The 55,010-nt window shown below is 44.5% G+C and overlaps 3 protein-coding genes across 6 annotated transcripts; all 3 read left to right on the top strand.

Moving 5' to 3' along the window:
• Positions 1-273: 273 nt before the first annotated feature.
• LOC146355985 (uncharacterized) lies at positions 274-17,820 on the top strand. Of its 2 annotated transcripts, none has more exons than XM_084831267.1 (6): positions 274-478; positions 5,075-5,837; positions 6,360-6,480; positions 9,518-9,600; positions 10,305-10,431; positions 12,461-17,820. In XM_084831267.1, the coding sequence occupies exons 2-6, from the start codon at positions 5,106-5,108 to the stop codon at positions 14,224-14,226; spliced, it is 2,829 nt and encodes a 942-aa protein (XP_084687393.1). In that variant the 5' UTR covers positions 274-478; positions 5,075-5,105; the 3' UTR covers positions 14,227-17,820. The 2 variants fall into 2 exon arrangements, with proteins under 2 accessions (XP_084687393.1, XP_084687392.1); XM_084831266.1 differs by having other exon boundaries at positions 274-511.
• An 8,593-nt stretch (positions 17,821-26,413) lies between these two features.
• Positions 26,414-39,741, top strand: LOC146355984 (uncharacterized). Of its 3 annotated transcripts, none has more exons than XM_084831475.1 (6): positions 26,414-26,807; positions 27,908-28,638; positions 29,106-29,226; positions 30,403-30,500; positions 30,940-31,027; positions 36,028-39,741. In XM_084831475.1, the coding sequence occupies exons 2-6, from the start codon at positions 27,925-27,927 to the stop codon at positions 37,179-37,181; spliced, it is 2,175 nt and encodes a 724-aa protein (XP_084687601.1). In that variant the 5' UTR covers positions 26,414-26,807; positions 27,908-27,924; the 3' UTR covers positions 37,182-39,741. The 3 variants fall into 3 exon arrangements, with proteins under 3 accessions (XP_084687601.1, XP_084687602.1, XP_084687600.1); XM_084831476.1 differs by having other exon boundaries at positions 27,903-28,638; positions 30,940-31,006; XM_084831474.1 differs by having other exon boundaries at positions 27,903-28,638.
• Positions 39,742-45,766: 6,025 nt separating this feature from the next.
• LOC146355983 (uncharacterized) lies at positions 45,767-52,817 on the top strand. Its single transcript, XM_084831540.1, has 7 exons — positions 45,767-45,783; positions 46,326-46,355; positions 46,757-47,519; positions 47,969-48,065; positions 48,678-48,775; positions 49,178-49,304; positions 50,516-52,817. Exons 3-7 carry the CDS (start codon positions 46,788-46,790, stop codon positions 51,487-51,489), a joined length of 2,028 nt encoding a protein of 675 aa, XP_084687666.1. The 5' UTR covers positions 45,767-45,783; positions 46,326-46,355; positions 46,757-46,787; the 3' UTR covers positions 51,490-52,817.
• Positions 52,818-55,010: the final 2,193 nt, after the last annotated feature.

The following is a 55,010-nucleotide window of genomic DNA, read 5'->3' as shown; positions in this document are numbered from 1 at the left end:
AGATGTAGACTGCCTGAATCCTCTCCCACATAGATCTGCTTAGGAGTTTGGCGTATGTGCAGCCCTTGATCCTGCAGACCCTCTTGTGGCAATTCGCTTTATGAGATGCATGTCATGAAAGCTTTTCCGGCACCACGTTTCTGAAAATCTGCACGTCGGATTCTTCGGCAGCCTCGCTCGTTTCGATTGCGGGCGGAGCTGTAAGGACGGGGTTGTCCAGGAGGGGGCCGTCATGGGGCGCCCTGCCTGCCACCGCAGCTCCGCCTTTAAACCACAGATGAAGGAACGGAGGTGGAGGAGGAAGCCTGTTGTTGCGGGGAGTCGCTGCAGCCCCCCCCTTCCCGCCAGCAGGGAGGGTGCCCAGGCGGCATCCAGGGATTCCAGCTGGACCTTCTCCCCCTTCCCGGACAGATTCCCGTGCAGCCATCCAGACGCCGCGGAGAGAGCGCGAGCGCGGGCACGCGCGCAGGCACGCAAGGCAAGCGTCACACCGGCCGCCTCGTTGATTCTGGTATGATGTTTTTGGGAGCTCCATCCGTCTCCGTTGTTTCTGGGGCAAGAACATCAACACCACGTGGGTGGAGCTGGGCTGCCCGTCAGGCTGCGATCCACCACGCACGCTTACTTGGGAGTTAGACTTCTGAGGAGGCACAGGCAGGATTGCACTGCAAGCGCCCCAGGCCCCAGCTGCAGCATGGGGTTGATAACACTGGACTAGGGTCTCAGGGTTGTCCCAAGGAGCCTCAGCCCTCACATTCCGCGTTCAGCAATATTTGGCTGTTAATATTGGCCTATGTTACAATCTTGCTATTGTATCTCTCTCTCAGTATCTGGCTCAATCCCCCGTTCAAGCTGCAATATGGGACTGAACAACAACAACAGAAAGAGTGGACTACATTTGTAGGGCCATTGTAAGCCTCCCCCTCCCCTCCCCCATTTGAAATTGTTGTTGTTGTTCAGTCGTTCAGTCGTGTCCGACTCTTCGTGACCCCATGGACTGCATAGCACGCCAGGCCCTCCTGTCCTGCGCTCTCTCCCGGAGCGTGCTCAAGTTCATATTCATTGCATCAGTGATGCTAACTAGCCATCTCATCCTCTGCCGTCCCCTTCTCCTTTTGCCTTCAGTCTTTCCCAGCATCAGGGTCTTTTCCAGGAAGTCTTCTCTTCGCATTAGGTGGCCAAAATATTTGAGCTTCAGCTTCATTATCTGTCCTTCCAATGAGCACTCAGGGTTGATTTCCTTTAGGATGGACTGATTTGACCTCCTTGCAGTCCAGGGGACTCGTAAGAGTCTTCTCCAGCACCACAGTTCGAAAGCATCAATTCTTCGGCGCTCAGCCTTCCTTATAGTCCAGCTCTCACAGCCATACGTTGCTACTGGGAAAACCATAGCGCTGATTATACGAATCTTTGTCGGCAAGGTGATGTCTCTGCTTCTTACTATGCTGTCTAGGTTTGACATAGCTTTCCTCCCAAGGAGCAAGCGTCTTTTAATGTCATGGCTACAGTCACCGTCTGCAGTGATCTTGGAGCCCAAGAAAGTAAAATCTGTCACTGCTTCAATTTCTTCCCCTTCTATATGCCAGGAAGTGATGGGGCCAGATACCATGATCTTAGTTTTTTTAATGTTGAGTTTCAAACCAGCTTTTGCACTCTCCTCTTTCACCTTCAACAAGAGGCTCTTTAGATCCTCTTCACTTTCTGCCATTAGGGTGGTATCATCTGCGTATCTGAGGTTGTTGATAATTCTCCCAGCAATCTTGATTCCGACCTGTGATTCATCCAACCCGGCATTTCTCATGATGGTCCGTCTAATCAGCGCTATGGTTTTCCCAGTAGTAATGTATGGCTGTGAGAGCTGGACTATAAGGAAGGCTGAGCACCGAAGAATTGATGCTTCCAACTGTGGTGTTGGAGAAGACTCTTACGAGTCCCCTGGACTGCAAGGAGGTCCAATCAGTCCATCCTAAAGGAAATCAACCCTGACTGCTCATTGGAAGGACAGATACTGAAGCTGAAGCTCCAATATTTTGGCCACCTAATGCGAAGAGAACACTCTCTGGAAAAGACCCTGATGCTGGGAAAGACTGAAGGCAAAAGGAGAAGGGGACGGCAGAGGATGAGATGGCTAGATAGCATCACCGATGCAATGAATATGAACCTGAGCACACTCCGGGAGAGTGCTCAGGACAGGAAGGCCTGGCGTGCTATGGTCCATGGGGTCACGAAGAGTCGGACACGACTTAACGACTGAACAACAACTCTGCATATAAATTAAATAAGCAGGGCAACAATATACAGCCTTGTCGTACTCCTTTCCCAATTTTGAACCAATCGGTTGTTCCATGTCTGGTACTTACTGTTGCTTCTTGTCCCTCATACAGGTTTCTCAGGAGACATGTAAGGTGGTCTGGTACTCCCATCTCTTTAAGAATTTGCCAGAGTTTGTTGTGATCCACACAATCAAAGGCTTTAGTGTAGTCAATGAAGCAGAAATAGACGTTTTTCTGGAATTCTCTTGCTTTCTCCATGATCCAGCGAATGTTGGCGATTTGATCTCTAGTTCCTCTGCCTCTTCGAAACCCAGCTTGTACTTCCGGTAGTTCTCCGTTCACATACTGCTGAAGCCTAGCTTGTAGGATTTTGAGCATCACCTTGCTGGCATGTGAAATGAGCGCAATTGTACGGTAGTTTGAACACTCTTTGGCATTGCCCTTCTTTGGGATTGGAATGTAAACTGACCTTTTCCAGTCTTGTGGCCACTGTTGAATGTTCCAAACCTGTTGGCATATTGAGTGCAGCGCTTTAACAGCATCATCTTTTAGGATTTTAAATAGCTCAGCATTTAAAGTCCAGCATCGGACTTTCTTTTCACCACCAGACACATCCACAGCTGAGTGTCCTTTCGGCTTTGGCCCAGCCGCTTCACTCTTTCTGCCGCTACTTGGAAATACCCTCTGCTCTTCCACAGTAGTGTATCGGACACCTTCCGACCTGAGGGGCTCATCTTCCGGCGTCCTATCTTTTAGGCTTGTGATACGTTCCATGGGGTTTTCTTGGCAAGAATACTGGAGTGGGTTGCCATTTCCTTCTCCAGTGGACCACATTTTGTCAGAACTCTCCGCCATGACCTGTCCGTCTTGGGTGACCCTGCACGGCATAGTTTATGGCTTCACTGAGTTACGCAAGCCCCTTCGCCACAACAAGACAGTGATCCATGAAGGGGCAGTGGAGTTTACCCTTACGTATGTGTGCCTGAGGTTGCAGTCTGAAAGCCTGGTCCTATGCATGTGTAATCAAAAACAAGTTCCATGCAGTTCAATGTGACTTATTCCCAAGTAGGTGTGTGTAGGATTGCAACCTAAGACATTTATTGTAGCTGTCATGGACTAATGCCTGCTTCATCAGATGCATGAATTGTTATTCTAAGTTAGACGATATTTATTTAGGGTTGGCTGGGGAATGCTGGAAGTTGTAGGACTTTTCTATGTCTAAACATGCATAGGATTGCGCCCTTAGACTTTATATCCTGCCTCTTCATGAAAAAAATCAAATTCAAGATGACTTACGATAAAAATTAAAAATAAACCATAACACAGAAACAGGAATCTGCCTTAAAATGAGCCCATCCGTTGGTCTGTCTAACTCAGCCTTCTCCACTCTTGTGCCCTCCAGATGTGTTGGACTACAACTCCTATCACCCGCAGCCAGCCTGGCCATTTGGAGGACACCAGGTTGATCTAGCTTGATATTATCTACTACACTGAGTGGCAGTAGCTCTTCAGAGTTCCTGGCAGGGTTTTTTCCCTGCCCTACCTGTAGATCTTGGGGATTGAACCTGTGACCCTCTGCATACAAAGCATGTTATTTACCCCTCAGCTATAGCTCTTTCTTCAGTTTACTTTCCCAACCCAACATCTGAACTGGCACACCTGGAAGCTGCTTTCTGTTCCAGGGAATGTGTGGCCCTCCAGATGTTGGACTAAAACTCCCATCATCCCTCCCATCATTGGCTGTGGCGGATAGAACTGATGGGCATTGGAATCCAGCAACATCTGGAGGGCCAGAGATTCCCAACCCCTCTTGTCTTTTCACACAGTTCTGTGCACTTAACAACTGCATGGTAGGCCAAAATTAATCAGGACTAACATGGGAACATACTGATTTGGATAACATCCGCTGTTGATTTTTTACCTGGCGTATAGATGTGGAAGCACAGGTCCACTCCATAACTTTTTAATGTTCAAGCTAGTGGTTAAGGGTTATAAAGAAGAAGCTAGCATACTCTCTGTGATTTTAACCTCATTCTAAGAGAGCAAGATGTAAACCAGGAACCCCCTAGTTCAATTCTCATCTCACCCATACACTTACTAGATGGCTTTCATCAATTGCTCAGCCTTAGTCCTCCATCTGCAAAATTGGTATTTTCAGTACCATCCTACTTGGCAGGTTTCTTGAGAGATTATTGAGATAACATATTTGAAGCACTCTGACAACTATATGAATTCAGTAATAAAAAAACCCTTCCTCTTTGAAACAAGAGTCAAGACTTATGATGGCTCAAGCTCGACCAAGTCAGGAAACTGGAAATTAAGGCTGATATCTGTGCCCTGTGATCACTAATGATCTTGTACAAAGTCACAATTTGTGCTTGCTTAAGATGTGCCCCATCTTTTTCTTGGTGTTTCAGGACAAAATCTGGATGGGGAGGGTGGAATGCCTGGGAATAATAAACTTAACACAATAGACATGTAATCACTGATCTCTTAGTGTAATTTAAAATAGAAGCCAGGTCAAATGGAATCTCGTACCTAATTACCTTTTGTATTAAAATTTTGATGTTTCTCCCTTAGCCACGGCCATAATAGATTCATCTCTTTTGCACCTGTTTGATCACTTTCACTTGTTCTGGCTCCATGCCCTATTTCTAAAAGAGTTTATAAAAGTTTCATAGTAAATTTCTGCTGCTTTTGAAAATTATTTTTTTCATATACAGATCAGTCTCTTAAATATTTGGAGTACAAGTGCTAGTTTGGAGTAAAAGTGATATAATTTGAAAATATTCTAATTCTAGATTTGAGAGGGTAGAGTCAAGAGAGAAAGCCATGAAGGAGGAAAAATCTGCAGAGCCAGAACTAGAAGAGGGACCAGAAGGAACAGGAAAAGCCACCAGTGCAATTCAGCCTGGATATATAACAGAGCAACAAGGATGGAGAGCATTGCAAGATGGCAAAGGGGAACTATGCAAGGGGATGCAACAGCGCTGGGAAGCCCAATGGCAGGAGTTCCTGAAGACACTGCAGCCCATTCACGCAGGAGGGGAAAACCCAGTGATGCTGGAGATGGCCCCATGGGATGATACTAAGGCCTTTCTGGCCTCCTTTGAGCAAGTAGCAAAAGCCTGCAGGTGGCCTAGAGGAGAGTGGGCAGCCCGACTCATACCAGCACTGTGGGGTGAAGCTGAAGAGGCTTTTCAAAGCCTGGAAACCAGAGATCAGGAAGACTATGGGAAAGTGAAGGCCGCCATCTTGCGAGGGGAAGCCCTGAGAATGGAGGTGCAGCGCCAGCACTTCAGGCAGTTCTGCTGCCAGGAGGTTGGGGACCCCCGGAGGATTCACAGCCAGCTCCAGGAGCTTTGCCGCCAGTGGCTGAAGCCGGAGAGACACAGCAAGGAGCAGATCCTGGAGCTGCTAATCCTGGAGCAGTTCCTGGCCAGTCTGCCACCAAAGCTGCAGAGCTGGATCCGAGCAGGAGGGCCGGACACCTGTTCCCAGGCTGTGGCCCTGGCGGAGGACTTCCTGATGAGCCAGCGAGAGGCTGAGTCAGGACAGTGGCAGGTGAGGTTTTAGCGTTTCATTCCCAGAGTCTCTTAAGAGAGAATTCACTACCACAAGGTGTGGTGATGGCCATGAATTTGGATGGCTTTAAAAGGTGCTTAGACAAATTCCTGGAGGAGAAGGCTATCAATGGCTACTAGTCCTGATGGTTCTATGCTACCTCCAGTATCAGAGGCAGTACACCAGTTGCTGGGGTACATGGGCAGGAGGGTGCTGTTGCTCCCGTGTCCTGCTTGTGGGCCTGGTTGACATCTGGTCGGCCACTGTGTGAACAGAATGCTGGACTAGATGGACCTTGGTCTGATCCAGCATGGCTCTTCTTATGTTCTTAAGAGGACATGGAATGTGGGTTAGGCTATTCGAACCATCTTTACTTGTTCACTTAAAATGGATAAAATTGATAACACTTAAACTCATATAATCCATATTTAACCAAAAGAGCAGAAAGTGTTTCTTGCCCATAGCAGTTACTTTTCCAGACACGCCCCGCTGTTCTGAGTGGAATTATCTTCCCTTTTTCAGGGGCTATTGAAGGAAATGTGTGAGGATTCTCTGGATGCAGAGGAAGAGCCTTCAGATCCTATGAAGGGACAGATCTACAAAGAAGCCAAGCAAAATGGTGATGGTGAGATCCATGTGCTGGGTAAGGATTCCCTGAGTTATTCAGTGTTTTGCTTATTTAGTATTTGTGGGATACTTAGTCTGACCACATTAAAAATAAGGCCAATGCTCTTTTGCCTGTATCAGTCTTGTGGCAGAGGAGATTTTGGCAAATGCTGGTCATTTGGGGAATCTACTTGCATATTTTTGCATGTTTTCGAAAGTGCCAAAACCTAGTTTTCCATACTTCTCATGGTCAGTTTCAGGTTGGTTAGGGCTTCCTAGAATAATATCCTACTAGCTCCTCAGCAAGATTATTGAAATAATATGTGACAAATCCCTACTTCTGATATAGATCCACTGTGCCCCCTAGAGCATCTGGTAAGCTGGCACCTTGCTGGGAAAAATAAATTGTTTTACCTAGCCTTATCTCACTTCTTTGTCCTCCAAAATGCCACCAAAACCCTAATCCCTTAAAAAAAAAAATCAGCTGACTGGTTCCAACCACTTTGGGCTTTTGATATGTAAGTTTACAGTAGTTAAAAAGGCGTGGGTCCAGCCACTAGTTAATTTTCTGATTTGCTAGCTAGACCATTGACATTAGAAATGGAGGCTATTGCCTTGTTGAACAGACCAACTATCAGTCTCTGCAAAGGGGCTGGCTTTTTACCGAGATCCCCATAAAAAGAAAGGTTCACTCAGTCATTCTAGAGCTTTCCATATGCCATCTAACTGGAAGCCAGCTGCTCTTTCTCAGACCATCCTCTCAGCAGCACATCCTCTCGGCATGTGCTTTGGGATCCAAGACTCTGTTCAAGTAGGTAATATGACTAGTTAAGCTGGACTAAGTTTTTGATTTTATTTGGAATTCTATGTACGTGTGTGATTCCAACCCCCCCCCCCCCACAGCCTTTTCCTAAATAAACTCCTCTTTATATTTGGACATTTGGATGTGTTATTTTTAAAGGGGTTTCTCACTGAACTCTTCCCTACATGAAAGACCTCATGGTTACAGTTACCGCTTGTGTTTTAGGATTTTTTTAAGGGTTTGGTTAAGCTCTCTGTTTCAGGGCTTTGGCAAGGGAAGTCCAAAGCACCTTTCTTTTTTTTCCTATGCCTGGGCTGTAGGGAAGGGTAATAGGGCAATAGGGCTCGGAAGCTCCTCAAGCACCTGGGCAAACTAGGGTGTGTCAGGAGGTTCGTCCTGACTGGTGGCAGACTATCAGATTTTTTTCGTGGGGACCCATGTAAAGAAGGGGTAGTAATAGCTGTGCAAGAGCTGAGCTGCTGGTTCAAACCAGAGCTCCTCAAAACAACTAGGCTGTGCATGCATTGTGAAAAGGAACCAGCTATGAACAGGACCGAGCAAGAACTACTAAGAGAGTTGCTGGCTACCTTTCTGTATGATGAGGAGGCACAATGGAAGGCAGGACCCCTGTGACTTTAATAGTTGTAAGGAAAAGAGAATTTCAGCAGAGGTATCTTTTCCCACCACTGAATCACACATTCCCTTTGCCAAAATTCTCTCTTGTCTGCTTAAAGGAGCTGTGTAGTGAGTTTGACACTGGAAGAATGATGAGGAGTCAGGTGTGAACTTGCACACTATCCTATAAGCTGTATAGCCTAGTATAACTGGCAGCTTTTAGTTAATCAAGTAGGCCTCTCACACGAGCGAATTTACAGCTTCACATACAAATAACCTTGCAGCTGCTTGGGCTCTGCCGTGTTACCTCATCCCTCCAAGATAAGGGTATTTTGCCTTGTCTCACTGAAGAGCTGAGAAACTTTTCCTCTTATGCTGGAAAGCTGGGGCCCTTTCTCCTAAGAGGGGAGACGCCTTTCTCAGCATGGATGCTTCGAGCACCTTCTGGAAGGTGGGAGGGTAGCCTATTAGCTACTGGTAAAAAAGGTAAAGGTGTCCCCAACCAGTCATGTCCGACTCTAGGGTATGGTGCTCATCTCCATTTCTAAGCCGAAGAGCCAGCGCTGTCCGAAGACGCTTCTGTGGTCATGTGGCCGGCATGACTGAACACCGAGGTGCACGGAACGCTGTTACCTTTCCCGCCGAGGCGGTACCTATTTATCTACTTGCAATTTCTTGCTTTCGAACTGCTAGGTTGGCAGAAGCTGGGACTGAAGACGGGAGCTCACTCCGTCACGCGGCACTCGGGTCTCGAACTGCTGTCCTGCCAACCTTCCGGTCTGCAGTTCAGTGTCTTAACCACTAAGCCACCGTGGCTCTATTAGCTACTGAGCCACGTATAAAGTTATGTTATCATATAAATCCTTAAACAACTTGGGACCAGGATACCTAGCAGACCGCCTTCCTTTCTATATACCCAGACAGCATTTAAGATCTTCAGAGGAGGTTCTGGTGGTCATTCCAAAACAAACAGAATATTGCCATGAAGAACCTCGATGGTGGGCATTCTGTGTAGCAGCACCCACCTTGTCGAAAAGCCTCTCCTGTGCAGTTCGGGAGGCAGAAAATGTAACATCTTTTTAACGCCTCCTGAAAACACACCTTTCCACACAGGCTTTCCCTGGGCTGTAACTGCTGCTAGGTTTTACCCGGTATTTTTAAACTTGTAAAAATTTTATATTATGTTTTTTCAAGTTGTATTTCATGGTTTTAATTGTGAGTTGCACAGAGATCCTTGGTTGTTGGGCAGTATAAGAATGTAATAAATACAAAATAAAATAGATAAGCTCATACCAAGAGCAAACCAATTTGGTCTCGCTCCAAGGGTGAACATGCAGAGCCAGCATAGAGAACTTCGTTGATTCATATGGTGATGCCCTGTGTGCACCCAAGTGCACAGCCAGCTGTGATGGCCCCCAGGATCAATACAAGCTACTTCCCTAGGGAAGTTAGATTGCCTCCTTCCTTGTTTAATTTTAGGCAGGCCATTAAAACCTTTTTTCTTCCATTTAGTGTTTCAGTTATTTTAAATGTAGTTCTGCTGTATGTTTTTAAAGATGATTCATAAGCAGTGTTACAAATAAAACAATAAGTATGGTCATCCTAAGCATGTGATGGGCTGATTCCCCTTCTAAAATCCTCCCTCTGTCCTTTGCAGGCAGTGGAATCAAATGCCCAAGTCACATCAGTTCATTACTTCCTCCTGAAGGACGGAAAATGGTCCAAACTGGTGTGAAAAAGGTATGTGACATTCTGATGAGCCTGTTTGTTATGTGTAAAGTTTGGGGCAGGTGGAAGTCAGGGGAACAGATACACTTGAACAAGCCCATGCATTTGGTTCCTTTAAATATAGACTTATCTCTATGTAGACTTATCTTAAAGCAGCTGAGAGAAGATATAATGGGCAGCATGCTCCCAAGTACACACAGGACTGCAGCCAGAGGACCAAACAGACTGTTGCAAACAGGGACCTGCATTTTATTTTATTTATTTATTTATTTATTTATTGCATTTATACCCCGCCTTTCTCCCTCTCGCAAGGAACTCAAGGCGGCTTACATTATCCTCCTCCTCACCGTTGTATCCTCACAACAACAACCCTGTGAGGTAGGTTGGGCTGAGAGTCTGTGACTGGCCCAAAGTCACCCAGTGAGCTTCCATGGCCAAGTGGGGACTAGAACCCGGATCTCCCGGCTCCCAGTCCGTCACTCTCACCACTACACTACACTGGCTCTCATTTTCAGATATGGGACTGGAAAACAATATTTGTAAACATTGGGGTGGTGGGGCAATTTCCTCTTTTTATTTGTTTCACAGAATATTTACCAGTGGACTCATTATTGTAAAATTAATTGTTCTCTGTGTGTGATGTTTATCCTTAACACGCTTTTTCCCTGAACAAAATCTGATGGGGATTTGGTGGCTGTCTTTTTTCTTGTTGGCAGGAACCGCTGGATCTTATGGAAACTAGCCTGTCTTTGCAGTTAGTCAACCAGAGTCTGACCCAGCCAGGTCAACCAACCATAGTCTGGGAAGTCCTGCAGGAGGATGGTGGGAATGGAGATTCTTTGGGTAAAGAGCTGTTCCGCTCAAGTCCAGCAAACTCTATTTCCGTTTGTAGAACTGAAAATTCCAAATACATATATCTGAAAAAAAAATGGCATGAACAGATTTTATTGCATTCCCAGTTATTTTGACTGAAATATAGACCACTGCTGGGAATACCTATGGGCAAGAGGTGATGCAGGTTGTTGCTAAGCATATTTTATCATAAAAAGTTTATGTACCCCAAGATTTATTAGGATTTATTACAACACTGGGCTACATCCAAAGTTATGCAGACAGATATCCCTCAGGCGATGGGAGATTCCCTTTCCATCCTTCCCCCAGCAGTCCCAGTGTGCCTGGAAATCTGCTTTGTAGGGGTCTCCCAATCCTGATTTGGGGGATGCATGGATGGCTGCAAGGGGAATTCAATCTGATAGCGGTAACCATTCTGCTGGGAGAAGGACTCCATTGGATACAGCCTACTTTTTCATGATTTTCTCATATTCATTCATTTATTACATTTCTATACCGCCCAATAGCCAAAGCTCTCTGGGTGGTTTACAAATACTAACCATTAAAAATAAATTATACATAGTGTAAAAACCATTTGCATATAAACACGTAATAGACAGCATGCACACAGGCACACATACATCTAAGCGATTTTAAATAGTCTACAATAAGAAAAAGTCCAGGAACCTGATTAAAATCTCATCATATGTTACCAAATGCCTGATAGAACGGGGAAGTCTTCATCTGAGGCCAAAAAGATAATAATATTGGAGCCAGGTGGGCCTCATCAGGGAGATCAGTTGAGGGGACACCACCGAGAATGGCCTCTCCCTTGTTTCCCACCTTAAGTTTTGTGAACAGCCCAGAGAGCTTCGGCTGTCGGGCGGTATAGAAATGAAATACATAAAGAAAGAAAGAAAATATTCCAAGCCTCCCTCAGCGAAGGCACCTGGAGGAGGGCCTCGGATGATGAACGTAGTGTATTGGTAGGTTCATGCTGGTAGAAGTGCTCCATCAGGAATTGCAGTACTGCGCCATGTGAAGCTTTATAGGTTAAGACCAGCACCTTGAATCAGGCTCAGAAATGTACATGCAGCCAGTGCAAGCGGGCAAGAACTGGGGTTATATGTTCGGAGAGTGTCTTGCCCCTGTTACCAATCTGGCAGCTGCATTTTGCACGAGCTGCAGCTTCTGAACCATTTTCAAAGGCAGCCCCACACAGAATGCATTGCAGTAATGGAAGTTACTGGAGCATAAACAACTGAAGCCAGGTTATCCCTGTCCAGACCAGGGGCGGGGGGGGGGGGTAGCTGGGCCATGAACTGAAGTTGGTAGAAGGCACTCTGTGCCACTGGGGCCACCTGAGCCTCAAGTGACAAAGATGGCTCCAGAAGAATCCCCCAAGCTACGACCTGCTCCTTCAGGAGGAGTGCACCCCATCCAGAACAGGTTGAGCACCCTCCACCCAGTCAGAAGAACTACCTACTAACAGCATCTTGGTCTTGTCTCAATTGAATTTCAGTCTGTTAGCCCTCATACAGTCCATTATTGCAGTCAGTCCCCAATCTAGCACAGAAGAAGATGAAAAGGAGAAATAGAGCTGTGTGTCACCAGCATACTGATGATTGCACATTCCAAAACTCCAGATGACCGGACTGAATGGTTTCACATAGATGTTGAATAGCACGGGGGACAAAACTGACCCCTCGTATAACTTACAATTCTGTGGAGTTTTCTAATTTGCAGAAGGCAGCACTGGGTTCCTTCATTTAATATGTAAAATTTCTGGTTCTTATTCACAAATAATATATTACATTAATTTATCTAAAAAGTACCTGATGCTGTGCTTGGACATATAATTTTAAAACCCCAGCCGCAGATAAAAGGAGAGGGTTGACATGATCATAGATCTAGGAACTAATGTGGACGTAGCAGAAAGAAGGAAGAGCCTTAGAAGGAAAAGCCGGGCAAAGAAAGACTACAGACATCTTGAAAAGATGTCATCAGAGCGTGGGCAACATTCCTCTTTCTGTCTTGGCAGGTGACGAGAACGGAAGTCATATCAAGATGGAGAATTCTCAGTGTAGAGGAAATGAGCCAGAGGACACACCCAGGGCAGCACCACAGATAAGCCAAGCGAATATGCTGGAGACCGCTGAGATGCACAAGGAAGGATGTCTGTCCAGAGAGGAACAGTGGAAGCAGCCAGTGGAGATAGAGAAGGAATGTAATGGACTCACAGACGCTCTTACAGCTGCAATTGGCCAGCATTCTGAAATACACAGAAAGGATAAAATGCCCATGTTCTCCAAGTATGGTAGAAGGTATCGCTACAGAGTAGAACTTGATATGACAGATACCACAGAGGACTGTGATGAATGTCCCACATCAGAGGAAAACCTCAAAAATTCATGCTTTGATCAATATCAGAGAAAGATAACAAGAGACAGTAAATCTAAATTATCTGACAATAGCAAGGGGCATAGTTTGAACAGATATCAGAGTAATCACACAGAAGAGAAACCTGATAACTCTCTGGAATGTGGGGACAGCTCTAGTTACATGAAGTCACTAAAGAGGAATAAAAAAATTCAGAGTGAAGGGAGACCATATGAATGTTCTCATTGTAGCAAATGCTTCAATCAAAAAGAACATTTGATGAATCATCAGCAACTTCATACTATAGAGTCTGGGAAAATCTTCACTTTTAGGCAAGGATTAGTGAGACACCAGAGAATTCATACTGGAGAGAAACCATACAAATGTTCTCAGTGTGGGAAATGCTTCAATCAGGGAGAGGTTTTGAAGATCCATCAGAGAGTTCATACAGGAGAGAAGCCATACAAATGTTCTCGGTGTGGGAAATGCTTCAGTTACAGAGCAAACATGATGTGTCACCAGAGAATTCATACTGATGAGAAACCATACCAATGTTCTCAGTGTGGGAAATGCTTTAGTGAGAGAGACAAGTTAAAGAGACATCAGACAATTCATACTGGAGAGAAACTATACCAATGTTCCCAATGTGGGAAAAGTTTCAGTCGGAATGAACATTTGAAGAAGCATCAGAGAACTCATACTGGAGAGAAACCATATCAATGTTCTCATTGTGGGAAATGCTTCAGCAACAGGGAACACTGGAAAATCCATCAGAGAATTCATACTGGAGAGAAACCATACAAATGCCCTGATTGTGATAGAAGCTTTAGTCGTAGTGAAAATTTGAAGAACCATCAGAGAACTCATACCGGAGAGAAACCATACAAATGTTCTCAGTGTGGGAAAAGCTTCAATCAGGGAGGAGATTTGAAAATCCATCAGAGAGTTCATACAGGAGAGAAACCATACAAATGTTCTCAATGTGGGAAATGCTTCAGTCAGGGAGGAAACTTGATGTGTCACCAGAGAATTCATACTGGAGAGAAACCATACAAATGTTCTCAATGTGGGAAATCTTTCAAGCAGGGAAGGCTATTGAAGAACCATCGGAGAACTCATACTGGAGAGAAACCATACAAATGTGCTCAATGTGGGAAATGCTTCAACGGGAAACAAAATATGAAGAGACATCAGAGAATTCATACCGGAGAGAAGCCATACAAATGTTCTCAGTGTGGAAAAAGCTTCAGGCATAGTGGAAACTTAATGTGTCATCAGAGAATTCATACTGGAGAGAAACCATATAAATGTTCACAGTGTGGGAAGTGCTTCAATGGGATACAGAATATGAAGAGACATCAGAGAATTCATACAAATCATATGCAAGTACTCAGTGTGAGAAAAGCTTCGGCCAGAGAGTGCACTTGAAGGATCATCAGAAAATACATGCAGTAGAGAAACATTAAAATGTGTGAAAGAAACTTCGGTTGGACAGATGGTTTTATGAGAGATCAAATAATTTGCAGAGAACAGAGACCTTATGCATGCCCTGAAAGTGGGAAGCATTTTGTTCAGAAAGATTAAGCATCATAGAGAATCCCAGTGAATATCCCATGGTGGGGAAGAGAGGGGAGTTTCCACTAAAAACATAAAATTATGTAGCAAAATTCAGATAAAAATGAAATGGGGTAGGAGATTGTAAGCTTCCAACAAAGAGATTTTTTGATTGGACATCAGGGCAGCCTAATTGAGTAGGTGAGAGTATCATACCCTCATATCTCTTTCCATCTACATTATGGGGATCATTGTATGTCAAGTTTGTAGATTTCATCAAAGGCATATCTAAAGTGCAGGTAAGAAAATGTAGACAGGAATGAAATAAGATAAGAGAAGCTTTCAACCGAGAGTTGGTTTGATTGGATAGGCTGTCAAGTACTCAAAGATCTGTCATCATAAGCAACTCTCTCAGCCTCAGCTCTCCCTGCCTACACTGAGAGAAAATATATGTTAGCCTCACACCTTTCCCCATATTTATTATGGAGATAATTGTACGGAAAGTTTATTTCTTCCCTTCTAATGCTCAGAGCATTTTACAGATACTTAAAAAATGAAATCTTGCCATTATAAAAAGACCCTAACCTATCTGGATTGATTTTTGGGTGATGTCATGGGGCTAAAGTTTGGGTTCTAGACCACTGGAGAACTTTTGAGAAGTCCATTTCCCCTAGGAGGGAATGTTACTTTTGAATGGTTGCTAGCAATGTGAGTTAAAATGTTTTTGTGGGGAGGAAAATGGGAAGCTATGCCATGGACATTTATAGGAGCAGTCCCCAACCTTTTTGGACCTGTGGGCACATTTAGGAATTTGAAAAACTGCTGTAGGTACCACTACAAAATGGCACCTATGGAGGATGTGGCTAGTCACATAATGGCTGTCGTGGGGACCTGGTTAGTCAAAACAGGTGTGGGGAGAGAAATAGCAAGGCTAGAGGCTGTGAGGGAGGGGGAAATAGCAGGGCAAAGGTGTAGAGGGATGAATCATAGAATAGTAGGGTTGGAAGGAGCCTATAAGACCATCGAGTCAACCCCCTGCTCAATGCAGGAGTCCAAGTCAAAGCATCCCTGACAGGTGACTGTCTAACCTCGTCTTGAATGCCTCCACTGTGGGAGAGCCCATGTCAGGGTGGACACTGAGCCCATAGAATCCCAGAGTAGTTCTGATTCTGAGGAAGAGCAGTCGCTCCTGGGAAAGGAGCGCGCTCCTTTTTCCCAGGGCCAACAGCTGATGGAGATTCCTCCCACCAGCATTCCTAGCTTAGATAGCAGTCCTGGGAGTGACAGAGCAGACTTGATGGACGTGCAACGCCGACACATAGAGCGGTGCCAAATGGAGGGCGCAGAAAGGAGGTGTAGTGCCCGGTTGGCGCACAAACAACGGCTGCGCCCAGAGGATCCAAGGGGAAAAGGGAGGGACTCTCCCTAGTCCTTAAGTTCAGGGGTCTGCCAGTAATTCCCTTTAAAATGGGGACCAACTGTTCCAACTTAGGACATAGGTATTCTGCTGCTCATATCTAGTTGCTAACGGTAGAGTTGTTAAGTTGTAAAAGAGGAATAAAGCTTTGAAAAGAATCCCTTTGTCTGTGTCTGGACTTGGCTACTGGATTAGACTGAGAGAGGCCTCCAAAGAGCCCTTGACAGCCCACCACCTCCCTAGATCATTGGTTCCATTGTCATATTGCTCTAGCAGTCAGGAAGTTTTTCCTGATGTTCAGGTGGAATCTGGCTTCCTGTAAGCTGAGCCCATTATTCCGAGTCCTGCACTCTGGGATGATTGAGAAGAGATCCTGGCCTCTATCATCCTGAGAAAGTACAAAGGGGGGGGGGGGGCAGGACAAACTACAAGGTAAAGAGCTGGGAGAGAGAAATAGCAAGGCTACAGGCTGGGAGTTGAAAGAAACAGCATGATAAAGGGGTGAGTATGAGAGAAAGAGGAAGGCTAAGGGCTAGGAAGAGGGAGAAAGAACAAGGCTAGGGACAGGGAAGGGAGAAATAGCAAGGAAAGGGATTGGGTGGAGAGAAATATCAAGGCGATCTATAATTGCTAGAAAGTTGTATTTTCATATATAGGCAATTCATAAATATTCATTGCTATGGGTCTATACAAATCCATGTACATATATGAAAAAAACCAGAATTTTTTTTAAAAAAAACTTTTGTGGGCACCATGTTGGGGACCCCTTCTGGCGCACTCTGAGGCTGGTGATTTTGGTAGCATCTGAAAAATGGGTTCTTTATTCCCTCTATTTTAATTTGCTGCAGTTTGCAAATAGAGTGATCATTAAGCCAGAACCACACCAAAAACAAAATAAATTTAAAATTTATTGAATCAACAAACAAGGTGGTAAAAAGACATAGATATTCATGAAAACAGTCAATAAATAGTATATAATAAGTGACACTGCATTTAAAAATGGATTTAAATATGATAAATGAAATGATGCTGTTACAATGTAACTACCATAAAAGCAATGATGAAAGAAAGAATGCAATATAAAAACTAATTGTACTGACAAATCAAAGTATACTAGATGGCAAATGGAATATAAGAGAAAGCATATCAAATATTAAATCCTAACTTCAGCTGGCACCCTTTCCAGCCCAGCTAATATATGCATTTCTCTTATGGCTGGGAATTTAGAATGCGTATCTGTGGAGAATTCAGGATTCTTGGATGGTTTCCAGATTAAAAGTTCTTAAAAGCCCCAAAAGTATTTTAAAAGAATCTCCAGGGAAGAGTTCTAAAGGTGTTCAAAATCAACAATTTTCACTCCAGTAAAAATTGGCTGTATATTGATTTATTACTGGACCGAAAGCCTGGGCAACTTGTTTGTTATGTTCTTTTAACTGAGGCCTGCTATATTCCAAACATCAGAAACTGAAGGTGCAATCTTATGGGGATGCCTGTCAGCCTCTGAACTTGGAAGCTAACAGGCGTCCTATGGAGGGCTGGAGGAGCACGGAGACGATCATCGCCTCTGCGCTCCTCTCGCCCTGCATTGTCACTAGATGGGCGATTTGCAGAAAGGGAGGGGCTCTGCGGAGAGGGAGGGAAGGAGGCTGGGGTGGCTGGAGGATTCTACGTAAGCCAGCTGCCCTGGCTTCCTCCCCTCCCCGCCCACAGAACCGCCTCCTTTCCCTCCTCTCCGAGCTCGTGTTTGAGAGCTCATAGAGGCAGCCAACGCGGTTCTCTCCACTTTGGCTGCAAGGGGATGGGGGAGGGGAGCTCGGACTCCTGGATTCAAATTCGGGCTGCTGTCTCTGGCCTTGGATCCAGGAATCCAAAATATCCTATGCCCCCACAGACTTTGTCTAGTCTGGATTGCTCCCCCAGAGTCATAAATATTTCCACTTCAGATTTCCTCCCTGGTACCAAGTGAAGAAACAGACCGTATCAGTCACCATAAATCTGTCTTCCAGGTTTAATTAAAATACGGAATGTAAGAAGCCTTTCATTTAAATTTTGAAATTAAAATATAATAAAATAAAATGACTAGTGTAACAATGTATCAATGAAACAAATGATTGCATCCATGTTTTATAGCACCTTTCACACTTCCATATTTTATGGTACTGGGCCTTTCTCATGGTATCTCCTGCATACCATCATCAAAGTAGCATTGTCAGCTTTTGTCATTGACCTGGTTCGCCCATAACACCAATTCATGGGTGAAATAAAATGAATTGGTGGGGCCACATGGGAGCATAAGAAGACCCATGCTGGATCAGACCAAGGGTCCATCTCGTCCAGCATTCTGTCCGCACAGTGTCCACCCTTTTTTCTAAGCTAAACTGTCCCAGATGTTGTACATTTTCCTCATAGGGGAATTGTTCCAGCCCCTTGATCTTTTCCCCCCATTTCTGCACCTTTCCCCAACTATGCAATATCCTTTTTTAGGCATGATGACCAGAACATAGTATTCCAAGTGCTACTGCACCATAGATTTGTATAAAGGCATTATGAGATAGGCAGCTTTATTTTCGATTCCTAATTATCCCTAACATGGAATTTGTCTTTTTCACAGCAGCCACACACTTGGTTGACATTTTCATCGAGCTGTCCACCACAACCTCAAGATTTCTTTCTTTGTCAATCACCACTGACTCAGATCCCGTCAGTGCATAGGTGAAGTTGGGATTTTTTTGCCTGAACCTATATCACTTTACACTTGCTTACACTGAATCTCATTTACCATTTTGATGCACATTCTCCCAGTTCGGAGAGATCCTTTTGAAGCTCTTCTCAATCTGTTTCTGTTTTAACCACTTTAAATAATTTGGTGTCATCAGCAAACTTGGCCACCTCATTGTTCACTTTTAGTTCCAGATCATTTATGAACATTTATGAATCATTTATTGAAAAGCATTGGTCCCAACACAGATCCTTGTGATGCCCCACAGTTTACATCCCTCCATTGGGAGAATTTACCATGTATTCCTCCCACCCGCTTGCCCCTTCCACTTTGAATCAGCTTTCATCAATAACTCAGGAACAACTTGGATTGTTTGATGCAATGTCCAAACCCAGAACTGGGTTGATGAGGGACAAACAACACCGAGTTTTAACCCAACAAACCATGGCTTTAAATTCTGCATTGTTTGTCCCTCAACAACCCAGACTTCTGGGTTTGGACATTGCATCCAACAACCCAGGGTTGTTCCTGGGTGGTTGATGAAAGCTAATTTAAAGCAGAAGTGGTGATCACATGGGAGGAAGTGCTTGGTTGCAACCCCGACAACCCATAGTTTAAAAAACCCGTGGGTGGTGTTGATGTGCAAACTGGGCCTCACAGCACCACAGAACCAAGATCATAAGTCCAAAAATAGGAGTTAATTAACAGCATCCATAGTATGGCTGGTCTATGTATTTGTGATTTTTACCATGTAATGCATGGATGCAGGCATGATTTGTGATTTATATAGCATCCACTGCAAAAAGGAGTGGGGGCTAATTAATTTGTATGGGGGTTTCTCTGCCAGCACTGCCACCACCAAGGGGAAACTGCTTCTTTACTGAGTAATCCAACCCATGGGGTTTCTTATTTTTAGCAAATGCTTATATTTCAGGACCTAAAGAACTCTCTGCTACTATAACTCAGAGTTTCCCAAGCTCTTTTCCACTGCCAACAGTTCTATTAGAATACTTCAGAACCTCCTAAGAGCTGGTATAAGAGGCTTAGGCTTAGAAGGACATCAACACTAGAGACAAGATGAGCTATTAAACAAGTTAATTTATTAAAGGGATATTTTGTACATAAGGGAATGCTAATATTTACTTTGGGGGTTTCAAAAGAATGCTTGCTGACATTTCTTGAGGTCTCAAGAGACACTTGCTAATACAGGCCTCTTAATCACTTTATCTCAGACCAAATTCCCTAGACCTACACCCCGGCCAAATACATTCACAACCAGTTCCAAGTCTTGGGTACAGTCTTCCTCTGACTCCCAAAGCTCTTCCTGTTGTATTTCTGGCTGCTCGGACTGTTTATATGGGTTTTACTGCATGCTTCTGTAACCTTTTTCTGGCAAGATCTTAGGGCAGCCTTCTGGCATAACAGAGCCACCTGCTCCATACTCCTGATCTTCACCAGCCACATATGGTTATCCCAGAGAGAAGGAATAGCTTAATATTCAGGTCTTAGTTATGCATTTTCTCCTCAGCTTTCTCCTAGACCTTCTATAACCCCACCCAACAGCCAGCAGACCTTCTCTCTCACTCCCCACAGACAGACTCCCTGAACCCCTCACTGTCAACTCCTTAACTGTCAACTGTCATTTCCCAGCTGTTATTTTCCACCTAGCTAGAATCCCCAGTCCATCAAAACTGAATTTACCTGATCCAGGCCCCATCTAAAAAGTGATCACCTCTCTCCCCCCCTTCAAAATGTCATCAAGCAGCTGCTACTAGAACAGGCCTTCAGCACAGTAACAACACTAGTCCTTGGCCCTACACAGATATATTCTAGCCTCTCAGGGACCGAACAGAGTATTTACAGAACAATTATATCCATGGCATTTCTTCAGAGTTTGCGCTGAGCAGTGTGTAACTCTGCAGAGTGGGCAGAAACCACATATGGTCAGTCAGATTGTGGTTATCCTTACCTGCCTTCCATTCCCTTCCATATTGTTTGTACTTTGTGTTGTTTATACACTGAAGAGCCAATACAAAACTACACAAAAAATCTTTGTAGTTATCTGGTCCCCAGCATGTCTTCACAAAGTTGGTGAGTTGTAGCAGTCCCCTCACCCACAACTCGTAAATTGGCCCAAGATACCCTGGGTTGGTATCCAACCTGAGGTGGATGTTACACCAACACGTTAACTTGGTCAGACGGTCTGTCCCCACCTTAGAAACAGAAGAGGTGTTGAACTGTCTGGTAAGAGAACCAAAAGATCCAGATTTTTTTCTGTGGTGAGTATTAGAGTATTAGACATCTTCCTTCCCCCCTCAGAAACAGAAGGGATGGGAAGCTGTCTGGGCAAAGACAAGTGAGTTCTCCTCTAGCTGAGGAGGGCCTGGATTCCACCTTTTTTCTGTAAAGCCTCCTGCATGAGAGGAGCAGATTCAGAACTGCTTCCCTCTCCCAAATCTAGACGGACCAAGGAGTCATTTGGAAGGGCAAGAGACCTAGTCAGGTCTTCTAGAAGGCTACAGCTTAAAAATAAAACTCATGCATCCACAAGGAGTTCAAAGGTTCCCTTAGTGGATGGCCCAGAAGCTGCACTGGTTTCAAAATTGTGGATAAAACTAAGGGAATGAGCTGGTTCTACGCATTCTTTGCCTCTCTCTATTTACCAGGATTTCACAGTTTGGGGTGAATGAACTCTTGGTGTGTGCACTTCAGTAGAACTTAGTTCTTGTTAAGGTTATGTAAGTTACTAAGACATCTGTGTTTACAGTAAATAGAATCTTATTTGGCCTCTAGGTATTATTTCTTCCTTCACCTTGGCAGTGTGTATGATTAAACTAAGGGTGCAATCCTATTCAGATAGGCGGCTGCCTCTGAACTTGGAGGCGACCACCTATCCAATGCAGGGCAGGAGAAGCATGGAGGGGATCGGTCCCTCTGTGCTTCTCCTACCCTGCATTTTTGGCTAGACAGCCAACTGCAGCTGCATAGCTGCGGGAGGGCTGAGCCAGGGAGGACGCTGCTGTATGACACATTGGATGTGTCGTACAGGCATTTCTGCCCTCCCCGCCCCGGAACACCCATGTTTGGCTGCTCTGCACTCCAGTTGTGCGTGCGGAGCATGGGGCTGTTTGGAAAAGGGGGGAGGTCAGTTCTCCGGGAACAGACCTCGGAGCGCGGGCTCTGAGGTCAGGTTCTGGAAAACCAGATATCCTATGGCTCTCTAGCTGCTGTCTAGAGGCCATAGGATTGCTCCCTCCATGTATCAAATACATGGAGTAATTACTTGTAATATAAAGGTAATTTTGCTTGCACTCTTCTATGGCATGTAGCCCTTTGTGAGAGGAAAAATACATTTGAATAGTATCAAAGAAATATCTTCCTATGTAACATAAATAAGAGTAGAAGATGACTGCAAAGCCGTCTGTTAATTCCTTATGTCAGAGTTCAAAAAGCAGTTTAAGCATAGTGATTATTATAGGCACTTCCCATATTCTCAGAGGATACCAGTACCCTGTCAAACTTTTGAAAAGCAAATAGCCAATGTTTTAAGGAAGCATGATGTAGTAGTAATGGGGGACTTCAATTTCCCCGATATTTGTTGGGAGACAAATTCTGCAAAACATGGCCCCTCCAGGAAATTCCTGACTTGTGTGGCAGATAACTTCCTCCTACAGAAAGTAGAGGAAGGAACTAGAGGATCGGCTATCCTCGACTTGATCCTAACCAACAGAGATGACTTAGTGGATAAAGTAGCAGTTACAGGAACTCTGGGGGAAAGCGACCATGTTGTACTTGAGTTCTTGGTTCTAAAGGAAGCAAAGCAGAGTGTAGCCAAACACGTACCCTGGATTTTAGGAAAGCTGATTTTAATAAACTCAGAACAATGATCAATAAGGTCCCATGGCAAGCGACTCTAATGAGAAAAGGAGTCCAAGATGGGTGGGAGTTTTTAAAAAAGGAAATTCTAAAGGCACAATTACAAACAATTCCAACAAGAAGAAAAGGTGGAAGACAACAGAAGAAGCCAATGTGGCTTCACAAAAAGCTTAGAGATGACCTGAAAACAAAAAAGGACACATGTAGGAAGTGGAAAGAAGGCCAAGCAACAAAGGAAGAGTACAGGCAGGTAGCACAGAATTGCAGGGATGGCATCAGGAAGGCTAAAGCTGAGAACAAGCTGAGGTTAGCAAGGGATGCTAAAAGCAACAAAAAGGCTTTCTTCAGCTATATGCATAGTAAAAGACAGAGGAAAGGAATGGTTGTTCAGCTATTAAATAAAGATGGCAAAATGATAACAGATGACAAAGAAAAGGCAGAAGTGCTGAATTCCTACTTTGGCTCAGTCTTCTCCCAAAATAGGGTCTATGACCCCCCTGGCAAAGGCGAAGTACAGGCTGAAGGGGCAGGATTGCAGCTTGAGATCAATAGGCATATGGTCAAGGAACACCTAATTACTTTGAATGAGTTCAAATGTCCAGGGCCAGATGAACTGCATCCTGGAGTAATAAAAGAACTGGCAGAAGAACTCTCAGAACCACTGTCTATTCTCTTTGAGCAATCATGGAGGATGGGTGAAGTGCCAGATGACTGGAGGAGGGCTAATGTTGTCCCTATCTTCAAGAATCCTGACAAGACCGAGGTACTTTTAGTGGGAGACAAGCGGAGGCTAGGGGATGTTGACCTGGTGTTGAATGGGGTACGGCTACCCTTGAAAGACCAGGTCCGCAGCCTGGGGGTCATTTTGGACTCCCAGCTATCCATGGAGGCTCAAGCGTCAGCTGTGAGCCAGACAGCGCTGTATCAACTCCATCTGATACGGTGGCTGTGCCCCTACCTTCCCGACCATCTGCTCCCATCGGTAGTACATGCCTTGGTCTCCTCTCGTTTAGACTACTGTAATGCGCTCTACGTGGGGTTACCCTTGAAGACAGTTCGGAAGCTGCAGCTGGTACAGAACGCGGCGGCTTGCCTGATTAAAGGCAGCTGCCGGCAAGATCACATCACTCCAGTGCTGAAGGAGTTGCACTGGTTACCAGTTGTTTTCTGGGGCAAATTCAAGGTGTTGGTTTTGACCTTTAAAACCCTATATGGGTCCGGCCCAGCCTATCTTAAGGAGCGCCTCCAGCAACACCAGACAAGCCACTTAACAAGATCAGCCTCGGATGACCTCTCTGTCCCATCAGCCAGGACAGCTAGACTGGTGGGGACGAGGGAGAGGGCCTTTTCTGTGGTGGCCCCCTCTCTGTGGAACTCCCTCCCTAGGGAACTCTGCCATGTCCCCTCTTTAATGAGCTTCCACCGTGCATTAAAAACGTGGTTGTTCAGGCAGGCATTTGGGGTGGGTTACGGTATTTTAGAAAATGTTTTTATTGTAGAATTTTATTGTTTTAAACTGTTTTATTATATGCTGTACATCGCCCAGAGTGGCTGGGTGACCAGCCAGATGGGCGATTAATAAATTAAATAAATTAAATAAATTAAAAAAAGAGTAAAAAGGGGGAACCTGGGAACTACAAACCAGTCAGTCTGACATCAATGCCTGGGAAAATTCTGGAGCAGATGATAAAGCAATCCATCTGTAAGCACCTTGAAAACAATGCAGTGATTACTCGAAGCCAACATGGATTTGTCAAGAACAAATCCTGCCAGATGAATTTGATCTCATTTTTTTACCAAGTAACCTCCCTTGTGGACTGTGGGAATGCTGTAGACATAATATACCTCAACTTCAGCAAAGTTTTCGACAAAGTGCCCCATGATATCCTGATGAGCAAACTAGCTCAAAGTGGGCTAGATGAAACAACGATCCAGTGGATCCACAGTTGGCTACAGAATCGGACCCTAAGAGTGCTTATCAATGGGACCTTCTCAAACTGGGGAGAGATAATGAGCGGGGTACCGCAGAGCTCAGTCCTGGGCCCAGTGCTCTTCAACATCTTTATTAATGACTTGGAGGAGGAGGTGCAGGGGATGCTGATCAAATTTGCAGATGACACAAAATTGGGCGGGATAGCTAATACTTTGGAAGACAGAAACAAAATTCAAAGTGATCTGGATAGACTGGAGCACTGGGCAGAAAACAACAGAATTACATTCAATAGGGATAAATGCCAAGTTCTTCACCTAGGAAAAAGAAACCAAATGCACAGTTATAAGATGGGGGATACTTGGCTCAACAACACTACAAGTGAGAAGGATCTTGGAATTGTTGTCAATCACAAGCTGAATATCAGCCAACAACGTGATGTGGCTGCAAAAAAGGCCAATGCTCTTTTGGGCTACATTAACAGAAGCATAGCTTCCTAATCCCGGGAAGTACTAGTTCCCCTCTACTCTGCACTGGTTAGGCCTCATCTGGAGTATTGTGTCCAGTTCTGGGCACCACATTTTAAGAAGGATGCAGGCAAGCTGGAGAGGGTTCAGAGGGGGGTAACAAAGATGATTAGGGGACTGGAAACAAAGCCCTATGAAGAGAGACTGAAAGAACTGGGCATGTTTAGCCTTGAGAAGAGAAGACTGAGGGGAGACACGATAGCGCTCTTCAAGTACTTGAAAGGTTGTCCCAGAGAGGAAGGCCAGGATCTCTTCTCAATCATCCCAGAGTGCAGGACACGGAATAATGGGCTGAAGTTCCAGGAAGCCAGATGCCAGCTGAACATCAGGAGAAACGTCCTGACTGTTGGAGCAATACGGCAATGGAGCCAATGACTTAGGAAGGTGGTGGGCTCTCCTACACTGGAGTCATTCAAGATGAGTCTGGACAGCCATCTGTCAGGGATGCTCTGACTTGGATTCCTGCATTGAGCAGGGGTTGGACTCGGCCTTGAAGGCCCCTTCCAACCCTATGATTCTATAATTCTAATCGGAACGTGGGTTCAGGGTTTTCGCCTAGCTGGAAAAGCTTCCACATACAGTTGGATGATGTCGGAATATTCAAGAGTATTATCTAAAACTCTTGAGTACTCTGAGAAATCCAGTATCTCCAGGATACTGAACAGGCATCTCTTCCCACCCATCATCAGGTACCTCTCCAGGAAGAATGCTCCAATGTTTATCCAGCTTGTTCACTTTAAAAGCAATGAAAATTCTCAAGGAGGTATTGGAGGCCCCCTGGCAAGGGAATTCATTGGCTTCTGCAGATCTCACAGAGGCATATAGGCCCGTTTCCGTTCTCTGCAAGCTCCTCAGATATCTCAGATGTGCCCAGCAAGTATTAAGTGACTGACATTCAAGCTATTGCAAATCTTTCTCTTTGAGAGTTTTTGTTTTTCCAAAATGATGGTGTCTCTAATGACTCACCAGCATCTGCAGGCAATTCTCATTTAACTCTGTTTACCCAACAATTTCATCTGGTTTTAATTTCAGTCTAATAGGACAGTTTTACATTGGGAGGGTAGGATATTATTAACATTAATAATAAACACGCAGACCTTCAGCTTTGCAGCCCCGCAGTTTTCTCAGAAGTAGGTCCCCCTGGATTCAAAGGGATTTACTTCCAAGTACATCGGCTTAGGGCTTTGGCATGCATGGAGCCCTTGATCCTATAGGTCCAAGGGTGGGCAGCTTGTGGCCCTCCAGATATTTTTGGCCTACAACCCCCATCAGCCTTCACTATGCTGGCTGTGGCTAACGGGAGTTGTGAGCCAAACATTCGGAGGGCCACAAACTGTCTACCCGCGCGTAGGTCTCCTGCGACCTTAAAAGCCTTGGAAGACATAGCGCGGCATTAGCTTCCCCGCGCGCCCCTCACGCCTGCATTTGAGGAAGGCTCTGCTGCCGCCAGAAATCTGTAATTCGTTCGCATCCTTTTTAGTTGCGAAGGGGGGCGGGGGGAGCTGTGGCGACTGAGCCGTCCAATAGGGGGAGCCGGGCGGAGCGTCGCCTGCCGCCTCAGCCCAGCGCTTAGACCGCCGACGACGAGGAGGAGGAGCAGGAAACCGAGAGAGGGAGGCGGGGATCTGCCGTGGCAGAGAGCGGCCGCAGCCCCCGTTGTCCTTCCAGCCAGCCGCCCAGTCCAGTAAGGGTGTCCGGAGGGCATCCAGCGATTCCAGCCGGGCTTCTCCCCTTCCCCAGTTTGAGTCCCACGCAGCCGCCCGAACGGAGCTGAGCAGAGAAAGCGCGCGCCAGCCAAGGGTCACACCGGCTTCCTCGTCGATTCTGGTGCGATGATTTGGGAACCGCGTCGAGCTGTGTTGTTGCCGGGGAAAGACCATCAAGACCGCGTGGCTGGGGCAGGGCTGTCCTTACGGCTGCAATCAACCCCACACACTTCCTTGGGAGTTGGACTTACTTCTGAGTAGACCTACCTAGGATTGAACTGTGAGTTGCTCTGCTCACCTGCAGTATGGGGGGGGGGGTAATAACACTGGACTCGCAGGCTTGTCGCAAGCAGCCTCGGTACTCTCCCCCGATCCTGCTCTCTGTAAAATGCGGCTGTTAATATTGGCTTACATTAAAAACGTGCGATTGTCTCTCACTGTCGGATCGCGTCTCCTGCAATAGTAAGACTGGACTACACTGTAGGGTCACTGTCAGCCTCTCTCTTTCCCCTTCCCCCATTTCCAATATCGGCCAATCAGACCGATTTTCAGAGTAATCTTTGCTTAAGTTCAACTAAACAAAACATTTATAGCACTATAAGAATATTTTAATGCTCAAAGACTAGGAACGTTTGTTCTTGATTTTCCTTTGTGTGTATGTGTGGCATGGGGAGGGAATACAAATCCCAGAGAGGTAGCCATGCAAGTTTGTTACAACAAAGCACAGTTCTATGCATGTCTGATCAGAAGTAAGTTCCATGCAGACTTGCTTCCAAGTAAATGTGTGTAGGATCGCAGCCTAAGAGATTTCTTGTGGCAGAAGCTTTCATGGACTAGGGCCTGATTCATCAGATGCATGGAGTGTTATCTTTAGTTTTATATTTATTTGGACATTTATGTCCTGCCTCCTTTAGATAAAATCAAACTCAAGGTTGCTTATGACAAAAATTAAAAATCAACCATGCTACAGGAACAGGAAGCTGCCTTACACCAAGTCCAAACATTGGTCCATCTAGCTCAGCCTTCCCCACTCCGGTGCCATCCAGATGTGTTGGACTACAAGCCCCATCACCCTCCGCCACCATGGCCCTTCGGAGGGCATCAGGTTGATCTAGCTTGAAGCTTGATATTGTCTCTTACACTGAGTGATGGCAGGTCTTCTGGGTTTCAAGTAAGGGTCCCCCCCCCCCCCGCATTGCCAGTAACATTTGGATAGTACATTTCTGACTTATTTCAAGATTATTTTTTCAAACTGTTAGGTCTCTTGTTTATTTATTATATTTCTAAACTGCCCAATAGCTGAAGCTCTCTTAAATGTTGCTATCTCTACCATATTCAAGTAAAAGTGATCTAATCTGAAAATACTCTTTAAAAGGACAGAGTCTGAAAAGAAAACAATGAAGGAGGGAAAACCTGCATGCCCAGATCTAGATGAAGGACCAGTCGGAGCAGGAAAAGCCACCAGTGCAGTTCACACAACCCGATGGGGAGTGTTGCAGGTGGACAAAGGGAAACCACCCATGGGGATGTCACAACGCTGGGAAGCCCAATGGCAGGCGTTCCTGAAGACACTGCAGCCCCTTCACACAGGAGGGGGAAACCCAGTGATGTCAGAGACTGCCCGGTGGGAAGATACCAAGGCCTTTCTGGCCTCATTCGAGCAAGTAGCCAAAGCCTGCCAGTGGCCTAGAGGAGAGTGGGTGGCCCAGCTCCTGCCAGCTCTGAGCGGAGAAGCAGAACAGGCCTTTCAAAGCCTGGAAGCCAGAGATCAGGAAGACTATGGGAAAGTGAAGGCCGCCATCTTGCGCAGGGAAGCCCTGAGAATGGAGGTGCAGCGCCAGCACTTCAGGCAGTTCTGCTGCCAGGAGGTTGGGGACCCGCGAAGGCTTCACAGCCAGCTCCAGGAGCTTTGCCGCCAGTGGCTGAAGCCGGAGAGACACAGCAAGGAGCAGATCCTGGAGCTGCTGATCCTGGAGCAGTTCCTGGCCAGCCTGCCGCTGGAATTGCAGAGCTGGATCCGAGCAGCAGGGCCGGTCACCTGTTCCCAGGCTGTGGCCCTCGTGGAGGACTTCTTGATGAGCCAACGAGAGGCTGAGGGAGGGAAGTGGCAGGTGAGATTTTAAGGTTCAATTCCCAGAGTCTCTAAGAGGACACAGGATGTGGAGCAGATTGTTGGAAGCACCTGCAGTTGTTCAGTTAAAAATGGTATAGAACTGATAACACTTAGGTAAGGCTGAAACCTTCTGGGTCAGCATAACTTCAGGTATTCCATTCCAAGTAAGAGCAATTTTAATGTTCCAAAAGGAGCTCACAATGTAGAAAATTCCATCCTTGTAGTACTGCCACACACAGTACCTGTCTTTGTATTATGATGATGATGATATTGATTAGTTTATTGAATATAGTTATATCCTGCCTTAGTGCAGAATGGTTTGAAGCAGCAAATACTGTATTCAAATAGTTAAACTTAGATAATTCATTATAATCCACAAAAGCGGGATGTTTTTCTTGCCCAAAGCTGTTACTCTTCCACCCATGTCCCTCTGTCTTCTGAGCGGGATCATCCTGCCTGTTTCAGGGGCCACTGAAGGAGGAGTGTGTGGATTCCCTGGAGGCAGAGGGAGAGCCTTTGGATGCGGCAAAAGGGCAGATCTACAAAGAAGCCAAGCAAAACGGTGATACGGAGATCACTGCACCGAGTAAGGATTCACTGAGTTATTAAAGGCGCAATCCTGTCAGGATAGTTGGCCCCCTCTGAACTCGGAGGCAGCTGACTATCCAATTCAGGGCAGGCAGAGCACGGAGGGGATCCTCTCCTCCACATTCCGGCTGCCCTGCATTTGCAGCTAGACAGCCGATTTTGGCTGTTTACCTGGGGATGTTGGAGCAGGGGGGCGGCGAGGCCAGACGGCATGTAGGAAGTGTCGTAACAATGCTTCCATGGTCTCCTCCCCTTGCCGCTCCCAGGGCTGCCCCCTTTTCACCCGCTCTGCACTGTTACAAGAGCAGAGATGGGGAGGGGGCAGGGAGGGGGGAGTGCAGGTTCTGGGAACTGAAAAATCATATGGCTGTCTAGACACTGTCTAGTGGCCATAGGATTGCTCTCTCCGTCTTTTGCTTCTTTTGTGCTTGTGGGATGCTTCGTTTGACCGGATTAAATAGGAAGGCCAACACCTGTTTCAGTCTTGCTGTAGAGGGGAATTTGGCACATGCAGCTTCTCATGCAGCAGATCAGACTAGCTGCACCAGGTGAATTTCTCTCTTCATTGCCGCTATTGAAGGGCGGCAGTCCTTGGACTCTTTTTTGCATGTTTTTGAAAGTGCCCAAGCCCAGTTTTTCAGACTTTCTAATAATCAGTTTCACTTTGATTGGGGCTTCCTCGAATAGTCTAGCAGTGCCTCAGCAAGATTACTGAAATAAGCTGTGCAAGGGCTGAGCTGGTAGGTCAAAGCCCAGCTCCTTTGAACAACTCAGCTGCACATACTTAGTGAAAAGAAATCAGGCCCAGCAAGAACAAGTAAGAGAAATCTCCTGGATATCTTTCTGTATGATGAGGCACAAGGGGAGGCACTAGTTGTAAGGAAAAGGGAATTTCAGCAAAGGCATCTTTTTCTACTGCTGAATCACAGGTTCCATTTGCCACCCTTCTTGTTTATAATGCTTAAAGGAATTCCCTCCCTACAGTGGTTACATTCCTTCCTTGTTTAATATTAGCCAGGGATTTAATTTTAAATTTACACTGAATTTTAAATGTAAGTCTGTTTTTAAAGATGATTCATAAATAATGCTATGAATAAAACAATAATTATGGCCATCCTAAGCAAGAAGGGATGGACTGCTTACTCTTCTAACATCCTCCTCCTGTCTTTTGCAGGCAGGGCAATCAAATTCCCAGGTGATGCCAATTCATTGCTTCCCCCTGAAGGACAGGAAATGAACCGAACTGGTGTAAAAGAGGCATGTGACATTCTGGTGAGTCAGTCTGTCATGTGTAAGGTTGGGAACGCATAGGAGTCAGGATAACAGATATGCTCGTGTGGCTGCCGCCATGGTTGATTCCTTTAGATGTAGACTTAATTCTATGGATCTGTTCATCTTAAAGCAGCTGGGGAAAACTTTAAAGCACACCATTCTCCAAGTATCTGTAGGATTGAAGCCAGAGGCGGAAAATAAATGTTGTTAGCAGAGATCTGTATTCTCAAATACGGGGGAATGCAAATCAATATTTGTAAGTGTTGGGATGGTGGGGCGATTTTCTTCTTTTATTTGTTTCACTGAATATTTCTCAGGGCACTCATGGCTGTAAAATTAATTATTCTGTGTGTATGTGTGATGTTTTGCCTTGGTAGTTTTTTTCTTTTGCAACGTATTTTGATGGGGAGGTGATGGCTACCTTTTTTCTTGTCTGCAGGAACAGATGCTGGGTGTGACCCAGCCAAGCAAACTGAAAATGCGCTGGAAAGTCCTACAGCCTGATGGTAGGAATGTAAATTGTTTGGGTAAGGAGCCTTTTTGCCCAAGTCCAGCAAATCCAGTAAAGATTAGCCAACAAAATTTCCCATTTCAAATTCTGACAAGATCTTTCTGAAAAGGATATGAACAGTTTTTATTCCCATTCCCAGTTATTTTGACTGAAATATAGAGCAGATGCTGGGAATACATATGGAAAAGTGGCGATATGAGGTTAGCTGAGAGAGTCAGTACCAGCCCTTATTTCCTTTCCCAAGTACCTTTGCCTCAACTTTCTGTCCCTTGGCTCCTGCCTCCTCTCTCTCTCCATTCCTTTAGCCCCTCGGCCCTGTCCAGTGGGATTGTTAAGCGTGGCAGTTCAAAGTATGTTTATTGGTAGGCATGCAAATAGTTCTGAAATGGGGGTGGGAATAGGTGTAATTGCTGCAGATGCCACAAATTTCCTGATGATTCTGTAAACCAGTGATATTTCTCAACACACTTCATGAGAACTTACTCCCGTGGAATCATCCAACAGGTCCAGCTAGCACCACCAGCGATTGTTGTCTCCTCTTGTGGGTCCCCATCAAATGATATTCTGTGTTATACTGCCTCCGAGCATGGCATTTCCATAGAGCCTACATGACTCAAAGCAATTGATAACATATCCTCCATGAACTGAGCTCATCCCCCTGTGAAGCCATCTAAGCTACTAGTCCTCACACATCCCATGGCAGCGAGTCCAGTAAATCTTTTCTGCATTGTATGAAGTACTTTGTTTGGTCTGTTTTGATTCTGTTGCTAATCCATATTACTAGATGAAGCCAAGTTCTAATATTACACGAGAAGGAGAAACACATCTTTCTATCCATTTTCTTCACACCATGGGAGGCTTTATAAACATCAATCATGTGTCACCCCTTCATTAAAAAGCCACCTATGTGGATTGCCTTTCCTTGTAGGGAAGAGGCCTCTACCCCCTGATTGTTTTGCTCACCCTCTTGTGGACCTTTTGAAGCTCTATAATATCCTTTTCTGAGCTGGGTGGTCAGAACTGTATATACAGTACTACAAATACAGTTGCACGATGGGTTTGTATAGGTTTTTTATAATATATATTTTAAAGATTTGGGGGCTGCCTTTTAGGGCAGAGCCACCTCAAGACAGCAGATACAGTCAGGGCCAGAAATATTGCAACAAGGATAACTGTTTTGGCAGTTGGCCTCTGTACACCACCACATTGAAGTTGAAAGGAAACACACCCAGATGGGAGCGAAGTCAGGAGTTTCAGCTGTAATTCAAGGGGTTTGACAAAAGTGGGGCACTAACCATTCAGGAAGGACAGCCAGTGGCATGCACACACCCCCATCGTTGGTGGCTCATAAGTAATGGAACGAATGGCTGACAAGCAGCTGCATGGCCAGGTGTGGCCTGTTTCCTGGGTACCCTATGACCAATCAAGCAGATAAAAGGCCTGGAGGTGGTTCTGAGTGTTACATTTGCACTTGGTAGCTGTTCACTGGAACCCCCAACATGAGGTCCAAAGAGGTGTCCATGCGAGTGAAGGAGGCCATCATTAGGCCGAGGAGACAAAATAAACCCATCAGAAAGAGAGCAAAAACATTGGGAGTGGCCAACACAACAGTTTGGAACATCCTGAAAAAGAAGGAATTAACTGGCAAGCTCAGCAACAGCAAAAGGCCTGGAAGACCACAGAAGACAACTCAAGTGGATGACCGCAGAATTCTGCTCATGGGGAAGAGGAACCCTTTCACAACATCTAGCCAGGTCAAGAACACTCTTGCGGAGGTAGGCATGTCATTGTCAACATCTACAGTCAAGAGACGGCTTTATGAATGTAAATACAGAGGCTTCACAACAAGCTGGAAACCACTGGTAACGCTCAAGAACAGACAGGCCAGATTAGCCTGTGCCAGCAAACACCTAAAAAAGCCTGCCCAGTTCTGGAATAAGATTCTTTGGACTGATGAAACCAAGATTAACTTGTACCAGAATGATGGGAAGAGAAAAGTATGGAGAAGGAAAGGAACAGCTCATGATCCAAAGCATACCACATCATCTGTCAGACATGGTGGAGGTAGTGTTATGGCATGGGCATGTATGGCTGCCAATGGGACTGGGTCACTGGTGTTTATTGATGACCTGACTGCTGATAAAAGCAGCAGGATGCATTCTGAAGCGTATAGGGCTATACTTTCTGCTCAGATTCAGCCGAATCCTGCCAAACTGATAGGACGTCGCTTCATATTGCAGATGGATAATGTCCCAAAACATACAGCAAAAGCTACCCAAGAGTTTCTCCAGGCAAAGAAGTGGGCTGTTCTTCAATAGCCAAGTCAGTCGCCTGATCTCCACCCGATAGAGCATGCTTTTCACTTACTGAAGACAAGACTGAAGGCAGAAAGACCCACAAACAAGCAGCAGCTGAAGGCAGCTGCAGTAAAGGCCTGGCCGAGCATCTCGAGGGAGGAGACTCCGCATTTGGTCATGGGTTCCAGACTTCAGGCAGTCATTGACTGCAAAGGATTTTCATCCAGGTATTAAAGGCGACCCTTAAGTTTGAAATGATGTTGGTTTGTTCCATTACTTATGAGCCACCAACAATGGGTGTGTGTTTCTGCCACTGGCTGTCCTTCCTGAATGGTTGGTGCCCCACTTTTGTCAAACCCCTTGAATTACAGCTGGAAGTCCTGACTTCGCTCCCATCTGGGTGTGTTTCCTTTCAGCTTCAATGTGGTGGTGTACAGAGGCCAACTGCCAAAACAGTTATCCTTGTTCCAATATTTCTGGCCCTGACTGTATAAAAAGATTAAAGCACTATTCCAAAATAAAATACAATAAAATATAAAATAACTGTACAAAGACAGCATCATTGTATTAATTTTCAGTGCAATCCAATGAGGTAAGTGGGGCTTACTCCCACATAAGAGAGTAGAGGATTGCAGCTTTAAACAGTTAACAAGAGCAATTTAAAATCAGCAGATATAAATGGAATTGTGGAGCCCCTTTTAAAAGGGAGTCCTCTAGGGGCCAAATGTAAGTCACCTGGGAGGGAGGGCCAAAGATAGAGGGTCATACATGAGGGTCTTATGATACTGGCCAGTTTGATTTTCAGTCCTTCTCTTAATATTCCTTACGATAGAATTTGCCTCTGTGAGATATCCACCAAAACCCCAAGTTACCTTTCCGAGTTACTATCCTCCACATCAAATCCCATCTCTGTATGTTTGAAATTATGACATTATGCCTTTAAAAACCATATTTGATCATATAAAAAGTTGATATACAGCATACAACTTTACATCAAATAACACATTCAATAATTCAATAATGAAAATATTGTTAAACCTTCAAAGTATCACCATTTCAGTCCATCCATATTCAGTACAATTACTTCACCCTTTCTTGCAGTGTTAGAACCTTTCATTCAGTATTTCCAGTTTTTAAATAGCGTTTCTTCTGCCTTTTCTGTATTGAACAAGATTATTTCGAGGAGCTAATGAAACTCCAAGTTTTGTGAAGAATTATTACAGTACTGGGCTGCATCCACAATTATGTAGACAGTCCTCCACTCATGCTATAGGAGACTGCCTTCCCCTCTGCAGTCAACCACATGCTCCAAAATCTGCTCTGGAGCATCTCCCAACCCTGTGGAGTAGTTTTGAGGGGTGATTGCTGGAGAGGGAGGGGCGTTCAGTCTGTCAGTGCTATCCATTCTGCTTCTGTAAGGACACCATTGAATCATAAGAACATAAGAGCCCTGCTGGATCAGACCAAGGGCCATCTAGTCCAGCAGTCTGTTCTCACAGAGGCCAACCAGATGCCCATCTGCAAATTTTATCAGCATTCCCTGCACCTCCTCCTCCAAGTCATTAATAAAAATGTTGAAGAGTACTTTTTTATTAATGACTTGGAGAAGAAGGTGCAGGGAATGCTGATAAAATTTGTAGATGACACAAAATTGGGCGGGATAGCTAATACTTTGGAAGACAGAAACAAAATTCAAAGTGTTCTTGATAGACTGGAGCGCAGGGCAGAAAACAACAGAATGACATTTAATAGGGATAAATGCCAAGTTCCGCACCTAGGAAAAAGAAACCAAAGGCACAGTTAGAAGATGGGGGATACGTGGCTCAACAACACTACAAGCGAGAAGGATCTTGGAATTGTTGTCGATCACAAGCTGAATATGAGTCAACAATGTGATGTGGCTGCAAAAAAGGCCAATGCCACCTCTGTTAACAAAATGCTATAACACCGATCAATTGTATATTGTCATAGATGATAACTCCAGATTGCATTTTTATTTCCATTCTTCTTCAGAATGACAAAGCAATAGTCTTAATTTTCTTTATATAGTATGGATGGCAGCTAAGTTTGTTCCTCCCTTGCTCTATTTTACAAAAAAACATAAGGGCAACAGACTAATGAATTACATTACATTATAAGATTTACGGATATTATCTTTACCTGAGACCTTTCAAATTTTGCAAAAGTGCCCCTGTAAAACCAGTTGCCAAAGGCTGTGCCCTTCCAAAGGAATAACATGAGTGCAGTAGCACCCTTCTGGTCGTGTTCTCACTTGCATCACAATTCTGTAGAAGAGTTTTCTAGTTTGCAGAAGGAGGAATTGGGTTCCCTCATTTAAAAAAAATTAAGTTTCTACCTTTTAGTAGAAGTTAATATTTGGAGGGAGCAATCCTATGCATGTTTAGACAGAAAAAGTCCTACAACTCAGCATTCCCCAGCCACCAATGCTGGCTGGGGAATGCTGGGAGTTGTAGGATTTTTTTCTGCCTAAACATGCATAGGATTGTGCCTTAAGTTACTTTATCTAAAAAGTGCCTAGTGTTGTGCTGGGTTTTATATAATTAAAAAAACATAGTCCCACATTAAAGGAAGGCTGGACATGGTCTTAGTAACAGAAAGAAAAATGCCTTAGAAGAAAAGCCAGGAAAAAGGAGGTTACGGGCATTTTGAAAAGAGGACAAACAAAGCAAGGGCAACATTTCTCTTTCTGTCTCTGCAGATGAGAAGCAGGGAAGTCAGGTCAAAATAGAGAATTCTCAGTGTGGAGGAAATGAGCCAGAGGACACGCCCAGGACAGCGCCACAGATAAGCCAGGCGAATGTGCTGGAGACAGCTGAGATGCAGGAGGAAGGCTGTCTGTCGAGAGAGGAACAGTGGAAGCAGCCGGTGGAGAGAGAGAAGGAATGTGATGAGTTCACAAAACGACTTACAGCTGTGATTAGCCAGCCTTCTGAAGTACACACAAGGGAAAAAATGCCCATGTTCTCCAGATACGGTAGAAGGTATCGCTACAGATCAGAACTTGATATAACAGATACTAGGGAGGAGTACAATGAATGTCCCATGTTGGAGGAAAACCTCCAGGAAAATCCATACTTTGATCGATATCGGAGAACGATAATAGGAGAGAGCACATCTGAATCATTTGAGAATGGCAAAGGGGGTAATTTGAACAGTTATCAGAGCAACTGCACAGAAGAGAAATCCAATAACACTACTGAATCCAGGAAGAGCTTTAGTTATACAGAGTCATTAAATAGTAATCAAGGAAACCAAAGTGAAGGGAGACCATATGAATGTTCCCATTGTAGCAAATGCTTCAGTCAGAGAGAACAGTTAATGAATCATCAGCAACTTCATACTGGAGAGAAAAGGCATAAATGTCTCCAGTGTGGGAAACTCTTCACTTTGAGACAAGGATTAGTGAGACACCAGAGAATTCATACTGCAGTGAAACCATACAAATGTTTTCAGTGTGGGAAATACTTCCGAGCTAGAGACTATTTGAAGGTCCATCAGAGAATTCATACTGGAGAGAAACCATACAAATGTTCCCAGTGTGGGAAAAGCTACAACTCCAGAGTGTATTTGGAGGTACATCTTAGAATTCATACTGGAGAGAAACCATATGAATGTTCTCAGTGTGGGAAATGCTTCCGGTACAGAGACTATTTGAAAATCCATCAGAGAATTCATACTGGAGAGAAACCATATGAATGTTCTCAGTGTGGGAAAACCTTCAGGCACAGTGGAGCCTTGATGAATCATCAGAGAATTCATACTGGAGAGAAGCCATACAAATGTTCTATGTGTGGGAAAGGCTTCATTCAGGGAGGATTATTGAAGGCCCATCAGAGAATTCATACCAGATAGAAACTATACTAATGTTCTCCATGTGGGAAATGCTTCAGAGACAGAGAATCATTGGAGAGACAACAGAGAATTCATACTCAGCATATGAATGTCTTCGGTGTGAGAAAAGCTTCAGTCATAGGCTGTGCTTGAATGATCATCAAAGTATCCATGCAGGAGGAGAACCATTCAGATGCCTAGAGTCTTGAAAACAGTTGTCTTGGACACCAAAGAATTCACAGAGGACAGAGACCTTATGAATGAGTGGCTGGGTGACCAGCCAGATGGGCGATTAATAAATTTAATAATAAATAAAAAATAAAAATGGCCTGCGTGTGGGAAGTATTACATTCTGAAAGGTGCAATAATTAAGCTTCGGAGGGAATCCCAATTAATATCCCATGGTGGGTGGGAGGGAAGTTTTTGTTAAAAAACGTAAGTACCTGTAGGAAAATATAGATAAAACTGAAATAGGAGAAGCTTCCAACAAAGAGATTATTTGATTGGACATCAGAGTAGCCAGAGAGAACAGCTATGAATGAATTGAGTAGGGGAGAGTCTCATCATAAATAACGCAGCCTCAGTTCTACCCATCTACGCTGTGAGTGTAATCATTAGTCTCACGTTCTTCCTCATCTACATTACAGGGGTCATTGTACGGCAAGTTCGTTTCTTCCCTCCCAGTGCAGGAAGCATTTATGGATAATTTTAAAAACACAAATGTCTGCCTCTGCTTCTACTTTACAGGGAGGTGTGGGGTTACCGTGGTGCTAGTTCTCTGCAACCATGAAGTTCTTGATTTCAACATTGCCTCCTATGAGCAATATCGTCATTACCATGCAAAGGGGAGAGATGGCCACAGCTTCGGAAGCAGCAAGGAAATCTGCAGACAAAAGGACTCCACATCTGTTGTTTTATTACTGTTTATTACTCCCATTCAGGAGCCATCCTAAAGTGTGACCGGTGCATGTAGAATGTTACAGAATAAGAATAGCAAAAATATAAAACTGAGGATAAAAGCATCATGAAAATGAGTATGACACAGTTCCTTACTTCAGAGGAGGGAAGCGTTTTCATGCCTTTCAAAGAAACCTTGTCGTCTCTCCCCATACTGCCATCCGAAAAGAATCCCAGTCTGTTTAACGCTGTTGGCTTGCATCTATCCCTTGTTATTTCTGTCTCCCTCCTCCATTGCCCATTTAGCTTGTGCAGTTCTCAGGGCAAGACTTAGTTTTGCTTATGTTGATCTCTCAAGTGCTTACAGTTTTGCATTTTAATAATAATAGTAAGTCATTGAAGGACTCTGCATCATGTAGGGGCTTTTCCATCCAGGGAACAAGGAGTCCTGAAGTTGATAAAGAGTGACAGAGGGTGCCCCAACTTCCTAATGCACAGCTGTGGATGAAGTGGGCATTGCAACGTCTGCATTAGTGAAAATACTGAAACCAGGGACTGGTAACTAGTCTGGATTAGCTAATGCATTCCTCAAGGAAGAAAAAGAGGGAGACAGCCTCCCCCTCGCCATTCCTCTCTCCCTTCCTTTGCCTGGAGAGCAAAGAACTACAGTGCTCATGACTTGCACTAGAAAAACAGCAATCTTCTCCCCGCTGCCCAGCTGATGGCTGATCAGATGGGGAAAGTGGGTGAGGCTCCGCAAAGGTCAGCGGCCCAGAAGGTTTTCCATGTCGCATAATCCACGCATGTTTTCCCTCCAGTAAAAATTCACATTTCATATGAGGACAACAACATTGCTTCCATGAACATTTCCTTCCATTCCAAAAGTCTTTTTTGATTTGTATGTAAGCTCTCTGAAATATTTGTCATGATTCCACATTTTTCATTAAATATATTCATATTTTTTAGAATCCAGGAACCAGTGTGAAAAATCATTGAAAAATTATTGAAAAATTGTAGTTAGTCACTGAAGAAGCCTAAGAATGCTTTACTGAATTTTCCACCAATTGTCTCTACTTTGGATATGCTGTTCTGCTCTGATGTTGACAGGAAAAATCCTGCAATTCCCAGCATTCCCCAGCTAGCATGTCTGTCTAAACATGCAAAGAATTATGCCCTCCATTCTCCTCTGAATTGGCACCATCTTTTTTCCAGCCAGAACCTGTCTTTGGGTGTAATCCTGTGGAGGGAGACGTCGGCCTCTGAACGTGGAGGCTGATGCCTATCAAATGCAGAATGGCTGGAGCATGGAGGCAATCCTCACCTCCGTGCTCTGGCTGCCCTGCATAGCCAGAGACTCAGGAGTGGGAGCGGGAGAGGCCATGTGGCACATAGGAAGATTCATAAAGTGGCTTCTGCAGTCTCCTCCCCTCCCTGCCCCCATGACCGCCCCCTTTTCACCCACTCCGTGCTCTGTTTCCAAGTGTGGAGAAGCGGGTGGTGCGGAGAGAAACGTGCTGGCATGTGGCAATGAGGGGGCAGGGAACACAATTTCTTAGAAACTGAAAAATCCTATGGCCCTCCAGACAGTGTCACATGGCCACAGGACTGCTCCATTAATGGATGTGATTCCAGCAAACCATTCTATGGCTCTTCAGCAAAACATGGCCCAAAGCATTTTCAATTACTCTTTCCTCTCTGTCACTCTAATTGCATTTTCAGAATTCAACAAAGGAAAAGCACTAAAAAAAATCCTTACAGTTGTCTTCCTTTCTGCTCTTATGCTTCATGAACATGACAGGAATTAACAGTGAACTGAAACTTCCACCAGTCCAAACAGTTTAAAGCTTACTACATTTCCAACCATATAGTTAGTTGTTTATTCGGTCAGTCCACGCCAGAGCTTCCTGTCGGCCATCGCCACCCCCATCTCCCCCAAGGTCGAGTCCATCACCTCCAGAATATCATCCATCCATCTTGCCCTTGGTTGGCCCCTCTTCCTTTTGTCTTCCACTTTCCCTAGCATCAGCATCTTCTCCAGGGTATCCTGTCTTCTCATTATGTGGCCAAAGTATTTCAGTTTTGCCTTTAATATCATTCCCTCAAGTGAGCAGTCTGGCTTTATTTCCTAGAGTATGGACTAGTTTGATCTTCTTGCAGTCCAAGGCACTCTCAGAATTTTCCTCCAGCACCACAGTTCAAAAGCATCTATCTTCCTTCGCTCAGCCTTCCTTATGGTCCAGCTCTCGCAGCCATAGGTTACTACAGGGAATACCATTGCTTGAACTATGCGGACCTTTGTTGTCAGTGTGATGTCTCTGCTCTTCACTATTTTATCAAGATTTGTCATTGCTGTCCTCCCAAGAAGTAAAGGTCTTCTGATTTCCTGGCTGCAGTCAGTGTCTGCAGTAATCCTTGCGCCTAGAAAGACAAAGTCTGTCACTGTCTCCACGTTTTCTCCCTCTATTTTCCAGTTATCAATCAAGCTGGTTGCCATAATCTTGGTTTTTTTGAGGTTTAACTGCAACCCAGCTTTTGCACTTTCTTCTTTCACCTTCGTCATGAGGTTCCTCAGCTCCTCCTCGCTTTCAGCCATCAAAGTGGTATCATCTGCATATCTGAGATTGTTAATGTTTCTTCCAACGATTTTAACTCCAGCCTTGGCTTCATCAAGCCCAGCACGTCGCATGATGTGTTCTGCGTACAGGTTGAATAGGTAGGGTGAGAGTATACAACCCTGCCGTACTCCTTTCCCAATCTTAAACCAGTCCGTTGATCCGTGGTCTGTTCTTACCGTTGCTACTTGGTCATTATACAGATTCCTCAGGAGGCAGACAAGATGACTTGATATCCCCATACCACCAAGAACTTGCCACAATTTGTGATGATCCACCCAGTCAAAGGCTTTAGAATAGTCAATAAAACAGAAATAGATGTTTTTCTGAAACTCCCTGGCTTTCTCCAGTGGATATTGGCAATTTGGTCTCTAGTTCCTCTGCCTTTTCTAAACCCAGCTTGTACATCTGGCAATTCTCGTTCCATGAATTGCTGGAGTCTACCTTGCAAGATCTTGAGCATTACCTTACTGGCATGTGAAATAAGTGCCACTGTTCGATAGTTTGAACATTCTTTGGTGCTTCCCTTTTTTGGTATGGGGATATAAGTTGATTTTTTCCAATCTGTTGGCCATTCTTGTGTTTTCCAAATTTGCTGGCATATGGCATGCATCACCTTGACAGCATCATCTTGCAAGATATTAAACAGTTCAGCTGGGATACCATCATCTCCTGCTGCCTTGTTATTAGCAATGCTTCTTAAGGCCCATTCAACCTCATTCTTCAGGATGTCTGGCTCTAGCTCACTGACCACACCGTCAAATCGATCCCCGATATTATCCTTCCTATACAGATCTTCAGTATATTCTTGCCACCTTTTCTTGATCTCTTCTGCTTCTGTTAGGTCCTTGCCATCTTTGTTTTTGATCATACCCATTTTTGCCTGGAATTTACCTCTGATGTTTCTAATTTTCTGGAAGAGGTCTCTTGTCCTTCCTATTCCTATCTTCTTCCGCTTCCGCGCATTGCTTGTTTAAAAATAATTCCTTATCTCTTCTGGCTAACCTCTGGAATTTTGCATTTAATTGGGCATATCTCCCCCTATCACTGTTGCCTTTTGCTTTCCTTCTTTCTTGGGCTGCTTCCAGTGTCTCAGCAGACAGCCATCTTGCTTTCTTGGTTTCCTTTTTCTTTGGGACGTTTTTTGTTGCCGCGTCCTGAACAATGTTGCGAACTTCTGTCCATAGTTCTTCCGGGACCCTATCTACTAAATCTAGTGCCTTAAATCTATTCTTCACCTCCACTGCATATTCATGAGGAATATTGTGAGCTCATATCTAACTGATCTGTGGGTCTTCCGTATTCTCTTTAGTCTGATTCTAAATTGTGCAATAAGAAGTTCGTGATCTGAGCTACAATCAGCTCCAGGTCTTGTTTTTACCAACTGCATAGATGTCCGCCACCTTTGGCTACAAAGGATGTAGTCAATCTGATTTCAGTGTTGACCGTCTGGTGAAGTCCATGTATAAAGTCGTCTCTTAGGTTGTTGGAAGAGAGTGTTTGTTATGCACAGTGAGTTGTCTTGGCAAAATTCTATCAGCCTTTGTCCTGCTTCATTTTGTTCTCCCAGAAACTATATAGTATAGTAGTTTCAATTAAAGATTAAAAAAGGGAGGGGGAATGGCTACCTATCTGAAGCAGAGAAGACATTCTGATGTGAGCTCTGATAATAAAGGTTGCAGATGATTGATTCAGGTGGAAATTGAGAAAAAAATAGTAAAGTTTGAACCGAACAAAAATAAAATAAGGTATTTTATATTTTAAAAAAACTAAAAGCTGAACATTGTTGTTATGATTGTGAGTATTCTGCTGATACCTAAGCATGCATGTTTTCAGCTGTGCAGCCCTAATCCTATGACTGTTTTCTCAGAAGTAGGTTCCACTGAATTCAAAGGAGACTTACTCCCAGGTAAGTCTGCAGAGGACTGCCATGTGAGCACCCCTTGATCCGGTAGGCCTTCTGGGATCATACAGACTTAACATATTTGTTGTGGCATTGTTGTTGTTATTGTTGTTCAGTCATTCAATCGTGTCCGACTCTTCGTGACCCCATGGACCATAACACGCCAGGCCTTCCTGTCCTGCGCTCTCTCCCGGAGCGTGCTCAAGTTCATATTCATTGCATCCGTGATGCTATCTAGCCATCTCATCCTCTGCAGTCCCCTTCCCCTTTTGCCTTCAGTCTTTCCCAGCATCAGGGTCTTTTCCAGGGAGTTTTCTCCTCGCATTAGGCGGCCAAAATATTTGAGCTTCAGCTTCAGTATCTGTCCTTCCAATGAGCACTCAGGGTTGATTTCCTTTAGGATGGACTGATTTGACCACCTTGCAGTCCAGGGGACTCGTAAGAGTCTTCTCCAGCACCAAAGTTCGAAAGCATCAATTCTTCGGCGCTCAGCCTTCCTTATAGTCCAGCTCTCACAGCCATACATTACTACTGGGAAAACCATAGCTTTGATTAGACGGACCTTTGTCAGCAAGGTGATGTCTCTGCTTCTTACTAAGCTGTCTAGGTTTGCCATAGCTTTCCTCCCAAGGAGCAAGCGTCTTTTAATTTCATGGCTACAGTCACCGTCTGTGGTGATCTTGGAGCCCAAGAAAGTAAAATCTGTCACTGCTTCCATTTCTTCCCCTTCTATATGCCAGGAAGTGATGGGGCCAGATGCCATGATCTTCATTTTTTTAATGTTGAGTTTCAAACCAGCCTTTGCACTCTCCTCTTTCACCCTCAACAAGAGGCTCTTGAGATCCTCTTCGCTTTCTGCCATTAGGGTGGTATCGTCTGCATATTGGAGGTTGTTGATAATTCTCCCAGCAATCTTAATTCCGACCTGTGATTCATCCAACCCGGCATTTCTCATTATGTACTCTGCATATAAGTTAAATAAGCAGGGTGACAATATGCAGCCTTGTTGTACTCCTTTCCCAATTTTGAACCACTCGGTTGTTCCATGTTCGGTTCTTACTGTTGCTTCTTGACCCTCGTACAGGTTTCTCAGGAGACAGGTAATGTGGTCTGGTACTCCCATCACTTTAAGAATTTGCCAGAGTTTGTTGTGATCCACACAATCAAAGGCTGTAGCGTAGTCAATGAAGCAGAAATAGACGTTTTTCTGGAATTCTCTTGCTTTCTCCATGATGCAGCGAACGTTGGCGATTTGATCTGTAGTTCCTCTGCCTCTTCGAAACCCCGCTTGTACTTCTGGTAGTTCTAGGTTCACATACTGCTGAAGCCTAGCTTGTAGGATTTTGAGCATCACCTTGCTGGCATGCGAAATAAGCGCAATTGTGCGGTAGTTTGAACACTCTGGCATTGCCCTTCTTTGGAATTGGAATATAAACTGACCTTTTCCAATCTTGCGGCCATTGTTGAGTGTTCCAAATGTGTTGGCATATTGAGTGCAGCACTTTAACAGCATCATCTTTTAGGATTTTAAATAGCTCAGCTGGAATACTGTCATCTCCGCTAGCTTTGTTGTTAGTAATGCTTCCTAAGGCCCACTTGACTTCACTCTCTAGGATGTCCGGCTCAAGTTCAGTGACCGCACTATCATGGCTATCAGGGACATTAAGATCTTTCCTGTAGAGTTCTTCTGTGTTCTCTTCTTAATCTCATCTGCTTCTGTTAGGTCCCTGCCTTCTTTGTGCTTTATCATGCCCGTCTTTGCACAAAACGTTCCCTTGAGATCTCCGATTTTCTTGAAGAGATCTCTAGTCTTTCCCATTCTGTTGTTTTCCTCGATTTCTTTGCATTGTTCATTTAAGAAGGCCTTCTTGTCTCTCCTTGCTATTCTCTGGACCTCTGCATTCAGTTGGATATATCTTCCCCTTTCTCCCTTGCCATAATTTGTTACGATCCACACAGTCAAAGAACTTGCCATAATTTGTTACGATCCACACAGTCAAAGGCTTTAGAATAGTCAATAAAACAGAAATAGATGTGTTTCTGAAACTCCCTGGCTTTCTCCATTATCCAGTGGATATCAGCAATTTCGTCTCTAGTTCCTCTGCCTTTTCTAAACCCAGCTTGTACATCTGGCAATTCTCGTTCCATGAATTGCTGGAGTCTACCTTGCAAGATCTTGAGCATTACCTTACTGGCATGTAAAATGTGCCACTGTTTGATAGTTTGAACAAGCTCCAGCACCACGACAAGGTAACAATCTCCTGTGCTGGAGAAAGTAGGTATACAGTATAGTTTATTTGCATTTTATTACATTGTTTATTACATTTACATTTGTTTAACACTGCTTAATCTCGTAAGTGCCCTACTTAAGGGCCTCACTCCCCTCACTCTCTACACTTAACTGATTTAACTGTCACTCCCTTGCACTCACTCTTCCCAACTGTCATTCTGACTCCACCCACACATCTTCTACTCACACATTCTCTCCCCCTCCCATCAACATTCTAAACAACTGTATACCTACTTTGGGGCCACTCTGTAGTGTGGCAAAAGCTTTTGTGGATTACAGCCTGCTTCATCAGATGCATAACATGTTATCTTTAGTTAGAAGATAACTTATCTGGACATTTATATTCAGTCTCTTTCTGATAAAAACAAACTCAAGACGGCTTATTCTGAGGAACCAAAACCTCTCTCCCTCCCCATCTTTCTAGAAATATGTTTGAGCAAAGAATAAGGTCAACCTAAGCAACCAAATTTACATCTCTCTGCCTTGCAGGCTGACTCCAGCTTTCCCTTTCCTCCCCCATAAATCAGCTTATGCAAAAGAACTCCAGCAGAGATCACCTGGAGGTTGCATGACCAAGTCCTCCAAGGACATTGATTGGTCAGTTTGATCCCCCCCCCCCCCCGGAACGGCCCAGCTCCCTAGAAGTTCTTTGGCCTTTTGAGATTTGTCTTCCGCCTGGTGGGCAAAGAGTCCAGGCCAAAACTCTTCCAAGAACTCTGGAGTCCCATGGGGACAAACCTGCATGAGCTGCTCTGGTGAGTAATTCGTAACACTCCAGTTAGAAAATCATAGAGAGTCTGATGTTTCTTTTTTATTTTTTAGACCAACTTCTCTCTGCTTGGTTCTTTAATAAACATATTGGAGTTGATTTGATTCTCTGGTCTAGCCTGGACTCTGGCCTACCGTATGCTGGACTGCTTGGTAAATATGCTCGCTTGTTTGTTAAAGAGTTCAAGGAAAGTTCTGAAAAGAGGCCCATCTTTCTCCCTATATATAGTAGTCATGAGCCTGACTTTTCCTGTGGGCATATTAAAGGATACCTAAAAGACACAGGAGGGTTAGTAGAGCTACTTCAGGGGAACATAAACAAAAGCATGTTTTGTATCCTGTCCTACCTTGCAGGGTGGAGGTAAAGACATGAGGGGGGGAAACCTTAACACAGGAATAGGAAGCTGCCTTACATCAACTCCAAACACTGATCCAGCTAGCTCAGCCTTTCTCGCCATGGTGCCCTCCAGATGTGTTGCACTACAACTCCCATCACCCCCAGCAGCATACACATTTGGCAGGAACTAGGTTGGTTATTCAGTAACCTTTGTTGTAATCCTGCATCTGAAAAATGGGTGTATTAATACCATCCTACCTGGCAGAGTTCTTGAAAGATTACTGAAGCACTCTGAAGTGGGTCAAATGGAATCTGATATCTTACCATCTCTTCTATTATAAATCTGATTTTTGGTCAGGACCTTCTACTCACAGGACATCCTACACAGGTGAGAATAATTTTGTCTGTCTGTCTGTCTCTATTGCACTTCTGACAGGTAGAAGAGTAACTCTGAAAAAATCTTATTTATTATTGCTTGAATTATTACCATCTTATTATCTTAAAATACTTTCCTTTCAGTATCTTTTTTGGAGTGAATGCATGACTTCAGCTCCAGAGATTCTCCCAGATATTCACAGATTATTGTTACCTATATTTTTACCCATTTCATCATGAACTCTTTCACTTGTTCTAGCTCATGTCATATTTTAATTAAAAAAAAAAACATTTTACAAAAATAGAGAGTAATTTTCCAGGTATTTCAAAATCAGATTTTTAAACTCGTAAAAGTTGATTATGTCTACAATATTCTGCTAAAAATGTCTCATTTTCCAATACCTCTAACTCTAGATTTGAAAGGCTGAAGTCAGGTGTAAAGGCGATGAAGGGGGAAAAACCTGCAGGCTCAGAACTAGAAGAAGGACCAGACAGAGCAGGAAAAGCTACCAGTGCCGTTCAGCCAGAATATATGACAGAGCGGCCAAGATGGGGAGAGTTGCAAGAGGGTAAAGGGGAACCATCCAAGAGGATGCAAGAGCGCTGGGAAGCCCAATGGCAGGAGTTCCTGAAGACACTGCAGCCCATTCATGCTGGAGGGGAAAACCCAGTGATGTCAGAGATGGCCCCATGGGATGATGCCAAGGCCTTTCTGGCCTCCTTTGAGCAAGTGGCCAAAGCCTGCCGGTGGCCTAGAGGAGAGTGGGCAGCTCGGCTCCTGCCAGCTCTGAGTGGGGAAGCAGAACGGGTCTTTCGAAGCCTGGAAGCCAGGGATCAGGAGGACTATGGGAAAGTGAAGGCCGCCATCTTGCGAGCAGAAGCCCTGAGAATGGAGGCGCAGCGCCAGCACTTCAGGCAGTTCTGCTGCCAGGAGGTTGGGGACCCCCGAAGGATTCACAGCCAGCTCCAGGAGCTTTGCCGCCAGTGGCTGAAGCCGGAGAGACACAGCAAGGAGCAGATCCTGGAGCTGCTGATCCTGGAGCAGTTCCTGGCCAGCCTGCCGCCAGAACTCCAGGGCTGGATCCGAGCAGGAGGGCCGGACACCTGCTCCCAGGCTGTGTCTCTGGCAGAGGACTTCCTGATGAGCCAGCGAGAGGCTGAGACAGTGACCTGGCAGGTGAGGTATCAATATCTTATTTGCAGAGTTTCTGAGAGGACCCAGGAAGTGGATACGGCTTGCTGGAAGCACCTGCAGTTATTCAGTTAAATATGGATAGAACTGATAAAGCCTACCTGACAAGCTTAGCTTCAGGCACTGAAGGCCATTTCAAATAAGAGCATTTCTAATGCTTCCAAAAGATGCTACAATTGTAGAAATTTCCACCCATGCAGTGTATTGTCACGTACAATCCTATCTTTGTATTATTCCTGTTGTTGTTATTATATTATCAACTATAGGTATATCCTGCCTTAGCACAGGATGTTTTGTGGCAGCAAAGAGTATATTCATAACATTCAAAATACTATAACCCATGATTTGAAGAGCAGAAAGTGTTTCTTGCCCAAAGCCGTTCATCTTCCAGCCATGTGCCTCTGTTCTGAGTAGGATCATCCTCCCTGTTTCAGGGGTCACTGAGGGAGGAGTGCACGCATTGCCCGGATGTAGAGGAAGAACCCTCGGATCCTGTGAAGGGACAGATCTACAAAGAAGCCAAGGAAAATGGTGATGCTTCCTTTGTGTTTGTGCAATGCTTAGGCTGACCACATTAAAAGTAGGGTCACCTCCTAAGCAAGGTTACTGCAACAAGCTGCGCAAGAGCTGAGCTGCTAGATCAACGCACAGTTCGTTAGAATAACTTAGCTGCTTAGAAGAGTTCATTAGAACAACTTAGGTGAAAAGGAAGCAGCTGTAAACAAGGCTAAGCAAGGAATACTAAGAGAGAGTTCCTGACTGCCATCCTGTATGATGAGGAGGCACATTGGGAGGCAGGACTCCTGAGCCTTCAGCAGTTGAAAGGAAAAGGGAATTTCACCAGAGGCATCTGTTCCCACCGCTGAATTACAGGTTCTCTGTGCCACAATTCCCTCTTGTCTATAACGCATAAAACCACTCCCACCCTACGGAGATCAGATTGGCTCCCTTAACGTTTAATTTTAGGCAGGCTGTTAAAACTTTCTTAAACGGCTTGGCATGTCAATTATTTTAAATATAATTCTCTCTTTTTTTAAAAAAAGATTCATAAATAATGTTATAAGTAAAATAATAAATGTGGTCATTTAAGCATGAAGGGAAGGGCTGCTTCCCCTAGTAAAATCCTCCTTCCATCCTTCACAGGCAGTGGAATTGAATTCCAAACGTTTGCCAATTCTTCACTTCTTCCTGAAGAACAGGAACTGGACCAAACTGGTTTGAAAGAAGCATGTGACATTCTGGTGAGTCAGGGTATCGCATATTGCTTGAATGGATCCCCACACAGTTCGAGCATGTCTTAGAGCACCTTTGTCCGATGGGGCATTCTCATCTCTAAGCAGCTGGGAGAAGGCTTGAAGAGCACTGACCTCCCAAGTATGTATAGGATTGCAGCCAGAGGCAGAAACTGAATGTTGCAAGCAGCAACCTCTTTTCTCAAGTTTTCTCTAAAACAATATTTGTAAATGTTGGGGTCGGATGGGGCAGTTTTCTCCATTTATTTCTTGCACTGAATCTTTATCAGTGCACTGAGAACTGTGGAATTTATTCTTGTGTGTGTGTGTGTTATGTTTTGCCTTAATGTTTTTTCTTTGGAAACAACATTTCACAGGGAAGGGGGTGTCTGTCTTTTTTCCTCCTTGCAGGGACAGATGAAAGTCAGTGAAGGTAGGCTGTGCTTGCAGATCGTCAGGCAGAGCTTCCCACAGCCAGCCCAACAGACTGTGGTCTGGCAAGTCCTGCAGGAGGATGGTGGGAACTTAGAATCTTTAGGTAGGGAGCTCTTTGGCTCAAGTCCTGTAAATCCAATAGAGAATAACTGATGTGATTTGTCATTTTAAGAACTGAAAAGTTGATAGACAGAGCAGTTAATAATCAGAAAGAATGATCCTTTTTCGAATTCCAAATACATACATACATATTCTGGGGGGAAGAACATAACATAAAGGAGTTTTGTCAGTAGTGGTTCATGACTAATCTGAGTGGTGGGGCAGAAAGCAGGTCAGCAGAGGCAGAGACAAGGGGTCACTGGCGGTGGGGCCAACCTTGTGCAGTGGAGCTTTTAAAGATACAAAAGGTGACCATCCATCCATCCAGCACAGAGCTTTTTAAACACATAAAATGGCACAAATGCATTATTTATTAAAACATTTGTATCCTGCCCTATATCATTAAGATCTCAGGGCGGCGTACCGATAAAATCAATTTAAACAGTATAAAACAGTGAATAATTTAAACAGCTGAAAGCACATTCAACCATTAAACAAGCTAATACCAATTAGAAATCTAAAACAATAAGACAGTTAAAACAGCGGGCAACTTTAGGGAATTCAGTTAGTCATCACAGGGTTTGGTGAAAAGCCATGTTTTAACTTGGTGCCAAAATGAAACCAGCATCTGCGCCAATTGGGCCTCCAAGGGGAGGGCATAACTGGGGTGCCACAGTAGAGCAGGTCCTCTCCCATGTCCCACCATAATATGTCTCACACTGGTGGGGCATAGAGGAGGGCCCCTCCAACAGATCTCAAATGTCGGGCAGGCGTATATAGGGATCATAAGCCAGCTGTGATTTCTCCAGTCTCACAAATGAACTAAAAACCAGTTAGTGATTTTTCTAGTCTGACAAAGCTGGAAGAAGGACACCATACAACCATATTTTCCCTGTGTCTTTCATATGCCTCACAATTCTGTGAAAGAGTTTGCTAATATTGCTCCTGGCTTCCTTCATTCAGAATGTAGTCCTTATTTGCAATTAATATTTTCAATTAATTTATCTAAAAAATGTTGCACTTGATGTTCTGTAATTTAAAAATAACAGGTGCAGATAAAAGGAGAGGGTTGAAAGGATTATAGAAATAGATAGAAATCTGTATGCAGCAGAGAGAGAAATGCCTTAGATGGAACAGTCAGGCAAATGGGGGTTACAGGCATGTTGAAAAGAGATCCCCAGAGCATGGGCAAAATTCCTTTTTCTATTTCTACAGTTGATGAAAAGGGAAGACAACAGGTCAAGATGCAGTTTGAAGGAAATGAATCAGAGGACTCGCCTAGGACAGCCCCACAGATAGGCCATGTGAATGTGCTGGAGACAGCTGACTTGCACGAGGCAGTATACAAAAAGGGACAGGAAATGCAGCCAGCAGAGAGAGAGAATGAATGTGATGGACTCGCAGAAGATCTGACAGCTGCGATTAGCCAGCCTTCCAAAGTATACACAAGGGATAACATGCCCATGTTCTCCAAATATGGTAGAAGATATCGCTATGGTTTAGAACTTGATATGATAGATACCAGGGAAGACCATGATGAATGTCCCATGTCAGATGAAAATCTCCAGCAAAATTCATGCTTTGATCAGTATCAGAGAACAATAAAAGGAGGGAGTAAATCTGAATTTTCTGAGAATGACAAAGAGCGTAGTTTAAATCAAGGAATTCAAAGTGAAGGGAGACTACACGAATGTTCCTATCATAGCAAATGCGTCAGTCAGAGAGAACAGCTGAAGAATAATCAACAACTTCATACTGGAGAGAAAAGACATAAATGTCTCCAGTGTGGGAAAATCTTCACTTTAAGACAAGGATTAGTGAGACACCAAGAAATTCATACTGGATCGAAACAATACAAATGTTCTCAGTGTGGGAGATGCTTCAGCAGGAGAGGCACGTTGAAGAGACATCAGAGAATTCATACTGGAGAGAAACCGTACCAATGCCCTGAGTGTGGGAAAAGCTTCACTCAGAATGTACATTTGATAAGACATCAAATAATTCATACCGGAGAGAAACCATATAAATGTTCTCTGTGTGGGAAATGCTTCAGTGCTGAGCATAATTTGAAGGTCCATCAGAGAATTCATACTGGAGAGAAACCATACAAATGTTTCCAGTGTGGGAAATGCTTTAGCAGGAGAGGAAGATTAATGTTTCACCAGACAATTCATACTGGAGAGAAATGATACAAATGTTCTGAGGTGCGTGGAGGCTGGGACAAACTTTTTTGGACAGATTGGTTTATCAGACATCAGTGAACCCACAGGGGACAGAGAAGTTATCAAGGTTCTCGGTGCAGGAAGCGTTTTATTCTGAAAGAATCAATGATTAAACTTCAGAGAGAATCCCAGTTACTATCCCATGAAGGGAGGGGGTAGTTTCTACCAAAAGCCACACCTAAATGCAGGTAAGAAAATGCAGATAGGAATGATAAGAGAACCTTCCAATAGGGAGATAAATTGATTGGAAATTGGATTATCTAAAGAAGACAGAATACTTACAAATGAATTGACTATGTGAGAGTGTCATCATAAGCAATTCTTTCAGCCTCAGCTTTCCCCACCTACAATGATGGGAAATACGTGTAGCTTCACACTCCTCCCTGTCTTTATTATGGGGATAATTGTACATTTAATTCTTCCCTCCTAATTTAATTTATTTTAATTCTTTAAATTAAATTTAATTCTTCCCTCCTAATGTAGGAAGAATTTACAAATAATAATAACATTTTTGAATGAAATCTCTCTACCATAAAAAGAGTTTGAAAGAACGTAAATGTGTTTGTGATTCCTCTTTGTGGGGAGCGTGAGGGGATTAAAAAGCTGCCAGATTTCTGCAACTGTGAAATTCTTGGTTTCAGTCTAAGGAGAGAGATGGCCAAGGCTACAAAAGCAGCAAGGAAATCTGATCTGCAGGCAAAAGGACTCCACATCTGTAAAGGAGTGATGGTTGTAAGGTAGACTGCTCTGTTCTCTCATACTTGGAGCAGGAGTTAAGCGTTAATAGTAAAGCATTCTCTTTAGTTAGGATTTTATTTTTTTAGGACTGAAGATCCGGCTGAGAAGATTTGCAACTTAGGGACACCTGGCGGGAAGGAAGGGCTGAGCTATCTCTGGACCATGGAACCAGCTAGGACTCTTATCTCAATTCAAGGCCATAAACCATCCTGCCCTTTCCATGGGGGTAGCTGCAGCTGGAGAGATGTGAAAGGCGTATCTCCTCATCCCTTGGAGAAGGGAGGTGAGAAATAGACTGCAGAGATGGATTCAAAAAGGTATAGAGAGACCCCTGTGCCCCGTTATCTTTGGTTTTCCATGCAGTTTGGTGGAAGGTGTCTGGTTGCTGGCTAAGACTTAGAGACCCAACTTGGAGTAAGTAGATCGACTAGCTAGGTTGTATTGTTTTATCTTATTGGGTTTCCATGCAAAGGATTGGTTCTGGTTATTTCCTTCTGTAATCTTTTTATTACCTTTCCCATTCCCTCACCCCTAACTTATAAATAAACTTCTACCTCATATATATTTGTGCTGCTAATTTCTTTCTGTTGGGTCTAGCACTAAATCCAGGGGCTATTGCTCCAGCCTATCTAGTGGTTCCCCCCGCCCCCAGTCTCAGGGGTAAGGAGACCTGGCGAGGTGGCAGCAGCAGAGAAGGGTGGTAGATTAGGCCACAACGCTCTTGTCTATCCTTACAACATCTGTTGCAGCCATGTTACAGAATAAGAACAACAAAAGTATAAAACTGAGGTTAGATGCATCATGAAAATGAAGAATGTGACAGGGGCCCTTACTTCAATGGAGGGCAGAGTTTTCGTACCTTTCAAAGAAACCCTTTCATCTCTCCCCATTCTGCCATCTGAAAATCTGTGTAACGCTGTTAGCTTGCCTTCCTTTGCTGTCATCTCTGTCTCCCTCCTCCATTGCTCTGAATTTAGCTTGTGTGGTTCTTGGGGCAAGACCGGATTTTGCTTATGTTGATCTGTCAAGCGCAGACAGTTTTGCATTCTAAGAATAACAACAGTAAGCCATTGAAGGGCTCTGCATGATGTAGGAGCTCTTCCCACCTGACATTCTGCCATCCAGGGAACAAGGAGTCCTAAAGTCGATCAACAGTGAGGGTGACCTGCTGCTCCCACTTTCTAATGAACAACTGTGGGTGAAGTGGTCATTGCAATCTCTGCTTTATTGACTGCAAATACTGAAACCAAGGAATGGTAATTACTGTTGATTAGCTAATGTTTTGTTCAAGGAAGAAACAGAGGGAGGCGTTCCTCTCTCCCTTCCTTTGCCTGGACAGCAAACAACTACAGTGCTCATGGCTTCACTATAAAAGCGGCAATCTTTTCCTTTCTGCCCAGCGGGCCACACAGAGAGCATCGGAGGGCCTTCTATAGGCTCTGGGTTGCCCACCTTTGTTGTAAATGACTGGGTTCTCATGACATACTAATCCATCGTTGTTTTATGCACGATGGGTTGGTGTGGTCCAAACGATTCTAGGGATGTTCCAGCAGACTCCACACCACCCCGCTTTCTGCAATACACGCCTACTGATAGTGGTATCCAAGATACTTTGCAAGCATCCTTTAAGCCCAGCCCCCTTTCTCAGTATGCGATCCCATCCCCTGTTCAGTCTATAATAGGATACGGGTGGACTACATGAAAGGGTTATTGAAAAACTCTCTCTCCCCTTCCTGCATCTGCAATATGGAGCTAATAATACAGGGCAGTCTTATTTCTCTTTTCCCCCCTCCCTCAGAGCAGGGAGTATTTTCAGTGCAAAACAAAAAATATACCACCAGAAAGATGTGAGGCTCAAAGACCAGGAATGTTTCTCTTTGCTTTTCCTTTGGGAGTTGGAATGCAAATCCCAGAGAGATAGTGATGCTAGTTTAATTACAGAAAACACTAGAGAGAGTGTTCATTTAGCAAATATATTTCTTAGCTGCCTTTCAAGACTGTAGTCTTCCCAATGCGGGTTACAATACAAAAAAATAAAAGTCAGTATCTATTCATTAGAAAACTACAAAAATAAGCCAGGTGAAATAAAATATCATAAAGTACAATACAGTTCAAATGTACAGCAGCAGTAAATACAAGAAACCCTTTTCAATTAAAAGGCAGAGAAAATAGGTATATTTTTAAAGCCCTCTTAAACACAGCCACAGAGCGAGGCAGCCATATCTTTCTTGGCAGGACATTCCATAGGGTAGGGGCCACCACTGAGAAGGCCTTCTCTCTAGTGTCCGCCCACCTTACCAATCTTAGTGGTTGGCCAGTGAGTAGATCCTCTGATGATCTTCAAGCATGGGTAGCTTGATACTGGTGTAGGCTGTCTTTCAAGTAACCTGGAGCCAAATTGTTTGGGACTTTATTGAGTCCAGAAATGCACTGGCAACCAGTGCTGCTGGTGTAATATGATCTGACCCTCTGTGTAGCCCCAGCAAGGAAATGAGCAGCCGCGTCGCATTCTGTACCAGCCGGAGATTCAGAGTCATCTTCAAAGGCACTCCCACATAGAGCGCATTACAATAGTCCAGTCTGGATGTAACCAGAGCATGCATAACTGAGGCTAGATCCGCTTTCCCTGGATTGGGTGGCAGCTGATGTACCAACGGATGCTGGGAAAAGGCATTCCTGGCTGCTGCCGCCACCTGTGCTTCCACAGTCTAGAAAGGCCCCCAAGCTACAGACTTGGTCCTTAAGCTGGG

Source organism: Heloderma suspectum, chromosome 2 (assembly GCF_057233095.1).
Source record: "Heloderma suspectum isolate Gila_16-S chromosome 2, 16-S_ref, whole genome shotgun sequence".
NCBI lineage: Eukaryota > Metazoa > Chordata > Lepidosauria > Squamata > Helodermatidae > Heloderma > Heloderma suspectum.
This window is presented reverse-complemented; position numbering and strand designations above follow the sequence as displayed.

What these genes read in the sequence shown, in the direction of transcription:
- LOC146355985 (XM_084831267.1), top strand. Translation starts at nt 5,106, where the DNA reads ATGAAGGAGGAAAAATCTGCAGAGCCAGAACTAGAAGAGGGACCAGAA. An exon ending in TGGTGAGATCCATGTGCTGG is followed by an intron (nt 6,481 to 9,517) that starts GTAAGGATTCCC and finishes TGTCCTTTGCAG; the next exon opens with GCAGTGGAATCAAATGCCCA. An exon ending in TGGGAATGGAGATTCTTTGG is followed by an intron (nt 10,432 to 12,460) that starts GTAAAGAGCTGT and finishes CTGTCTTGGCAG; the next exon opens with GTGACGAGAACGGAAGTCAT.
- LOC146355984 (XM_084831475.1), top strand. Translation starts at nt 27,925, where the DNA reads ATGAAGGAGGGAAAACCTGCATGCCCAGATCTAGATGAAGGACCAGTC. An exon ending in CTGAGGGAGGGAAGTGGCAG is followed by an intron (nt 28,639 to 29,105) that starts GTGAGATTTTAA and finishes TGCCTGTTTCAG; the next exon opens with GGGCCACTGAAGGAGGAGTG. An exon ending in TACGGAGATCACTGCACCGA is followed by an intron (nt 29,227 to 30,402) that starts GTAAGGATTCAC and finishes TGTCTTTTGCAG; the next exon opens with GCAGGGCAATCAAATTCCCA.
- LOC146355983 (XM_084831540.1), top strand. Translation starts at nt 46,788, where the DNA reads ATGAAGGGGGAAAAACCTGCAGGCTCAGAACTAGAAGAAGGACCAGAC. An exon ending in CTGAGACAGTGACCTGGCAG is followed by an intron (nt 47,520 to 47,968) that starts GTGAGGTATCAA and finishes TCCCTGTTTCAG; the next exon opens with GGGTCACTGAGGGAGGAGTG. An exon ending in CAAAGAAGCCAAGGAAAATG is followed by an intron (nt 48,066 to 48,677) that starts GTGATGCTTCCT and finishes CATCCTTCACAG; the next exon opens with GCAGTGGAATTGAATTCCAA.